The sequence below is a fragment of the Chamaea fasciata genome, unplaced genomic scaffold (assembly GCF_029207755.1).
Source record: "Chamaea fasciata isolate MVZ Bird 193981 ecotype frontalis unplaced genomic scaffold, bChaFas1.0.hap1 SCAF_1, whole genome shotgun sequence".
Classification (NCBI taxonomy): Eukaryota; Metazoa; Chordata; class Aves; order Passeriformes; family Sylviidae; genus Chamaea; species Chamaea fasciata.
In genome coordinates, this window is record NW_027094086.1 from 883,725 (window position 1) to 947,258 (window position 63,534).

The 63,534-nt window shown below is 43.6% G+C and overlaps 2 protein-coding genes across 2 annotated transcripts; both read right to left on the bottom strand.

Annotated features, from left to right (window-relative positions):
* Positions 1-12,326: 12,326 nt before the first annotated feature.
* On the bottom strand, positions 12,327-38,927 carry LOC136299955 (tonsoku-like protein). The gene is made up of 11 exons (XM_066202030.1): positions 38,566-38,927; positions 37,359-37,473; positions 32,916-33,055; positions 28,723-28,875; positions 27,763-27,888; positions 25,620-25,809; positions 21,415-21,479; positions 20,732-20,824; positions 19,264-19,336; positions 17,122-17,285; positions 12,327-13,073 (listed from the first exon to the last, which is right to left on the bottom strand). The coding sequence occupies exons 1-11, from the start codon at positions 38,830-38,832 to the stop codon at positions 12,633-12,635; spliced, it is 1,827 nt and encodes a 608-aa protein (XP_066058127.1). The 5' UTR covers positions 38,833-38,927; the 3' UTR covers positions 12,327-12,632.
* Positions 38,928-53,112: 14,185 nt separating this feature from the next.
* On the bottom strand, positions 53,113-58,872 carry LOC136303491 (tonsoku-like protein). The gene is made up of 3 exons (XM_066207178.1): positions 58,796-58,872; positions 56,666-56,761; positions 53,113-53,579 (listed from the first exon to the last, which is right to left on the bottom strand). Exons 1-3 carry the CDS (start codon positions 58,836-58,838, stop codon positions 53,227-53,229), a joined length of 492 nt encoding a protein of 163 aa, XP_066063275.1. The 5' UTR covers positions 58,839-58,872; the 3' UTR covers positions 53,113-53,226.
* Between the last annotated feature and the right edge of the window lie 4,662 nt (positions 58,873-63,534).

Here is a 63,534-nt window from a genome sequence, read left to right on the forward strand (position 1 = left end):
GGAAATTCGGGAATATTTATGGGAAATTTGGGAATTTTGGGAAAAACTTGGGAATTTGGGGGAAATTTGGTAAATTTTATATGAAATTTGGGGGGTTTGAGGGGAAATTTGGGAATTTTGGAGGAAACTTGGAAATTTTGAGGGGAAATCTGGGTGGACACTTGGGGGAAGTTTGGGAATAAATTTGGGGTTTTGGGGGGTAAATTTGGGAGTTTGGGGATAAAACTGTGAAAAGAAGAAAATGTGGGAGGAATTTGGGGAATTTTGGGGGTTTGGGGAAGAAATTTTGGGGGGTTTTTTGGGAAAAAATTGGGAATTTCGGGATAAACTTTGAATTGGAGGGGTAAGTTTGGGAATTTTGGGACAAATTTGGGGGTTTTTGGTCAAATTTCAGAATTTGGAGAGGAAATTTGAGAATATTCATGTGTTGAAAAATTCCTGAAAATTACCCCAAAATTGCCAAAAATTCCCCTAAGATTCCTCAAAATCCCCAATTTTTTTTCCCAGGGTTCTTCAGGGTGATTCCTGGGATTTTCTTGAGGGTTTTTGGGAATTTTGGGGGGAATTTGGGGGTTTTTGGGGGCTGACCCAGGCCCAGGCTGGAGCAGATCCTCTGATATCGCTCCGGGAGCGGCGGCAAATCCCAACCCTGGATCTCGGCCTCCACCTGGAATAATGGGAAAAAATTCCCAAAAAATCAGCTGAAATATTCCCCAAAAAAATCAGGCAAAAGGCTCCTCCCCCCCCAAAAAATCCACCCAAAATAGTCCCAAAAAATTTAAAATTCCACGCAAATTATTCTCTCCAAAAAATCACCCAAATATTTTCCCAGAATTCCAAAAAAATCCCCCCAAACGCTCAAAAAAATCCCCCCAAATCCCCCGAATCATCCCCAAAAATTCCAAAAGCATCCCCAAAAATCCCTAAAAATTCCAGAAACAATCCATAAAAATCACCCAGAAATTCAAAAAAAAACCCAAAAAAAATCTCCAAAAATTCTTCAAAGTTTCCAAAAAAATCCTCCAAAATCAAAAAAATTCCAAAAATCTCCCAAATCCCCCAAATCCCCCCAAAATTCCCTCAAATCCTCCCAAAAATCCTCCCAGATCTCCCCAAATTCCCCCCCCCAAAAATCCTAAAAATCCCCCCCAAAAATTCCCCAAAATTAAAAAAAAATCCGTAAAAACTCCAAAAAAACCTTCCAAAACTCTCAAAAAATTCCCCCAAAATTCCCCCCAAAAAATCCGTAAAACCTCCAAAAAACCTCCCAAAAATCCCATGAACCCCTGAAAAAAATCACGAGAAATCCCCCAAAATTCCCCCCAAATTGAAAACAAATTCCCCAAATCCCCCAAAATCCCCCCAAAATTCCCCCCAAATTGAAAGCAAATTCCCCAAATCCCCCCAAATCCCCCAAAATTCCCCCCAAATTGAAAACAAATTCCCCAAATCCCTCCAAATCCCCCAAAATTGAAAACAAATTCCCAAAATCCCCCAAAATTCCCCCAAAATTCCCCCCAAATTGAAAACAAATTCCCCAAATCCCCCAAAATCCCCCAAAATTGAAAACAAATTCCCCAAAACCCCCAAAATTCACCCCAAATTGGAAACAAATTCCCCAAATCCCCCAAAATTCCCCCCAAATTGAAAACAAATTCCCCAAATCCCCAAAATCCCCCCAAAATTCCCCCCAAATTGAAAACAAATTCCCCAAATCCCCCAAAATCCCTCTAAATTCCCCCCAAATTGAAAACAAATTCCCCAAATTCCCCAAATTCCTCCAAAATTGAAAACAAATTCCCCAAAATCCCCCAAAATTCCCCCCAAATTGAAAACAAATTCCCCAAAATCACCCCAAATTCACCCCCAAATTGAAAACAAATCCCCCAAATCCCCCAAAACCCCCAAAATTCACCCCCAAATTGAAAACAAATTCCCCAAATCCCCCAAAATCCCCCAAAATTCAAAACAAATTCCCCAAAATCCCCAAAATTCACCCCCAAATTGAAAACAAATTCCCCCAAAATCCCCCAAAATTCCCCCCAAATTGAAAACAAATTCCCCAAAATCCCCAAAATTCCCCCCCAAATTGAAAACAAATTCCCCAAAATCCCCAAAATTCCCCCCAAATTGAAAACAAATTCCCAAAACCCCCAAAATTCCCCCCAAATTGAAAACAAATTCCCTAAATCCCCCAAAATTCACCCCCAAATTGAAAACAAATTCCCCAAAATCCCCCAAAAATTCACCCCCAAATTGAAAACAAATTCCCCAAATCCCCCCAAATTGAAAACAAATCCCCCAAATCCCCCAAAATCCCCCAAAATTCAAAACAAATTCCCCAAATCCCCCAAAATTCCCCCCAAATTGAAAACAAATTCCCCAAATCCCCCAAAATTGAAAACAAATCCCCAAAATTCCCCCCAAATTGAAAACAAATTCCCCAAATCCCCCAAAATCCCCCAAAATTCAAAACAAATTCCCCAAATCCCCCAAAATTCCCCCCAAATTGAAAACAAATTCCCCAAATCCCCCAAAATTCACCCCAAATTGAAAACAAATCCCCCAAATCCCCCAAAACCCCCCAAAATTCCCCCCAAATTGAAAAGAAATTCCCCAAATCCCCCAAAATCCCCCAAAATTCAAAACAAATTCCCCAAAATCCCCAAAATTCACCCCCAAATTGAAAACAAATTCCCTAAATCCCCCAAAATTCCCCCCAAAATTGAAAACAAATTCCCCAAATCCCCCCAAAATTTTCCCCAAATTGGAAACAAATTCCCCAAATCCCCCAAATCCCCCAAAATTCACCCCAAATTGAAAACAAATTCCCCAAATTCCCCAAAATCCCCCAAAATTCACCCCAAATTGAAAACAAATTCCCCAAATCCCCCAAATTTCCCCCCAAATTGAAAACAAATTCCCCAAATCCCCCCAAAATTCACCCCCAAATTGAAAACAAATTCCCCAAAATCCCCAAAATTCCCCCCAAATTGAAAACAAATTCCCCAAAATCCCCCCAAAATTCACCCCCAAATTGAAAACAAATTCCCCAAATTCCCCAAAACCCCCAAAATTCACCCCAAATTGGAAACAAATTCCCAAAACCCCCAAAATCCCCCCCAAATTGAAAACAAATTCCCCAAATCCCCCAAATCCCCCAAAATTCAAAACAAATTCCAAAACCCCCAAAATTCACCCCCAAATTGAAAACAAATTCCCAAATTCCCCAAAATTCCCCAAAATTCCCCCCAAATTGAAAACAAATTCCCCAAATCCTCCAAAATTGAAAACAAATCCCCCAAATCCCCCAAAATCCCCCGCAGTCCCACCTGGTCGTCGTTGCCGAGCACGTGCGCGACGAGGTCGTCGGGGGCCAGCAGAGCCCCGGCCCGGCGCAGCCGCAGCCGCGGGAAGAGCCCCGAGCCGAGCGAGAAGCGCTGGGCCGCCCGCGCGCACAGCGAGCGCACGCTGGCCTCCTGGCTGCCAGGAACACAGGAGACAGTCGGGGAATATTCCGGGATTTGGGGGAATTTTGGGGATTTTTGGGGGATTTTTAAAAGGATTTTTCTGAATTTTTGTGAATTTTTTCTGAATTTTTTGAGAGTTTTTTGAGATTTTTAAAGAATTCTTAGGAGATGTTTTGGTGAATTTTTTTAATTTTTCAAGAATTTTTTTGGACTTTCCAGAGGATTTTTTTGAGATTTTTGGGGGATTTTTTGGGGGAATATTTTTGGAATTTTTAAAGAATTTTTCTGAATTTTTGTGAATTTTTTCTGATTTTTTTTGAGAATTTTTGGGGATTTTTGAAGAATTTTTAGGGGATGTTTTGGCGATTTTATTTAATTTTTCAGGATTTTTTTTGGACTTTCCAGAGGATTTTTTTGAGATTTTTCGGGGAATTTTTAAAGGATTTTTCTGAATTTTTGTGAATTTCTTCTGATTTTTTTGAGAATTTTTCGGGATTTTTTGAGAATTTTTGGGGGATGTTTTGGCGATTCTTTTGAAATTTTTGAGAATTTTTGGGGACTTTCCAGAGGATTTTTTTGAGACTTTTTTGGGAATTTTTTGGGCGTTTTTAGAAGATTCTTTGAGGATCTTTTGAGGATCTGCAGCCGCAGCCGCGGGAAGAGCCCCGAGCCGAGCGAGAAGCGCTGGGCCGCCCGCGCGCACAGCGAGCGCACGCTGGCCTCCTGGCTGCCAGGAACACAGGAGACATTCGGGGGATATTCGGGGATTTTGGGATTTTTTGGGGATTTTTAAAGGATTTTTCTGAATTTTTGTGAATTTTTTTCTGAATTTTTTGAGGATTTTTTTGTGATTTTTTGAGAGTTTTTAGGAGATGTTTTGATGAACTTTTTTAATTTTTCAAGAATTTTTTTGGACTTTCCAGAAGATTTTTTTGAGATTTTTTGGGATTTTTTGGGGAAATTTAAAGGATTTTTCTGAATTTTTGTGAATTTTTTCTGAATTTTTTCATGATTTTTTGAGAATTTTTAGGGGATGTTTGGGTGATTTTTTTGGAATCTTTCAGGAATTTTTAAAGACTTTCTAGAGGATTTTTTGGGATTTTTTGGGATTTTTTAAGGATTTCTGTGAATTTTTTCTGAATTTTAGGACAATTTTTTGGGATTTTTTGGAGAATTTTTAGGGGATGTTTTGGCGATTTTTTTTTAATTTCTCAGGAATTTTTTGGGACTTTCTAGAGGATTTTTTGAGATTTTTCGGGATTTTTTGGGAATTTTAAAAGGATTTTTCTAAATTTTTGTGAATTTTTTCTGAATTTTTTGAGGATTTTTTCATGATTTTTTGAGAATTTTTAGGGGATGTTTGGGTGATTTTATTTGATTTTTTCAGGAATTTTTTGAGACTTTCTAGAGGAATTTTTGGGGATTTTTTTGGGAGTTTTTAAGGATTTTTGTGAATTTTTTATGAATTTTTTGAGGATTTTTTAGTGATTTTTTGAGAATTTTTAGGGGATGTTTGGGTGATTTTATTGGAATTTTTCAGGAATTTTTTGGGACTTTCTAGAGAATTTTTTGGAGATTTTTCGGGATTTTTTGGGGAATTTTTAAAGGATTTTTCTGAATTTTTGTGAATTTTTTTTCTGAATTTTTTAAGAATTTTTCAGGATTTTTTGAGAATTTTTGGGGGATGTTTTGGCGATTCTTTTGAAATTTTTGAGAATTTTTGGGGACTTTCCAGAGGATTTTTTTGAGACTTTTTTGGGAATTTTTTGGGTGTTTTTAGAAGATTCTTAGAGGATCTTTGAGGATCTTTTGAGGATTCGCAGCCGCAGCCGCGGGAAGAGCCCCGAGCCGAGCGAGAAGCGCTGGGCCGCCCGCGCGCACAGCGAGCGCACGCTGGCCTCCTGGCTGCCAGGAACACAGGAGACATTCGGGGGATATTCGGGGATTTTGGGATTTTTGGGGGATTTTTAAGGATTTTTAAAGGATTTTTCTGAATTTTTGTGAATTTTTTTCTGAATTTTTTGAGGATTTTTTTGTGATTTTTTGAGAGTTTTTAGGAGATGTTTTGGTGAACTTTTTTAATTTTTCAAGAATTTTTTTGGACTTTCCAGAAGATTTTTTTGAGATTTTTTGGGGAAATTTAAAGGATTTTTCTGAATTTTTGTGAATTTTTTCTGAATTTTTTGAGGATTTTTTCATGATTTTTTTGAGAATTTTTAGGGGATGTTTGGGTGATTTTTTTGGAATCTTTCAGGAATTTTTTGGACTTTCCAGAGGACTTTTTTGAGATTTTTTTGGGGGATTTTTTGGGGGGAATTTTTAAAGGATTTTTCTGAATTTTTGTGAATTTTTTTCTGAATTTTTTGAGAATTTTTGGGATTTTTTGAGAATTTTTGGGGATGTTTTGGCGATTCTTTTGAAATTTTTGAGAATTTTTGGGGACTTTCCAGAGGATTTTTTTGAGACTTTTTTGGGAATTTTTTGGGCGTTTTTAGAAGATTCTTTGAGGATCTTTTGAGGATCTGCAGCCGCAGCCGCGGGAAGAGCCCCGAGCCGAGCGAGAAGCGCTGGGCCGCCCCGCGCGCACAGCGAGCGCACGCTGGCCTCCTGGCTGCCAGGAACACAGGAGACATTCGGGGGATATTCGGGGATTTGGGGAATTTTGGGAATTTTTTTGGGGATTTTTAAAGGATTTTTCTGAATTTTTGTGAATTTTTTCTGAATTTTTGTGGGTTTTTCTGAATTTTTTGAGGATTTTTTTGTGATTTTTTGAGAATTTTTCGGAGATGTTTTGGTGAATTTTTTTCATTTTTCAAGAATTTTTTTGGACTTTCCAGAGGATTTTTTTGAGATTTTTGGGGGATTTTTTGGGGGAATTTTTTTGGAATTTTTAAAGGATTTTTCTGAATTTTTGTGAATTTCTTCTGATTTTTTTAAAAATTTTTCGGGATTTTTGAAGAATTTTTAGAGAATGTTTTGGCGATTTTTTAAATTTTTCCGGATTTTTTTGGAACTTTCTAGAGGATTTTTTTGAGATTTTTTGGGGGAAATTTTTAAGGATTTTTGTGAATTTTTGTGAATTTTTTCTGATTTTTTTGAGAACTTTTGGGGATTTTTGGAGAATTTTTAGGGGATGTTTTGGTGATTTAATTTTTCAGGATTTTTGGGGGACTTTTTGGGGAATAATTTGGGAATTTTTAAAGGATTTTTCTGAATTTTTGTGAATTTCTTCTGACTTTTTGAGAATTTTTTGGGATTTTTGAAGAATTTTTAGAGGATGTTTTGGCGATTTTTTTAATTTTTCAGGACTTTTTTGGGACTTTCTAGAGGATTTTTTTGAGATTTTTCGGGATTTTTTGGGGAATTTTTAAAGGATTTTTCTGAATTTTTGTGAATTTTTTTCTGAATTTTTTGAGAATTTTTTGGGATTTTTTGAGAATTTTTGGGGGATGTTTTGGCGATTCTTTTGAAATTTTTGAGAATTTTTGGGGACTTTCCAGAGGATATTTTGAGACTTTTTTGGGAATTTTTTGGGCGTTTTTAGAAGATTCTTAGAGGATCTTTTGAGGATCTTTTGAGGATCTGCAGCCGCAGCCGCGGGAAGAGCCCCGAGCCGAGCGAGAAGCGCTGGGCCGCCCGCGCGCACAGCGAGCGCACGCTGGCCTCCTGGCTGCCAGGAACACAGGAGACATTCGGGGGATATTCGGGGATTTGGGGGAATTTTGGGAATTTTTTTGGGGATTTTTAAAGGATTTTTCTGAATTTTTGTGAATTTTTTCTGAATTTTTGTGGGTTTTTTCTGAATTTTTTGAGGATTTTTTCGTGATTTTTTGAGAGTTTTTAGGAGATGTTTCGGTGAATTTTTTAAATTTTTCAAGAATTTTTTTGGACTTTCCAGAAGATTTTCTTGAGATTTTTGGGGGATTTTTTGGGGGAATTTTTAAAGGATTTTTCTGAATTTTTGTGAATTTTTTTCTGAATTTTTTGAGAATTTTTTGGGATTTTTTGAGAATTTTTGGGGATGTTTTGGCGATTCTTTTGAAATTTTTGAGAATTTTTGGGGACTTTCCAGAGGATTTTTTTGAGACTTTTTTGGGAATTTTTTGGGTGTTTTTAGAAGATTCTTAGAGGATCTTTTGAGGATCTTTTGAGGATCTGCAGCCGCAGCCGCGGGAAGAGCCCCGAGCCGAGCGAGAAGCGCTGGGCCGCCCGCGCGCACAGCGAGCGCACGCTGGCCTCCTGGCTGCCAGGAACACAGGAGACAGTCGGGGGATATTCGGGGATTTGGGGGAATTTTGGGAATTTTTGAGAATTTTTAGGGGATTTTTGTGGTTTTTTTCTGAATTTTTGTGGTTTTTTTCTGAATTTTTTGAGGATTTCTTTGTGATTTTTTGAGAACTTTTAGGAGATGTTTTGGTGAACTTTTTTAATTTTTCAAGAATTTTTTTGGACTTTCCAGAAAATTTTTTTGAGATTTTTGGGGGATTTTTTTGGGGAATTTTTTGGGAATTTTTAAAGGATTTTTCTGAATTTTTGTGAAATTCTTCTGATTTTTCTGAAAATTTTTCAGGATTTTTAAAGAATTTTTGGGGGATGTTTTGGCGATTTTTTTAATTTCTCAGGAATTCTTTGGGACTTTCTAGAGAATTTTTTGAGATTTTTTGGGGAATTTTTAAAGGATTTTTGTGAATTTTTTCAGAATTTTAGGAGAATTTTGCGGGATTTTTTGAGAATTTTTAGGGGATGTTTTCACGATTTTTTTTGAAGTTTTTCAGGAATTTTTTGGGACTTCCTAGAGGATTTTTTTGAGATTTTAAAGGATTTTTTTGGGAATTCTTTAAAGGATTTTTCGGAATTTTTCTGAATTTTTTCTGAATTTTTTGAGAATTTTTGGGATTTTTTAGAATTTTTAGGGGATGTTTTGGTGGATTTTTTTAATTTTTCAGGAATTCTTTGGGACTTTCTACAGGATTTTTTTGAGATTTTTGGGGATTTTTTGGGAATTGTTTAAAGGATTTTCTGAATTTTTGTGAATTTTTTCTGAATTTTAGGAGATTTTTCCGTGATTTTTTGAGAATTTTTAGGGGATGTTTGGGTGATTTTTTTGGATTTTTTCAGGAATTTTTTGGGACTTTCTAGAGGATTTTTTGGGAGTTTTTAAGGATTTTTGTGAATTTTTTCTGAATTTTTTGAGAATTTTTCGGGATTATTAGAAAATTTTTAGGGGATGTTTTCACGATTTTTTTGAAATTTTTCAGGAATTTTTTGGGACTTTCTAGAGGAATTTTTGGGGATTTTTTGGGACTATTTAAGGATTTTTGTGATTTTTTTCTGAATTTTTTGAGAATTTTTTGGGATTTTTTGAGAATTTTTAGGGGATGTTTTTGCGATTTTTTTGGAATTTTTCAGGAATTTTTTGGGACTTCCTAGAGGATTTTTTTGGGATTTTTCGGGATTTTTTTGGAATTTTAAAAGGATTTTTCTAAATTTTTGTGAATTTTTTCTGAATTTTTTGAGGATTTTTTCGTGATTTTTTGAGAATTTTTAGGGGATGTTTGGGTGATTTTATTTGATTTTTTCAGGAATTTTTTGAGACTTTCTAGAGGAATTTTTGGGGATTTTTTGGGAGTTTTTAAGGATTTTTGTGAATTTTTTCTGAATTTTTTGAGGATTTTTTTGTGATTTTTTGAGAATTTTTAGGGGATGTTTGGATGATTTTTTTGGAATTTTTCAGGAATTTTTTGGGACTTTCTAGAGGATTTTTTGGAGATTTTGGGGGGAATTTTTAAAGGATTTTTTGTGAATTTTTTTCTGAATTTTTTGAGAATTTGTCGGGATTCTTTGTGAATTTTTAGGGGGTGTTTTGGCGATTTCTTTGGAATTTTTAGGGAGGTTTTTGAGAATTTTGGCGGATTTTTGGGGGGATTTTTTGTGATTTTTTTCTGAATTTTTTAACAATTTTTTGAGCATTTTTTGAGGCTTTTTAGGTTTTTTTTTTCTTTTTTTGGGATTTTTGAGAACTTTTTCACGATTTTTTCAAGGATTTTTTGAGGATTTTTTGTGATTTTTTTTAAACAAGTTTTGGAGAATTTTTTGAGAATTTTTGCGGATTTTTGGGGGATTTTTTGGGAAGTTTTGGAGGATTTGGGGAGATTTTTTGAGAGATTTTTTGCCGATTTTTTTGAGAATTTATTGGTGATTTTTTCTGAGGATTTTTTGAGGATTTTTTTGGGATTTGCAGCCGCAAATGCTCCAGAATTCTTGTGGAAAACTTGGGAATTTTTTTAGGGATTCTTAGAGGATTTTTGGGGATTTTTTTTTTTTTTTTGGTGAATTTTGGGGGATTTTTTTTCAGGGATTTTTGTGAATTTTTTGTGAATTTTTCACAAAATTTTCAGGATTTTTTTTTTGATTTTTTGGTGAATTTTTTACAGGTTTTTCCTGATTTTTTGGGGGAGTTCTTGGAGATTTTTATCCGGAATTTGGTTTGAGAAGTTTTGAGGCAATTTGACGGATTGATCGGAGGATTTTTACTGAATTTTCCAGGATTTTTGGAGGATTTTTATTTGACATTTTTTGAGGGGTTTTTTTTGGAATTTTTTTTTCGGGAGTTTTTGAGGATTTTTAAGGAATTTTTTGTGATTTTTGGAGTCTTTTTTGGGAAATGTTGAAGACTTTAAAAGGGATTTTTAAAGGATTTTTTGAGGATTTTTTGGGTGAATTTTTTAGGGATTTTTTGGAAGATTTTTGTCCGGAATTTTTGGAAGATTTTTGGTTTTGGATTTGTTGACATTTTTTTGTGATTTTTTTTTCTGAATTTCATTTGGAGTGTTTTTTTTTTTTTTTTTTTTTGGATTTTTGGTGAATTCTTTGGTGAATTTTATGGAATTTTGGGAGGATTTTTGGAGAATTTTTTGCATTTTGGGGGGATTTTTTGAGGATTTTTGGGGAGGTTTTTGGGGGATTTGGGGGGATTTTGGGGGGGTTTTTTGAGAATTTTTGTGGGAAATTTTTGGGGCATTTTTTGGGATTTTTGGGAAATTTTTTGAGGATTTTTGGGGCATTTTTGGGGATTTTTGTGGGATTTTATGGGGATGTTTTGGGGGATTTATTAAGACTTTTTTTATTATTTTTTGAGTATTTTTTAAAATTTTATTTGGGGTTTTTTTGCATTTTTTGGAAGATCCTCTGAGAATCTTTCGGGATTCTTTTGTGAACTCTTGAGAATTTTGGGGGGATTTTTTTGGAGAATTTTTTTTTGGTTTTTTGAGGAATTTTTGGGGATTTTTTTGGAGATTTTTGGAGGACTTTTGTGGGATTTGGGGGAATTTTTGGTGGATTTTTTGAGGATTTTTTGAGATTTTTTCCTGAATTTTTAAGAATTTTGAGGGGATTTTTAAAGATTTGGGGGGAATTTTTGGAGAAATTTTTCAAATTTTTTTTCATTTTTGGGGGGATTTTTTAAAGATTTTTTGAAAATTTTTAAATTATTTTAGTTTTGGATTTTTTGAGATTTTTTCTGAATTTTTAAGAATTTTGAGGGGATTTTAAAAAATTTTGGGGGGGAATTTTTGGAGAATTTTCTCAAATTTTTTTGCGTTTTTGGGGGGATTCATTAAAGATTTTTCGAGGATTTTTTAACGATTTTGGTTTTGGAATTTTTGAGATTTTTTTTCTGAATTTTCCAGGATACTTTGGGGATTTTTTTTCTGAATTTTGGGGGATTTTTGCTGAATTTTTTTGAATTTTTGGGGATTTTTCGGGAGTTCTTTGAGGAAGTTTTTGGGGGGTTTTTTAGGAATTCTGTGGGATTATTTGGTGAACCTTTTGGTGAATTTTTTGGCATTTTTGGGGGGATTTTTGGAGGATTTTTTCGCATTTTTGGGGGATTTTTTGAGGCTTTCCTCGGGTTCTTCGAGGGATTTCTTTGGGATTTTTTTCAGGAATTGCGAGGGGGAATTTACGGGATTTTTTTTTTTTTGCAGGGATTTTTTGGGGATTTTTTAACAGGAATTTTGGGATCAAAAAACCGTGGAATTCTCACCTGGGCACCACCGGGATGAGGAAAACGTCGTCCTGGATTCGGATCCGGATCCTCAGGGTGGGAATTGGGGAAGAAATCCCGGAAAATTCCGGATTTTTGGAGGACTTCGGGACATTCCCAGAAAATTCCGGATTTTTTGACGGATCCGAAACGTTCCCAGAAAATTCCGGATTTTTGGAGGAATTTGGGACATTCCCAGAAAATCCGGGAATTTGGGAAGAATTCCCCAAAATTTCCTGTTGCTCTTCGGGTTCGTCCCCAAAATCCCCCAAATTTTGGGATTCTCGAGTTGAAATCCTGGGATTTCCAAAGTTGGGACTTTTGGGAGCTCGAAATTCCCGGAATTCCCGGAAATTCTTCCGAGCTTTTTTTCGGGATGGGCCCAAATCGTCTTCCAGCCAATCCTCCAACTCCAGGAATTCTTCCTCGGGAATTAAGGCGGAAATTTGGGGAATTTTGGGGTTTTCTGAGGGAATTTGGGGGTTTTCTGAGGGAAAACCGGGATTTTCTGAGGGAAATTTGGGGTTTTTTGATGGAAATTTGGGATTTTTTGATGGAAATTTTGGGGTTTTTGATGAAAAATTGGGATTTTCTGATGGAAATTTGGGATTTTCTGAAGGAAAATTCGGATTTTCTGATGGAAATTTGGGGTTTTCCGAGTTGGGTTTTCCTGATTTTCCCAAGTTTTGGTTTTTTTTCCTCATTTTCAGCTTCTGGATTTCGTTGGCGCTTTCCAGGGGCTCCGACCCCAAAATTTGGGATTTGGGAATCGTCAGGAGAGGCTGGAAAAAAGGGGAAAAAAAAAATCTGGGATTAGTCTGGAAAAATTTAAAAAAAAGAGATTTAAAAGGAGAGAAAAGAGAAAAAAAAAATCTGAAAAAAAATCCGAAAAATATTCTACAAAATCTTTTACAAATCCTAAAAAGGAGGAAAAAAATTCAAACCTGTGGAACAAATCCTACGAAAGTGAGAAAAAAAGAGGGAAAAAAGAGGGGAAAAAAGGGAAAAAGAAGAAAAAAAACAAACCCCAAAAAACCCCTGAAAAATAAAATTCTGAAAAAGATTTTAAAAACAAATTCTAAAAAGGAGAGAGAAAAAGAGAAAAACCTGAAAAAAAATCAGAAAAAAAAATTCGGAAAAACGAAAAAAAAATTCAGCAAAAAAATTCCCCAAAAATACCTGAGAAAAACCAGAAAAACATCGGAAAAATATAAAACAAAAATAACGAAATAATCCAAGAAAATTCCAAAAAAGTCCAAAAACGAGCCCCGAAAAAAATCTGAAAAAAATACCGAAAAAAAATCCTCAAAAAATCCCGAAAAACTGCCGGAAATTCCCGGAAATCTGCCGGAAATTCCCGGAAATCTGCCGGAAATCCCCGGAAATCTGCCGGAAATCCCCGGCAATCCGCCGGAAATCCCCGGCAATCCGCCACCTCTCAGTCCCATTTTCTGGCGGAGCAGCGTCCGCGTGTCGGTGACGCTCTGCCAGGTCTCGGCGTCCAGCTCGGCCCCGAAGTTCCCCAACCACTCCTGCAACGTCTCCAGCGGGGTCCGGCCCTGCAAAAACGGGGAGAATTCCCATTTGGGGAAAAAGTCCAGGAATTTGCCGAGAAATTCCGGGAATTTTGGGGGGGTTGGGGGGTGAAATTCCTGGAATTTTGGGGTGAATCGCAGGGATTTGGGGGTTTGGGGGGTGAATTTCCGGGAGTTTTGGGGTGGATTTCAGGGATTTGGGGGTTTGGGGGTGAATTTCTGGGAATTTTACGGATTTTGGGGTGAAATTTGGGAATTTTGGGGATTTTGGGGTGAAATCCTTGGAATTTTGGGGTGGATTTTACGGATTTTGGGGTGAAATCCTTGGAATTTGGGGGTAAATTTCCAGGAATTTTGGGGGGTTTGGGGGTGGAATTCCAGAATTTTGGGGTGAATTCCAGGAATTTGGGGGCAAAACTCTGGGAATTTTAGGGGGTTTGGTGTGGAATTCTGGGAATTGTGGGGTGAATTTTTGTGAATTTTGGGGGTTTTGAGGAGGAATTCTGGGAAATTTGGGGGTTTTGGTGTGGAATTCCAGGAATTCCAGAGTGAATTCTGGGAATTCTGGGAATTTTGTGGTGAATTCCAAGAATTTTGGCAGTTTTGGGGTGAAATTCTTGGAATTTTGGGGTTCTTGCGATGGAATTCTGGGAATTTTAAAGTTATGAGGTTGGAATTCTGGGAATTTTGGGAGTTTGGGGGTGGAATTCCAAGAAGTTTGGGGGTTTTGAGGTGAATTTCAGGGATCTTAGGGGGTTTGGGGTGAAATTTCAGGGAATTTTGGGGTGAATTTCAGGGATTTTGGGGATTTTTTGGGTAAAATTCCCAGAATTTTGAGGTGAATTCTGGGAATTTTTGGGCTTGGGGGAGGAATTCCAGGAATTTTGGGGTGAATTCTGGGAATTTTGGGGGTTTTGGGGAGGAATTCTGGGAATTTTGGGGTGAATTCCAGGACTTTGGGAATTTTTTAGGAGGAATTCCAGGAATTTTGGGGTTTCGGGGAGAAATTCTGGGAATTTTGGGGGTGTATTCCAGGAATTTTGGGGGGTTCGGGGTGGAATTGAGGAGAAAAATCTAAAAAAAAATCCGAAAAAAATCTGGAAATAATCTGAAAAAAATTTTTAATAAATCCGAAAAAAATCCCCAAAAATCTGAAAAAAAATCCCCCAAAAAACTGGGAAAAAAATCCCCCAAAATTCCCATAAATTCCTGGATTTCCCCCTCCCCGCGGCGTTCCTGGCGGGGATGTCGGAATTTGGGTGGGTGATCCCCTCCCAGCCCGGCCCCCAAACACCTCCCGAAATGTCCCCAAAAAACCCTGGGAAAAATCCCAAAAATTCATGAAAAAAAATCCAAAAAAAATAATTTAAAAAAATTTAAAAATCCGAAAAAAATCTGAAGAAAATCGGGAAAAAAATTGGAAAAAAATCGGAAAAAATTTCAAAATTGATCCAAAATACCCTGAAAAAAAATCTGGAAAAGTCCTTTAAAAATACTAAAAAATTCCAAGAAAAATCCTGAAAATAATCGGAAAAAAAAGAGAAAATTTGGGGGGAAAAAATCAAAATCACAAGAAAATCCTAAAAAAATTTTTAAAAAAATCCTAAAAAACAGAAGAAAAATCAAAAAAAAAAAGTCTGAAAAAAATCCTAAAAAATCTGATTAAAAAAAAAAATCTGAAAAGATCTGGGGGGAAAAAAAATCCCCAAAAAATGGAAGAAAAATACGAAAAAAATCGGAAAAAAAATCGGAAAAAAAATCGGAAAAAAATTTCAAAACCAATCCAAAATACACTGAAAAAAAAACCTGAAAAAGTCCTTAAAAAATACTAAAAAATTCAAGAAAAATTCTGAAAAGAATCAGAAAAAAAGAGAAAATTTGGGGGGAAAAAAATCAAAATCACAAAAAAATCCTAAAAAAGTACCAAAAAAAAAATCCGAAAAAATTCCTAAAAAACAGAAGAAAAATCTGAAGAAAAATCTGAAAAAAAATCTGAAAAAAAATTCATAAAAAACCTGATCAAAAAATAAAAGCATCTGAAAAGTTCTGGGGAAAAAAATCCTAAAAAAATGGAAGAAAAATCAAAATAAAAATCGAAAAAATCGGAAGAAAAATCAAAAAAAATCTGATCAAAAAATCTGAAAAAATAAAAAAAAACCCAAAAAACCAAAACAAAACCAACCAAACAAACAAAAAAAAACCTGAAAAAAATTCCGAGAAGACCCAAAAAATCCAGGAAAACAAATCCTAAAACGAATCTCCTTAAAAATTTGGAAGAAAAATCCGGAAAAAAAAAAATCTGAAAAAAAATCTGAAAAAAATTCTTAAAAAACTAAAAAAAAAAACAAAAACAAACAAAAAAAAAACCTGAAAAAAATCCGAGAAGACGCAAAAAATCCAGGAAAACAAATCCTAAAACGAACCCCCTTCAAAATTTGGAAAAAAAAAATCCAGAAAAAAAAAAAATCAGAAAAAAATAAAAAACCCCCAAAAAACCAAAACCAAACCAAACAAACGAAAAAAAAAACCTGAAAAAAAATCCGAGAAGACCCGAAAACTCCAGGAAAACAAATCCTGAAACGAATATCCTTAAAAATTTGGAAGAAAAATCCGGAAAAAAAAAAATCTGAAAAAAAATCTGAAAAAAATGAAGAAAACCCAAAAAACCAAAACAAAATTAAATAAACATTAAAAAAAACCTGAAAAAAAATCCGAGAAGACGCAAAAACTCCAGGACAACAAATCCTAAAACGAACCCCCTTCCAAATTTGGAAGAAAAATCCAGAACAAAAAAAATCTGAAAAAAAATCTGAAAAAAATTCTTAAAAAACTAAAAAAAAAACCAAAAACAAACAAACAAAAAAAAAAACCTGAAAAAAATCCCGAGAAGACGCAAAAAATCCAGGAAAACAAATCTTAAAACGAACCCCCTTCAAAATTTGGAAGAAAAATCCGGAAAAAAAAAATCTGAAAAAAAATCTGAAAAAAATGAAAAAAACCCAAAAAACCAAAACAAAATTAAATAAACATTAAAAAAAACCTGAAAAAAAATCCGAGAAGGCCCGAAAAATCCAGGACAACAAATCCTAAAACGAATCTCCTTAAAAATTTGGAAAAAAAATCCAGAAAAAAAAAATCTGAAAAAAAATCTGAAAGAAATTCTTAAAAAACCAAAAAAAACCAAAACAAAACCAAACAAACAAAAAAAAAACCTGAAAAAAATTCCGAGAAGACCCGAAAAATCCAGGACAACAAATCCTAAAACGAACCGCCTTCAAAATTTGGAAAAAAAAAAATCCAGAAAAAAATAAAAAAAATCAGAAAAAAATAAAAAACCCCCAAAAAACCAAAACCAAACCAAACAAACGAAAAAAAAAAACTGAAAAAAAATCCGAGAAGACCCGAAAAATCCAGGAAAACAAATCCTGAAACGAATCTTTTTAAAAATTTGGAAGAAAAATCCGGAAAAAAAAAAATCTGAAAAAAAATCTGAAAAAAATGAAAAAAACCCAAAAAACCAAAACAAAATTAAATAAACATTAAAAAAAACCTGAAAAAAAATCCGAGAAGACGCAAAAACTCCAGGACAACAAATCCTAAAACGAACCCCCTTCCAAATTTGGAAGAAAAATCCAGAACAAGAAAAATCTGAAAAAAATTCTTAAAAAACCAAAAAAAACCAAAACCAAACCAAACAAACAAAAAAAAAACCTGAAAAAAATTCCGAGAAGACCCGAAAAATCCAGGACAACAAATCCTAAAACGAATCTCCTTAAAAATTTGGAAAAAAAATCCAGAAAAAAAATGAAATCGGAAAAAAATAAAAAACCCCCAAAAAACCAAAACCAAACCAAACAAATGAAAAAAAAAAACCTGAAAAAAAATCCGAGAAGACCCGAAAAATCCAGGAAAACAAATCCTGAAACGAATCTTTTTAAAAATTTGGAAAAAAAATCCAGAAAAAAAATGAAATCGGAAAAAAACCCTGAAAAAACCTCCAAAAAAAAGGAAAAAACCCCCAAAAAAACCCGAAAACAATAAAAATAAATCCCCCTCTCCCCCCCGCGCTGACCTTGGCGTCGGTGGCGGCGAGGCTGGCGCCGCTGCGGATGAGGAAGCGCGCCACGGCCAGGCGGCCCGAGGCCAGGGCGTCGTGCAGCGGCGTGATGCCCTCGCAGCCCGCGCCGCCCGCGTCGTCCAGCGCCGCCCCCCGCGCCACCAGCAGCCGCGCCACCTCTGCCGGGGCACCGGACACGGCAGCTGCCGCCCCGGCCCCGGCCCCGGCCCCGAGCCCCGAGCTCATCCCGGATCCCATTCCCCATCCCGGATCCCATTGCCCGGCCCCGAGCCCATCCCCGAGCCCCGAGCCCATTCCCGATCCCAGATCCCATTCCCCATCCCGGATCCCATTCCCCGGCCCCGAGCCCAGCCCCGAGCCCTGACCCCGTTCTCCATCCCTGACCCCACTCCCAAGCCCTGATCCCATCCCCAATCCCTGATCCCATTCCCATTCCCGATCCCTGATCCCATCCCCAAGCCCTGATCCCATTCCCGATCCCTGATCCCATTCCCCAAGCCCTGATCCCATTCCCGATCCCGGATCCCATTCCCCAAGCCCTGATCCCATTCCCGATCCCTGATCCCATTCCCCAAGCCCTGATCCCATTCCCGATCTCTGACCCCATTCCCGATCCCTGACCCCATTCCCGATCCCTGATCCCATTCCCGATCCCTGATCCCATTCCCCAAGCCCTGATCCCATTCCCGATCTCTGACCCCATTCCCGATCCCTGACCCCATTCCTGATCCCGGATCCCATTCCTATTCCCAATCCCATTCCTGATCCCGTTCCCCATCTCTAATCCCGTTCCCGACCCCAATCCCTGATCCCATTCCTGATCCCGGATCCCATTCCCGATCCCTGACCCCATTCCCGATCCCATCCCCGATCCCTGACCCCATTCCCGATTTTTCCCCCCAATCCCCATCCCCGTCCCATCCCCGCCCCCATTCCCAGTCTCAATTCCCGATCCCGGATCCCATTCCCGATTTTTTCTCCCCCGATCCCATTCCCGATTTTTTCCCCCGATCCCATTCCCAGTCTCAATTCCCGATCCCGGATCCCATTCCCGATTTTTTTCCCCCCGATCCCATTCCCGATTTTTCCCCCCGATCCCATTCCCCGTCTCAATTCCCGATCCCGGATCCCATTCCCGATTTTTCCCCCCGATCCCATTCCCCGTCTCAATTCCCGATCCCGGATCCCATTCCCGATTTTTCCCCCCGATCCCATTCCCCGTCTCAATTCCCGATCCTTCACCTCAATCCTGATTTTTTTCCTCCCCAGAATTTTTTTGGGAATTTTTTCAACCACTTTTTTTGGGGGGGGGGGAATTTTTTTTTGGGATTTCTCCAATTTCTGGGATTTCTCCCGGTTTTTCTGGGATTTTTTTTCCAGGATTTTTTCCCCTCAATTTTTGGGATTTTTTTTTTCCTCCCGATTTTTTCCCGGGATTTTTTCCCGGGATTTTTCAGGATTTGCCCTCAGATTTTTCTCCTTCTCGCCTCAAAACTTTCCAGGATTTTCCCCCCAAATTTCCAGGAATTTTTTCCCCCAATTTTCGGGATTTTTTCCCCTTTTTTCGTGCGGATTCCCCACGGAAATTTCGAGGATTTTCCCCCTCCAAGTTTTTTGGGGATTTCCCCCTCAAATTTCTGGGATTTTTCCTCTTTTTTTCCATTTTTCCTCCAATTTTTTGGGATTTCCTCCAATATTTGGGATTTTCCCTCTCCAATTTTTCAGATTTCTCCCCCAAATTCCTGATTTTTTTTCCCCAATTTCAGGGATTTTTTCCCCCTTTTTTTGGGGAATTTCCACCTAAATTTTTTTGGCATTTCCTCCAATTTTTTCGGGATTTTCTCTCCCTGATTTTTCGACATTCCCACGGAAATTTTTCCCACTCTATTTTTGAGATTCCTCCCCGATTTTATTTTCGCTTTTTTTTTGATTTTTTCCCCCCCAAAATTTTGGATTTTCCCCCAATTTTGGAAGATTTTTTCCCCCCCCGAATTTTGGAATTTTTTCCCCGATTTTTTTTTACTTTTCCTCCCAATTTTTTCCCAATTTTTTCCGGGATTTTTCTGGGGTTTCCCCCCCAAACTTTTTTTTGGGGAATTTTTCCCAAAACCCCCCAAATTCTCCCCAAAACCTCACCCAGATGCCCGTGATTGGCGGCCTCGTGCAGCGGGGTCCAGCCGCAATAATCCCGAGGATTCACGGGGTGGCCCTGAGAAAACGGGATTTTTCCGGGAATTTTGGGAATTTTGGGGATTTTGAAGGAATTTTGGGAATTTCCTTCAGGAATTCTGGGATTTTTTGGGGAATTTCCTTCAGGAATTTGGGGATTTTTAGGGAATTTTGGGAATTTCCTTCAAGAATTTTGGGATTTTTTGGGAATTTTGGGGGAAAAGTGCGGATTTTTAAGGAATTTTGGGAATTTCCTTCAGGAATTTTGAGATTTTTAAGGAATTTTGGGGGAATTTCCTTTGGGAATTTTGGGAATTTTTTTGAGAAATTTTTGAGAATTTCCTTCAGGAATTTGAGGAATTTTTTTGGAATTTCCTTCAGGAATTTGGGGCTTTTTTGGGGATTTTGCAAATTTCCTTCAGGAATTTTGAGATTTTTAAGGAATTTTGGGGGAATTCCCTTCAGGAATTTTGGGATTTTTTTGGGAAATTCTGTCAGGAATTTTGGGAATTTTTTATGAAATTTTGGAAATTTCCTTCAGGAATTCTGGGATTTTTTTTGGAATTTCCTTCAGGAATTTTGGGAAATTTTGAGAATTTCCTTCAGGAATTTGGGGATTTTTCGGGGAATTTCCTTCAGGAATTTGGGGATTTTTTGGGAATTTTGAGAATTTTCTTCAGAAGTTTTGGGATTTTTTTTGAAATTTGGGAATTTTTCTGGGATTTGTTACGAAGTTGTGAGAATTTCCTTTGGGAATTTTGGGATTTTTTTTTGGGAATTTCCTTCAGGAATTTTTTCATTTTTTGGGAATTTCCTTCAGGAATTTGGGGATTTTTTTGGGAATTTCTTCAGGAATTTTTTTTGGAATTTCCTCCAGAAATTTTGGGATTTTTTGGAATTTCCTTCAGGAATTTTTTCATTTTTTGGGAATTTCCTTCAGGAATTCTGGGATTTTTTGGGGAATTTCCTTCAGGAATTTTTTTTTGGAATTTCCTTCAGGAATTTTGGGATTTTTTGGGAATTTCCTTCAGGAATTTTGGGATTTTTTGGGAATTTCCTTCAGGGATTTTGAGATTTTTTATGAAATTTTGACAATTTCCTTCAGGAATTTTGGGAATTTTTTTGGAATTTCCTTCAGGAATTTTGGGATTTCTTGGGAATTTCCTACAGGAATTTTTTCATTTTTTGGGAATTTCCTTCAGGAATTTGGGGATTTTTTTGGGAATTTCCTTCAGGAATTTTGGGATTTTTTGGGGAATTCCTTCAGGAATTTTGGGAAATTTTGAGAATTTCCTTCAGGAATTTGGGGAATTTCTGCGGAATTTCCTTCAGGAACTTTTGGGATTTTTTTGGAAATTTCCTTCGGAATTTCGGGTTTTCTTGGAGAATTCTGGGGAACTGGATGGAATTTTGGGCGCTTTGGGTTTTCTCTCACCTGGTCCAGGTACTGCCGGACCCTTTTGACGTCGCCCTCGATGCAGGCGCGGTGCAGGGGGGTCTCGCCCCGCTCGTTCCGACGGTTCCACTGCTGCAAAAATTGCGGAATTTCCCGGCATTTTTAGGAATTTTGGGGAAATTTTCCGGCTTGGGAGAAGCTCCCAAGGAATTCTTGGGGTTTTGGGGGGTTCTCGATGTATTTTGAGAGGATTTTGGGGCTTTTGAGGGGAAATTCAGAAGTTTTGAGGGGAAATTGGGGAATTTTGAGAAGATTTGGGGGATTTTTGAGGGGAAATTGGGGAATTTTGAGAAGATTTGGGGGATTTTGGGGAGAAACTTGGGAATATTAAGGGGAAATTTGGGAATTTTGAGAGGTTTGGGGAGTTTCGAGGGGATATTTGGGATTCTTGGGAGGATTTGGGGGTTTTGAAGGGAAAATTGGGAACTCTGAGAGGATTTGGGGGGGGCTTGAGGGGAAATTCAGGAATTTTGAGATGAATTTGGGAGCTTTGAGGGGAAATTTGGGAATTTTGAGGGGAAATGTGGGAATTTTGAGGTGATTTGGAGCATTTTGAAGGGAAATATTGGGGGTTTGAGGGGAAATTCGGGAACTTGGGGGATTTGGGAATGATTTTGGGGAGTTTTATGGAATTTGGGGGGAATTTTGGGAGTTTCCCTCACCCTGTTGCTGCGGCGTCTCCCGGGGACACTTTTGGGGTAACCCTCGAGATCCTCGTCCTCTTCCTCTGGAAAAAAACATCCCCAAATCCCTCCAAATTCCTAAAAATTCCCCCCAAAATTCCCCAAATCCCAAAAAAATCCCCCCGAAATTCCCTTTAAACCCCCAAAATCCTCCCAAAATCCCAAAAAAATCCCCCCAAACCCTCTGAAAACCCCTAAAAATTCCCCAAAATCCCCTGAAAATTCCCTTTAAACCCCCCAAAATTCCCTTGAAACCCCAAAAATTCCCTTTAAACCCCCAAATTCCCCCAAATTCCCTTGAAACTCCAAAAATTCCCTCCAAAATTCCCTTTAAATCCCAAAAAAACTCCAGAAACTCCATTTACACCCCAAAAATTCCCTTTAAACCTCCAAAAATCCCAAAAAACCCCTTTAAAAACCCCAAAAATTCCCCTCCAAATCCCCCAAAAATCCCTTTAAAAACCCCAAAAATCCCCCAAAAATTCCTCCAAAAATCCCCCCCAAAATCCCTTTGAACCGTCAAAAATCGCCCCCAAAAACTCCTTTCAAAAACCCCAAAAATCTCCCCAAAGTTCCCTTTAAAAACCCTCCCAAAATTCCCCTTAAACCCCAAAAAATCCCCTGAAAACTCCAAAACCTTCCCAAAATTCCCTTTAAACCCCCCAAGAAAACCCCCAAAATTCCATTTATACCCCAAAAAATCCACCAAAAATTCCCTTTTAACACTACAAATCAAAAAAGCTCCCGTCAAACACCAAAAATCCCCCAAAAATTCCTTTCAACCCCCCAAAAAACCCCGAAAATTCCCTTCATACCCCCAAAATTCCCATTTGAACCCAAAAATCCCCCCAAAATTCCCTTTAAACCCTGAAGATCCCCCCAAAAATCCCCTTAAATCCCCCCAAAAATCCCTTTAAACCCTAAAATTCCCTTTAAAACCTAAAAATCCCTTAAAACCCCAAAAAACCCCCAAAACTTCCCTTTAAACCCCCTAAATCCCCAAAAATTTCTTTTAAACCCCCCAAAAACTCCCCAAATTCCCTTTATACCCCCAAAAACTCCCTTCATACCCCCAAACTTCCCATTTGAACCCAAAAAACTCCAAAAAATTCCACTTAAACCCCCAAAATCCCTTTCAAACACCCAAAAATCCCAAATTATTCCCTTTAAACGCCCAAAATCCTCCAAAATACCCTTTAAACCCCCAAAATCCCCAAAAAATTCCCTTTAAAAACTCAAAAATCCCCCAAAAATTCCATTTAAACCCCCAGAATTCCCTTTAAATCCCCAAAAATCCCTTTTAAACTCCCAAAAATCCCCCAAAATCTCTTTAAAAACCCCAAAAATCTCCAAAAATCCCTTTAAACCCCCCAAATTCCCCCCAAAATTCCCTTTAAACCCCAAAAATCCCCCCCAAAATTCTCTTTTCACACTAAAAATCAAAAAACTCCCTTGAAACCCCAAAAATCCCCAAAAAATTCCCTTTAAACCCCAAAATTCCCATCTGAACCCCAAAAATTCCCCCAAAAAATTCCCTTAAAACCCGTAAAAATCCCCCAAAATCCCTTTAAAAGCCCCAAAAATCCCAAAAAAATCCATTTAAACCCCAAAATTCCCATCTGAACCCCAAAAATCCCCAAAAATCCCTTAAACCCCAAAAATCCCCCAAAATTCCCTTAAAAGCCCCAAAATTCTCTTAAACTCTAAAAATCCCCCAAAAAAATTCCCTTTTCACACTAAAAATCAAAAAAACTCCCTTTAAACCCCAAAAATCCCCAAAAAATTCCCTTAAAAACCCCCAAAATCCCCCAAAATTCCCTTAAAAGCCCCAAAATTTCCCTTAAACCACAAAAATCCCTTAACCCCCCCAAAAATCCCCAAAAATTCCCTTTAAAAACCCCAAAATCCCAAAAAATTCCCTTTAAGAGCCCCAAAATTTCCCTTTAAACCCCAAAATCCCCCAAAAATCCCTTTAAACTCCCAAAAATCCCCCTTTAAAAACCCCAAAAATCCCCCAAAATCCCCTTTAAAAGCCCCAATTCGCTTTAAACCCCCCAAAACCCCCCAAACTTCCTTTTAAATCCCAAAAATCCCTTTAAAAGCCCCAAAAATCCCCCAAAATTCCCTTTAAACCCCTCAAAATCCCCCAAAAGTCCCCTTTAAAAACCCCAAAAATCCCCAAAAATTCCCTTTAAAAGCCCCAAAAATCCTCTTAAACGCCAAAAATCCCTTAAAAACCCCCAAAAAACCCCAAAAATCCCTTTAACCCCCCAAAAATCCCCAAAATTCCCTTTAAAAACCCCAAAATCCCAAAAAATTCCCTTTAAAAACCCCAAAATTTCCCTTAAACCCCAAAATCCCCCCAAAAATCCCTTTAAACTCCCAAAAATCCCCCTTTAAAAACCCCAAAAATCCCCCAAAATCCCCTTTAAAAGCCCCAATTCGCTTTAAACCCCCCAAACCCCCCCAAAATTCCCTTTAAATCCCCAAAAGTCCCCTTTAAAATCCCCAAAAATCCCCCAAAATCCCCTTTAAAAGCCCCAATTCGCTTTAAACCCCCCAAAACCCCCCAAACTTCCTTTTAAATCCCAAAATCCCTTTAAAAACCCCAAAAATCCCCAAAAATTCCCTTTAAAAGCCCCAAAAATCCTCTTAAAACGCCAAAAATCCCTTAAAAACCCCAAAAATCCCTTTAACCCCCCAAAAATCCCCAAAAATTCCCTTAAAAACCCCAAAATCCCAAAAAATTCCCTTTAAAAACCCCAAAATTTCCCTTTAAACCCCAAAATCCCCCAAAAATCCCTTTAAACCCCCCAAAAATCCCCCTTTAAAAACCCCAAAAATCCCCCAAAATCCCCTTTAAAAGCCCCAATTCCCTTTAAACCCCCCAAAACCCCCCAAAATTCCTTTAAATCCCCAAAATCCCTTTAAAAGCCCCAAAAATCCCCCAAAATTCCCTTTAAACCCCTCAAAATCCCCAAAAGTCCCCTTTAAAAACCCCCAAAAATCCCCAAAAATTCCCTTTAAAAGCCCCAAAAATCCTCTTTAAACCCCAAAAATCCCTTTAAAAACCCCAAAAAACCCCAAAAATCCCTTTAACCCCCCAAAAATCCCCAAAAATTCCCTTTAAAAACCCCAAAATCCCAAAAAATTCCCTTTAAAAGCCCCAAAATTTCCCTTTAAACCCCAAAATCCCCCAAAAATCCCTTTAAACCCCCCAAAAATCCCCCTTTAAAAACCCCAAAAATCCCCCAAAATCCCCTTAAAAGCCCCAATTCCCTTTAAACCCCCCAAAACCCCCCCAAAATTCCCTTTAAATCGCCAAAAGTCCCCTTTAAAATCCCCAAAAATCCCCCAAAATCCCCTTTAAAAGCTCCAAAAATCCCCTTTAAACCCCAAAAATCCCTTTAAAAACCCCAAAAATCCCCAAAAATTCCCTTTAAAAACCCCAAAAATCCCCAAAAATCCCCTTTAAAAGCCCCAATTCCCTTTAAACCCCCCAAAACCCCCCAAAATTCCCTTTAAATCCCAAAAATCCCTTTAAAAACCCCCAAAACCCCTAAAAATCCCCTTTAAAAACCCCAAAAACCTTTTAAATTCCCTTTAAAACCCCCAAAAATCCCCTTTAAACGCCAAAAATCCCTTTAAAAACCCCAAAAATCCCTTTAAACCCCCAAAATCCCCAAAAATTCCCTTTAAAAGCCCCAAAATTTCCCTTTAAACCCCAAAAGTCCCTTTAACCCCCCAAAAATCCCCAAAGAATTCCCTTTAAAAACCCCTAAAATCCCAAAAAATCCCCTTCCAAAGCCTCAAAAAATTCCCTTTAAAAACCCCCAAAATCCCCAAAAATCCCCTTTAAAAACCCCAAAAATCCCCCAAAAATTCCCTTTAAAAACCCCAAAATCCCAAAAAATTCCCTTTAAAAGCCCCAAAATATCCCTTTAACCCCCCAAAAATCCCTTTAACCCCCCAAAAATCCCCAAAAAATTCCCTTTAAAAACCCCAAAAATCCCCCAAAATCCCCTTTAAAAACCCCAAAAATCCCTTTAAAAACCCCAAAAACCCCCAAAAATCCCTTTAAACCCCAAAAATCCCTTTAAAAACCCCAAAAATCCCAAAAAATCCCTTTAAAAACCCCAAAAACCCCCCAAATTCGCCCCAAAATCGCCCCGAATTTCCCTCACCGCTCTCCGACAGCTCCGACTCCGACTCCGAATCTTCCTCCTCCTCCTCCTCCTCCTCCTCCTCCTCCTCGTCCTCCTCCTCCTGCAGGTGGTTTTGGGGGTCCCCGCCCAGTTTTTCGAGGGTCTCCTGGGCGCCTTCGGGGTCCCCGGCCCGGAGCTGCTGAGCCCGGAGCCGCCGCAGCACCCGCCGCTGGAAAAAACGGGAATTTCGGGCTGGAAAGGGCCCGAAAATAACCCCCCGAAAAAAATCCTCCCGAAAAAAATCCTCCCCAAAAAAATCCTCCCCAAAAAAATCCTCCCCAAAAAAATCCCAAAATCACCAAAAAAAAACCCCCAAAATATACCCCAAAAAAAAAAAACTCCCAAAAAAAAAAATCCCGGAAACAATCCCAGAAAAATCCCCAAATCGGGAATTTTGGGAGGGAAGGATTCCAAAAAAAAATCCCAAAAATGGCTCCAAAAAAAAAAGCCGCAAAAATATCCCCAAACAATCCCCAAAAGACCAAAAAACAACAACAAAAAAAAACCTCAAAAAATTCCCAAAATCCTGAAAAAAATCCCAAAAGATCGAAAAATTTAAAAAAAGAACAAAACGAAAAAAATCCCAAAATTGTCCTGAAAAAAACTCGGGAATATTCCCAAAAAATAATCCCCCCAAAAAATCCCTAAAAAACCCCAAAACTGCTCCGAAAAGCCCCAGGACCTGGCGCTGGAAAATCAGGAATTTTGGATGGAAAAAAAATTCCCCAAAATAGCCCAAAAATCGCCCAAAACCGGCCCCCGTCAAAAAAACCAAAATTTCCAAAAAATTCCCCCCAAAAATTCCCAAATTTCCCCCCAAATTAAAAAAAAATCCAAAAAAATCCCCTAAAAATCAGGAAAAAATCCCCAAAAATTTGCAAAAAAAAAAATCCCAAATGAATTTCCCAAATTCCCCAAAATTCCACCAAAAAAATCCCAGAAATTTTAAAGAAGATCCCAAAAAAATTTCTCTAAAAACTCCTAAAAAAGAGGAAAAAAACTAAAAATGCCCCAAAAAATCCCCAAAGATGCCTTAAAAATTCCCAAAAAATTCCTGAAAAAATCCCAAGAAATTCCCAAAATTCCCCAATTTTCGCAAAATTCCCAAATTTTTCCAAAAAATTCCCAAAATTCCCAAAAAATCCTCTAAAAACCCCTTCAAAACGCTTAAAAATCAGAAAAAACCCTGAAAAATCCTAAAAAAATCCCAAATTTTCTAAAAATTTTCCCCAAAATTTTCTAAAAAATTCCCAAAATTCCTCCCAAAAAATCCCAGAAAATTCCAAAAAAAATTCTCCAAAAAACCCCCCCAAAAAAAAAAATCCCAAAAGATGCCGCAAAAATTCCCGAAAAATTCCGGAAAAGATCCCAAAAAATTCCCAAATTTCCAAAAAATTCCCAAATTTTTCTAAAAAATTCTAAGAATTCCCCCCAAAAAATTCTCCAAAAACCCCTTAAAAACGCTTAAAAATCAGAAAAAAAACCCAAAAATTCCTAAAAAAATCCCCAAAATTCCCAAAAAAATCCCCAAAATTCCCAAATTTTCTTGAAACTCCCACAATTCCCAAATTTTTTCGAAATTCCCACAATTCCCGAATTTCCGGACCTGGAGCCGCGTGTCGCCGGCGGCCCGGGCACAGCTGAGAACCGCCAGATCCCAAAAAACCCCGAAAAAGCCTAAAAAATTCCAAAAAAATCCAAAATTCCCCAAAAATCCCCAAAAATCCCAAAACGTCCCAAAATTTTCCAAAAATTTCCCGAAATTTCTCCAAAAAATTCCCAAAATTCCTCAAAAAAATTCCCAGCAATTTCCAAAAAAAAAAAAATTCCAAAAAAATTCTCCAAAAATCCCTAAAAATCAGAAAACCCTAAAAATTCCCAAAAAATTCCAGAAAAAAAGTCCCAGAACTCCCAAATTTCCCAAAATTCCCAAATTTTCCCAAAAAATTCTCGCAATTCCCCCCCAAAAATTCTCAAAAAATTCTCCAAAAACCCCTTAAAAGCACTTAAAAATCAGAAAAAAACCCCTAAAAATTCCTAAAAAAAATCCCCAAAATTCCCAAAAAAATCCCCAAAATTCCCAAATTTTCTCGAAATTCCCGCAATTCCCGAATTTCCTGACCTGGAGGCGCGGGTCGCCGGCGGCCCGGGCGCAGGCCAGGGCGTTCCTGAGCGGGGGCAGCAGCCGCGCCGGGGCCGAGCCCGAATCCTCCAGCGCCGCGGCCACGTTCAGCCACGTGCCGCACTCCTGGGGGAGCATTATGGGATGGATCCGGGAATTCGGGATTCGGGATCGGGAATTCGGGATTCGGGAATTTGGGATTTGGGAATTCGGGATTCGGGATCGGGAATTCAGGATTCGGGATCCGGGAATTTGGGATTCGGGATGGGGGAATTGGGGATTTGGGAATTTGGGATTTGGGAATTTGGGATTTGGGAATTTGGGATTCGGGATCGGGAATTTGGGATTTGGGATGGGGAATTCGGGATTTGGGATTTGGGAATTTGGGATTTGGGAATTTGGGATTTGGGATGGGGGAATTTGGGATTTGGGATTTGGGATTTGGGAATTCGGGATTCGGGATGGGGAATTTGGGATTTGGGATGGGGAATTTGGGATCCGGGAATATGGGATTTCTGGGGATTGATGGATGGATTTCTGGGATTTCTGGGATTCACTGATGGGATTTGGGATGGGGAACGGGGTCAGGGTTTGGGATTTGGGATTCTGGGGATTTGGGATTTGAAGATTTCGGATGCGGGGATTTGGGATTTGGGATCAGAGATTTGGGATCCTGGGGATCCGGGATTTCTGGGATTGGAGATCAGGAATGGGATCAGGGATTTTTGGGATTTGGGATTTCTGGGATTTTTGGGATTTGGGGATTTGGGGATTTGGGCTCTGGGATTTGAGTTTGGGGTCAGGGATTGGGAAATTCGGGGATTCGGGAATTTGCCGTCTTGGGATGGGCAATTTGGGAATTGGGGATCAGGAACTGGGGAATTTTGGGATGGGAATTTCGGGAATTTGGCATCAGGAATTGGGGAATTTGGGAATTGAGGACTCCGGGATCCTTCCCACCTCCAGGGGTTCCCCTTTCCTGAGCTCCAGCTCCTTCTGGAAGTGCTGCAGGGCCCGGGAATGTTCTCCCAGATCCCGGAATGTCGTGGCCAGGGAAACGTGGATCACGGCCAGATCCCGGCCCGGGACACCCAGGGACTCGGCCATCGACAGCTGGGGGGAGAAAACGGGGGGGAAATGGGAAATTTGGGAGGGAAAATGGGGAGAAACGGGGAAATTTGGGAAATTTGGGATGAAAAAGGGAAAAAAGGGGGAAAAAGGGGGAAAAAATGGGAAATTTGGGAGGGAAAATGGGGAGAAACGGGGAAATTTGGGAAATTTGGGATGAAAAAGGGAAAAAGGGGGAAAAAAGGGGAAAAATGAGAAATTTGGGAGGGAAAATGGGAAAAAGGGGAAAAAACGGGAGAAAATGGGAAATTTGGGATGAAATGGGGAAAAACAGGGAGAAAATGGGGGGAAATGGGATAAAATGGGAAAAAAAACCATGGAAAAAATGGGAAATTTGGGAGGAAAAATGGGGAGAAACGGGGAAATTTGGGAAATTTAGGAGGAAAAATGGGAAAAAGGGGGAAAAAGGGGAAAAAATGGGAAATTTGGGAGGGAAAATGGGGAAAATGGGGAAAAAATGGGAGAAAATGGGAAATTTGGGATGAAGTGGGGAAAAACAGGGAGAAAATGGGGGGAAATGGGATAAAATGGGAAAAAAAACCATGGAAAAAATGGGAAATTTGGGAGGAAAAATGGGGAGAAACGGGGAAATTTGGGAAATTTAGGAGGAAAAATGGGAAAAAGGGGGAAAAAAGGGGGAAAAAATGGGAAATTTGGGAGGGAAAATGGGGAAATTTGGGAAATTTAGGAGAAAAAAGGGGAAAAAGGGGGAAAAAAGGGGAAAAAATGGGAAATTTGGGAGGGAAAATGGGGAATATGGGGAAAAAAAGGTGAAAAAATGGGAAATTTGGGGAGAAAAATGGGAAAAAGGGGAAAAAATGGGAGAAAATGGGAAATATGGGATGAAGTGGGGAAAAACAGGGAGAAAATGGGGGGAAATGGGATAAAATGGGAAAAAAACCATGGAAAAAATGGGAAATTTGGGAGGAAAAATTGGGAAATAATGGGAAAAGGGAAGAAAAAATGGGGAAAAAACGGGGGAAAAAATGGGAAATTTGGGATGAAATGGGGAAAAAATGGAAAAAGGGAAGAAAAAAGGGGGAAAATGGGAAATTTGGGAAGAAAAACGGGGAGAAACGGGGAAATTTGGGAGGGAAAATGGGAAAAGGGGGAAAAAGGGAAAAAAAGGGGAAAAAAGGGGGGCAAAGGGGAAAAAATGGGGAAAACGTGGGAAAAAGGGAAATCCTCCCCCCAAAAATCCATAAAATCCCCGGAAAAAATCCCCAAAAATTCTCCTCAAAATCCCCCCAAAATCAAAAAAAAATCCCTCCCCAAACAATTCCCACAAAATATAAAAAACCCCAAAACAATCTCCAAAAAATTCCAAAAACATCCCCTCAAAACCAAAAAAAAAACCCCCCCAAAATCCAAAAAATATTCCAAAAAAATCCAAAAAAATGCCAAAAACCCAAAAAAGAAAAAACCAAAATAATCTCGAAAAAATTCCAAAAAATTCCCAAAAAATCCCCCCAAAACCAAAAAAAGGCAACAAAAAATCCCAAAATTCAAAAATCCCCCAAGAAATCCCACCAAACCCAAAAAAAAACCCCCCAAAATCCCCCAAAATTTCCAAAAAATCCCAAGAAAATCCCCCAAAAAAATCTCCAAAAAAACTTCCAAAAATCCACCCAAAAGATCTCCCAAAAAATCCCGAAAAAATCCATAAAATCCCCCAAAAATCCCCAAAAAATTTCCAAAAAATCCCAAAAACATCTCCTGAAAAATACCGAAAAAAACCCATAAAATCCCCCAAAAAATCCCAAAAAATCCTGAAAAACCCATAAAATCCCCCCAAAAAATCCCGAAAAGATCCATAAAATCCCAAAAAAATCCCCAAAAAATCCTGAAAAAATCCATAAAATCTTCCCCCAAAATCCCCTAAAAATCCCAAAAAATTTCCAAAAAAATCCAAAAAAAATCCCCCAAAAAATCCCGACAAAAATCCATAAAATCCCCAAAAAAATCCCCAAAAAATCCCCAAAATCCTCCAAAAATCCTCAAAATCCTCCAAAAATCCACCCAAAAATCCCCCAAAAAATCCCCAAAAACCCATAAAACCCCCAAAAAGTCCCCCAAAAAATCCCGAAAAAATCCATAAAATCCCCCCAAAAAATCCCCCCAAAATCCCGTCCATCCCGTCCATCCCTCCATCCGTCCATCCGTCCATCCCGTCCATCCGTCCATCCCGTCCATCCCGTCCATCCGTCCATCCCGTCCATCCGTCCATCCCGTCCATCCCTCCATCCGTCCATCCCGTCCATCCCGCCCATCCCGTCCATCCGTCCATCCCGTCCATCCCGCCCATCCCGTCCATCCCGCCCATCCCGCCCATCTGTCATCCGTCCATCCCGTCCATCCGTCCATCCCGTCCATCCCGTCCATCCGTCCATCCGTCCATCCGTCCATCCGTCCATCCGTCCATCCGTCCATCCCGTCCATCCCGTCCATCCGTCCATCCCGTCCATCCCGTCCATCCGTCCATCCCGTCCATCCGTCCATCCCGTCCATCCGTCCATCCGTCCATCCCGTCCATCCCGTCCATCCCGTCCATCCGTCCATCCCGTCCATCCCTCCATCCGTCCATCCCGTCCATCCCGTCCATCCCGTCCATCCGTCCATCCCGTCCATCCCGTCCATCCCGTCCATCCGTCCATCCGTCCATCCCGTCCATCCCTCCATCCGTCCATCCGTCCATCCCGTCCATCCGTCCATCCCGTCCATCCGTCCATCCGTCCATCCCGTCCATCCGTCCATCCGTCCATCCCGTCCATCCGTCCATCCGTCCATCCCGTCCATCCGTCCATCCCGTCCATCCGTCCATCCGTCCATCCCGTCCATCCGTCCATCCGTCCATCCCGTCCATCCGTCCATCCCGTCCATCCCGTCCATCCCGTCCATCCGTCCATCCGTCCATCCGTCCATCCCGTCCATCCCGTCCATCCCGTCCATCCCTCCATCCGTCCATCCCGTCCATCCGTCCATCCGTCCATCCCTCCATCCGTCCATCCCGCCCATCCCGTCCATCCGTCCATCCGTCCATCCCGTCCATCCATCCATCCCGTCCATCCCGTCCATCCCGTCCATCCCGTCCATCCCGTCCATCCGTCCATCCCTCCATCCGTCCATCCCGTCCATCCCGTCCATCCGTCCATCCCGTCCATCCGTCCATCCGTCCATCCCGTCCATCCGTCCATCCCGTCCATCCCGTCCATCCCGTCCATCCGTCCATCCGTCCATCCGTCCATCCCTCCATCCCGTCCATCCCGTCCATCCCGTCCATCCCGTCCATCCGTCCATCCCGTCCATCCCGTCCATCCGTCCATCCGTCCATCCGTCCATCCCGTCCATCCGTCCATCCGTCCATCCGTCCATCCCGTCCATCCCGTCCATCCCGTCCATCCCTCCATCCGTCCATCCCGTCCATCCGTCCATCCGTCCATCCCTCCATCCGTCCATCCCGCCCATCCCGTCCATCCGTCCATCCGTCCATCCCGTCCATCCGTCCATCCCGTCCATCCCGTCCATCCGTCCATCCCTCCATCCCGTCCATCCCGTCCATCCCTCCATCCCGTCCATCCGTCCATCCGTCCATCCCGTCCATCCCGTCCATCCGTCCATCCCGTCCATCCCGTCCATCCCGTCCATCCGTCCATCCCGTCCATCCCGTCCATCCGTCCATCCCGCCCATCCCTCCATCCGTCCATCCCGTCCATCCCGTCCATCCGTCCATCCCGTCCATCCCGTCCATCCGTCCATCCCGTCCATCCGGTCCATCCGTCCATCCCGTCCATCCCGTCCATCCCGTCCATCCCGTCCATCCGTCCATCCCGTCCATCCGTCCATCCCGTCCATCCCGTCCATCCCGTCCATCCCGTCCATCCCGTCCATCCGTCCATCCCGCCCATCCCTCCATCCGTCCATCCCGTCCATCCCATCCATCCCGTCCATCCGTCCATCCCGTCCATCCGTCCATCCCGTCCATCCCGTCCATCCCGCCCATCCCGCCCATTCCGGCCGCTCCTCACCTGTTCCTGGTAGTAGCCGGCGGCGCGGCGGAAGTGGCCCAGGCGGGCCAGGCTGTCGCCCAGGCGCTCCAGCAGCGACAGCGCCGCCGGCGACGGCGCGATGCCCGACAGGCGCCGAGCGCTGCGGCACGCCCGCGACGCTGGGGGACAGCGGGGACGTCAGGGGACAGAGGGGACAGCGGGGACACTGGGGACACTGGGGACAGCGGGGACAGAGGGGACAGCGGTGACAGTGGGGACAGCGGGGACACTGGGGACACTGGGGACAGCGGGGACACTGGGGACACTGGGGACAGCGGGGACAGAGAGGACAGCGGTGACAGTGGGGACAGTGGGGACAGCGGGGACACTGGGGACACTGGGGACAGCGGGGACAGCGGGGGGACACTGGGGACACTGGGGACAGTGGGCACAGCGGGGACATGGAGGGGATTGGGGACATTTGGGATGTTTGGGGACATTAGGGACATTAGGGACATTGGGGACATCAGGGACATTGGGGACATCAGTGGGATTGGGGACAATGCGGACACTCAGGGGACAGCAGGGACAGCGGGGGGATTGAGGATACTGGGGACGTTGAGGGGATTGGGGACAATGGGGACACTCGGGGACATGGGGGACATTGAGGATGTTGGGGACATCGGGGACACCCAGGGACATTTCGGCACATTGGGGACATTTGGGGACACTTTGGGGACACTTGGGGCCATTTTGGTGCCACGTGGGGACACTTTGGTGCCACCTGATGCATTCAGGGGGCACTTGGGGACACCCTGGGGACACTCTGGGGACACTTTGGGGACACTTTGGGGACACTCTGGGGACACTTTGGGGACACTTTGGGGACACTCTGGGGACACTCTGGGGACACCCTGGGGACACTTTGGGGACACCCTGGGGACACTCTGGGGACACTCTGGGGACACTTTGGGGACACTTTGGGGACACTGTGGGGACACTCTGGGGACACTTTGGGGACACTTTGGGGACACTCTGGGGACACTCTGGGGACACTTTGGGGACACTTTGGGGACACTCTGGGGACACTCTGGGGACACTTTGGGGACACTCTGGGGACACTCTGGGGACACTCTGGGGACACTCTGGGGACACTGTGGGGACACTTTGGGGACACTCTGGGGACACTCTGGGGACACTTTGGGGACACCTTGGGGACACTCTGGGGACACTTTGGGGACACTCTGGGGACACTCTGGGGACACTTTGGGGACACTCTGGGGACACTTTGGGGACACTGTGGGGACACTTTGGGGACACTTTGGGGACACTTTGGGGACACTCTGGGGACACTCTGGGGACACTCTGGGGACACCTTGGGGACACTCTGGGGACACTTTGGGGACACTCTGGGGACACTCTGGGGACACTTTGGGGACACTTTGGGGACACTCTGGGGACACTTTGGGGACACTGTGGGGACACTCTGGGGACACTCTGGGGACACTTTGGGGACACTCTGGGGACACTTTGGGGACACTGTGGGGACACTCTGGGGACACTTTGGGGACACTCTGGGGACACTCTGGGGACACTGTGGGGACACTCTGGGGACACTCTGGGGACACTCTGGGGACACCTTGGGGACACTCTGGGGACACTTTGGGGACACTCTGGGGACACTTTGGGGACACCCTGGGGACACTCTGGGGACACTGTGGGGACACTCTGGGGACACCCTGGGGACACTCTGGGGACACTTTGGGGACACTTTGGGGACACTGTGGGGACACTCTGGGGACACTCTGGGGACACTCTGGGGACACTCTGGGGACACCCTGGGGACACTCTGGGGACACTCTGGGGACACTCTGGGGACACTTTGGGGACACTTTGGGGACACTCTGGGGACACTTTGGGGACACTGTGGGGACACTCTGGGGACACTCTGGGGACACTTTGGGGACACTCTGGGGACACTCTGGGGACACTCTGGGGACACTCTGGGGACACTTTGGGGACACTTTGGGGACACTTTGGGGACACTCTGGGGACACTCTGGGGACACCTTGGGGACACTCTGGGGACACTCTGGGGACACTCTGGGGACACTCTGGGGACACTGTGGGGACACTTTGGGGACACTTTGGGGACACTGTGGGGACACTCTGGGGACACTTTGGGGACACTGTGGGGACACTTTGGGGACACTCTGGGGACACTCTGGGGACACTTTGGGGACACTTTGGGGACACTTTGGGGACACTTTGGGGACACTCTGGGGACACTCTGGGGACACTCTGGGGACAGTCTGGGGACACTCTGGGGACACTTTGGGGACACTCTGGGGACACTCTGGGGACACTGTGGGGACACTGTGGGGACACTCTGGGGACACTTTGGGGACACTCTGGGGACACTCTGGGGACACCCTGGGGACACTCTGGGGACACTCTGGGGACACTCTGGGGACACTTTGGGGACACTTTGGGGACACTCTGGGGACACTTTGGGGACACTGTGGGGACACTCTGGGGACACTTTGGGGACACTCTGGGGACACTTTGGGGACACTCTGGGGACACTCTGGGGACACTCTGGGGACACTCTGGGGACACTTTGGGGACACTTTGGGGACACTTTGGGGACACTCTGGGGACACTCTGGGGACACCTTGGGGACACTCTGGGGACACTCTGGGGACACTCTGGGGACACTCTGGGGACACTGTGGGGACACTTTGGGGACACTTTGGGGACACTGTGGGGACACTCTGGGGACACTTTGGGGACACTGTGGGGACACTTTGGGGACACTCTGGGGACACTCTGGGGACACTTTGGGGACACTTTGGGGACACTTTGGGGACACTTTGGGGACACTCTGGGGACACTCTGGGGACACTCTGGGGACAGTCTGGGGACACTCTGGGGACACTTTGGGGACACTCTGGGGACACTCTGGGGACACTGTGGGGACACTGTGGGGACACTCTGGGGACACTTTGGGGACACTGGGGACACTCTGGGGACACTCTGGGGACACTCTGGGGACACTTTGGGGACACTCTGGGGACACTTTGGGGACACTGTGGGGACACTCTGGGGACACTGTGGGGGACACTTTGGGGACACTGTGGGGACACTTTGGGGACACTGTGGGGACACTCTGGGGACACTGTGGGGACACTTTGGGGACACTCTGGGGACACTCTGGGGACACTCTGGGGACACTGTGGGGACACTCTGGGGACACTTTGGGGACACTTTGGGGACACTCTGGGGACACTCTGGGGACACTCTGGGGACACTCTGGGGACACTCTGGGGACACTTTGGGGACACTTTGGGGACACTTTGGGGACACTCTGGGGACACCTTGGGGACACTCTGGGGACACTCTGGGGACACTCTGGGGACACTCTGGGGACACTGTGGGGACACTTTGGGGACACTTTGGGGACACTGTGGGGACACTCTGGGGACACTTTGGGGACACTGTGGGGACACTTTGGGGACACTCTGGGGACACTCTGGGGACACTTTGGGGACACTTTGGGGACACTTTGGGGACACTTTGGGGACACTCTGGGGACACTCTGGGGACACTCTGGGGACAGTCTGGGGACACTTTGGGGACACTCTGGGGACACTCTGGGGACACTCTGGGGACACTCTGGGGACACTCTGGGGACACTTTGGGGACACTCTGGGGACACTCTGGGGACACTCTGGGGACACTTTGGGGACACTGTGGGGACACTCTGGGGACACTGTGGGGACACTTTGGGGACACTGTGGGGACACTTTGGGGACACTGTGGGGACACTTTGGGGACACTCTGGGGACACTCTGGGGACACTCTGGGGACACTGTGGGGACACTCTGGGGACACTTTGGGGACACTTTGGGGACACTCTGGGGACACTCTGGGGACACTTTGGGGACACTCTGGGGACACTGTGGGGACACTCTGGGGACACCCTGGGGACACCCTGGGGACACTCTGGGGACACTCTGGGGACACTTTGGGGACACTTTGGGGACACTCTGGGGACACTCTGGGGACACTCTGGGGACACTGTGGGGACACTTTGGGGACACTGTGGGGACACTCTGGGGACACTTTGGGGACACTCTGGGGACACTCTGGGGACACTCTGGGGACACCTTGGGGACACTCTGGGGACACTCTGGGGACACTCTGGGGACACTCTGGGGACACTTTGGGGACACTCTGGGGACACTCTGGGGACACTTTGGGGACACTCTGGGGACACTCTGGGGACACTCTGGGGACACTGTGGGGACACTTTGGGGACACTGTGGGGACACTCTGGGGACACTTTGGGGACACTGTGGGGACACTTTGGGGACACTTTGGGGACACTCTGGGGACACCCTGGGGACACTTTGGGGACACTCTGGGGACACTCTGGGGACACTCTGGGGACACTGTGGGGGACACTCTGGGGGACACTGACCGTGCCGCAGGCTCTGCCGGAGCTGCCGGCTCTGGTCGCTCTCGGGGCTCCCCAGCGCTAGGGCGCGGCGCAGCGCCCGCCTGGCGCCCTCAAAGTCCCCCAGGGACAGCAGCACCTGCAACGGAATTCCCAAAAAAAATCTCCGGCATTCCCAAAAAAATTCCCGGAATTCCCCCCCGGAAAAAAAATCCCCCCCTAAAAAAACCCGTCAAAATTCCGGCGGGAAAAACACAAATTTCGGTGCCACTTGGGATGTTCCGGTGTCTCCAAGGACAGGAGAAGCCGAGGGGATCCCAGAAATTCCTGGGAATTCTGGCAATTCCATGGAATTCCCGAAAAAAATCCCGGAATTCCCAAAAAAAACCCCTCCAAATTGGAGCGAGAATCCCAAAATTCCAGAGTCGGCTCAAAATCACCCAGGGGCAGCAAAACCTGGAAAAGAATTCCCAAAGAAATCCTCAAAATGTTCAATGGAATTCCCAAAATTCCAGAGAATTCCAAAGAAACCCTGGAATTTCCAGGGAAAAATCTTCCCCCGAAAAAGCTCCGAATTGCGGCGAGAATCTCAAGGTTTTGGTGCCAATTTGGATGTCCCGGAGTTCTCCAGGGGACAGGGATCCCGAAAATTCCCGGGAATTCCCAAAATTCCAAGGAAAAATCCCAGAAATTCCATGGAATTCCAAAAAACACCAGGAAAATCCTTAAAAAATCACCGCGAAAATCCCAAAAAACACCAAAAAAAATTCGGAAAAATTCCAAAAAAATCGCCAAAAATTCCCAAAAAATTCCCCAAAAAATCCCCCCAAAATTCCCCAAAAAATCCCAAAAGATTCCCCAAAAAATCCCCCCAAAATTCCCAAAAAGTTCCAAAAAATTCCCAAAAAATTCCTCAAAACCCTGACATAACAAGCAACAGAAGACACCAGCAAAACCCCGAAAAAACGGTAAAAACTAAAAAAAAAAACCCCAAAAAATTCCCAAAAAAATCCCCCCAAAATTCCCAAAAAATCCCCAAAAACTCCCGAAATGACAAAGGACGGAAAACGCCGCCAAAACTCAAAAAAAAAAAACAAAAAAACCCTCAAATAAATTTGCAAAAATTTCCCCCCGTAAAACCCCCAAAAAACCCCCAAAAAACCCCCAAAAATTCCCAAAAATTCCCCCAAAATTCCCGGATTTTTCCCGAAATTCCCAGGAATTTCCTGACCTGGGCCAGGGCGGCCTCGGCCTCCCTCTGGCTCTGCGGCTCCCGGAGGCTCCGGGCGCATTCCCGGGAATTCCGCCCCAAAATCCCCCAGAAAAATCCCCAAAATTCCCAGAAAATCCCCCCAAATTCCCAGAAAATCCGGAAAATTCCCGGAAAATTCCCCAAAACTCCCAGATTTTTCCTGAAATCCCCAGGAATTTCCTGACCTGGGCCAGGGCGGCCTCGGCCTCCCTCTGGCTCTGCGGCTCCCGCAGGCTCCGGGCGCATTCCCGGGAATTCCGCCCCAAAATCCCCCAGAAAAATCCCCAAAATTCCCAGAAAATCCCCCAAAATTCCCGGAAAAATCCGGAAAATTCCCGGAAAATTCCCCCAAACTCCCAGATTTTTCCCGAAATCCCCAGGAATTTCCTGACCTGGGCCAGGGCGGCCTCGGCCTCCCTCTGGCTCTGCGGCTCCCGCAGGCTCCGGGCGCATTCCCGGGCTCGGTTGAGGCTTTTCAGGGATTCGGCGAATTGGGAATTGCGTTGTTGGAGCAGGCCCAGGTTGAAATGGGCCCGAAACTGATCCTCCAGCGCCTGGGATTGCCTGAGAACACGGAAATCCCGAGCCGAAATTCCCAAAGTTCCAAAGGCAAATCCCCAAATTCCCACAGTTCTGAGCCGAAATTCCCAAAGTTCTGAGCCGAAATTCCCAAGTTCCAAAGACAAATCCCAAAATTCCCAAAGTTCTGAGTCAAACTTCCCCAAAATTCCCAAAGTTCTGAGTTGAAATTCCCAAAGCTCCAAAGACAAATCCCAAAATTCCCACAGTTCTGAGCCGAAATTCCCAAAGTTCCCAAAGTCCTGAGCCGAAATTCCCAAGTTCCAAAGACAAATCCCAAAATTGCCAAAGTTCTGAGCTGAAATTCCCAAAATTCCCAAAGTTCTGAGCTGAAATTCCCCAAAATTCCAAAAGTTCTGAGACAAAATTCCCAAAATTCCCGAAGTTCTGAGCCGAAATTCCCAAGTTCCAAAGACAAATCCCAAAATTCCCAAAGTTCTGAGTCAAACTTCCCCAAAATTCCCAGAATTCTGAGCCAAAATTCCCAAAGTTCGGAGCCGAAATTCCTAAAATTCCCAAAGTTCTGAGCTGAAATTCCCAAAGTTCCAAAGGCAAATCCCAAAATTCCCAAAGTTCTGAGTTGAAATTCCCAAAATTCCCAAAGTTCTGAGTTGAAATTCTCAAAGTTCCAAAGACAAATCCCAAAATTCCCAAAGTCCTGAGCTGAAATCCCCAAAATTCCCGAAGTTCTGAGCCGAAATTCCCAAAATTCCCAAAGTTCTGAGACAAAATTCCCAAAATTGCAAAGGCAAATCCCAAAATTCCCAAAGTTCTGAGCTGAAATTCCCAAAAATTCCTGAAATTCTGAGCCAAAATTCCCCAAGTTCTGAGCTGAAATTCCAAAGTTCCAAAGGCAAATCCCAAAATTCCAAAAGTTCTGAGCTGAAATTCCCAAAATTCCCAAAGTTCTGAGCCGAAATTCCCAAAATTCCCGAAGTTCTGAGCTGAAATTCCCAAAATTCCCAAAGGCAAATCCCAAAATTCCAAAGTTCTGAGTTGAAATTCCCAAAATTCCCGAAGTTCTGAGCTGAAATTCCCAAAATTCCCAAAGGCAAATCCCAAAATTCCCAAAGTTCTGAGTTGAAATTCCCAAAATTCCCGAAGTTCTGAGCTGAAATTCTCAAAGTTCCAAAGACAAATCCCAAAATTCCCAAAGTTCAGAGCTGAAATTCCCAAAAGTCCCAAAGTTCTGAGCCGAAATTCCCAAAACTCCAAAGACAAATCCCAAAATTCCCAAAGTTCTGAGCCGAAATTCCCAAAGTTCCCAAAGTTCTGAGCCGAAATTCCCAAAATTCCCACAGGCAAATCCCAAAATTCCCAAAGTTCTGAGCCAAACGTCCCCAAAATTCCCGGAATTCTGAGCCGAAATTCCCAAAGTCCTGAGCTGAAATTCCCAAAATTCCAAAGGCAAATCCCAAAATTCCCAAAGTTCTGAGTCAAACTTCCCCAAAATTCCCAGAATTCTGAGCCAAAATTCCCAAAGTTCTGAGCCGACATTCCCAAAATTCCCAAAGGCAAATCCCCAAATTCCCAAAGTTCTGAGCCGAAATTCCCCAAATTCCCAAAGTTCTGAGTTGAAATTCCCAAAATTCCCAAAGGCAAATCCCAAAATTGCCAGTTCTGAGCCAAACTTCCCCAAAATTCCCAGAATTCTGAGCCGAAATTCCCAAAGTTCTGAGCTGAAATTCCCAAAGTTCCAAAGGCAAATCCCAAAATTCCCAAAGTTCTGAGCTGAAATTCGCAAAATTCCCAAAGTTCTGAGTCAAACTTCCCCAAAATTCCCAGAATTCTGAGCCAAAATTCCCAAAGTTCTGAGCCGAAATTCCCAAAGTTCCAAAGACAAATCCCAAAATTCCCAAAGTTCTGAGCTGAAATTCGCAAAATTCCCGAAATTCTGATGTCAAATTCCCAAATTTCCCAGAATTCTCAGCTAAAATTCCCAAAGTTCTGAGCCAAAACTCCCAAAATTCCCAAAATTCTGATCTCAAATTGCCAAAATTCCTGAAATTCTGCGCTAAAATTCCCTAAAATTCCCAGAATTCTGAGCCAAAATTCCCGAAGTTCTGAGCCGAAATTCCCAAAATTCCCAAAGTTCTGAGACAACAAAATTCCCAAAATTCCAAAGGCAAATCCCAAAATTCCCAAAGTTCTGAGTTGAAATTCCCAAAATTCCCAAAGTTCTGAGTTGAAATTCTCAAAGTTCCAAAGACAAATCCCAAAATTCCCAAGTTCTGAGACAAAATTCCCAAAATTCCACAGTTCTGAGCCGAAATTCCCAAGCTCCAAAGACAAATCCCAAAATTCCCAAAGTTCTGAGCTGAAATTCCAAAATTCCCAAAGGCAAATCCCAAAATTCCCAAAGTTCTGAGCTGAAATTCCCAAAATTCCAAAAGACAAATCCCAAAATTCCCAAAGTTCTGAGTTGAAATTCCCAAAGTTCCCAAAGTTCTGAGCCGAAAATTCCCAAAACTCCAAAGACAAATCCCAAAATTCCCAAAGTTCTGAGCCGAAATTCCCCAAAATTCCCAGAATTCTGAGCCAAAATTCCCAAAGTCATGAGCCGAAATTCCCAAAATTCCCAAAGTTCTGAGCTGAAATTCCCAAAGTTCTGAGCTGAAATTCCCAAAATTCCCAAAGGCAAATCCCAAAATTCCCAAAGTTCGGAGCCGAAATTCCCCAAAATTCCAAAGGCAAATCCCAAAATTCCCAAAGTTCTGAGACAAAATTCCCAAAATTCCAAAGGCAAATCCCAAAATTCCCAAAGTTCTGAGTCAAACTTCCCAAAATTCCCGGAATTCAGAGCCAAAATTCCCAAAGTCCTGAGCTGAAAATCCCAAAGTTCCAAAGACAAATCCCAAAATTCCCAGAATTCTGAGCCAAAATTCCCGAAGTTCTGAGCCGAAATTCCCAAAATTCCCAAAGCTCTGAGCTGGAATTCCCAAAATTCCCAAAGGCAAATCCCCAAATTCCCACAGTTCTGAGCCGAAATTCCCAAAATTCCCGAAGTTCTGAGCTGAAATTCCCGAAGTTCCAAAGGCAAATCCCAAAATTCCCAAAGTTCTGAGCCAAACTTCCCCAAAATTCCCAGAATTCTGAGCCAAAATTCCCGAAGTTCTGAGCCGAAATTCCCAAAATTCCCAAGTTCTGAGCTGAAATTCCCAAAATTCCAAAGGCAAAATCCCAAAATTCCCAAAGTTCTGAGCCAAACTTCCCCAAAATTCCCGAAGTTCTGAGCCGAAATTCCCAAAAATTCCCAAAGTTCTGAGACAAAATTCCCAAAATTCCAAAGGCAAATCCCAAAATCCCCAAAGTTCTGAGCTGAAATTCTCAAAGTTCCAAAGACAAATCCCAAAATTCCCAAAGTTCTGAGCTGAAATTCCCAAATTCCCAAAGACAAATCCCAAAATTCCCACAGTTCTGAGCTGAAATTCCCAAAGCTCCAAAGACAAATCCCAAAATTCCCAAAGTTCTGAGACAAAATTCCCAAAATTCCCAGAATTCTGAGCCAAAATTCCCAAAGTTCGGAGCCGAAATTCCCAAAATTCCCAAAGTCCTGAGACGAAATTCCCAAAGTTCCAAAGGTAAATCCCAAAATTCCCAAAGTTCTGAGCCGAAATTCCCAAAATTCCCAAAGTTCGGAGCCGAAATTCCCCAAAATTCCAAAAGTACTGAGACAAAATTCCCAAAATTCCCAAAGTCCTGAGCTGAAATTCCCAAAATTCCCAAAGTTCTGAGCTGAAATTCCCAAAATTCCAAAGGCAAATCCCAAAATTCCCAAAGTTCTGAGCTGAAATTCCCAAAATTCCCGAAGTTCTGAGCTGAAATTCCCAAAATTCCCAAAATTCTGATCTCAAATTCCCAAATTTCCCAGAATTCTCAGCTAAAATTCCCAAAGTTCTGAGCCAAAACTCCAAAATTCCCAAAATTCTGATCTCAAATTGCCAAAATTCCTGAAATTCTGAGCCAAAATTCCCTAAATTTCCCAGAATTCTGAGCCAAAATTCCCAAAAATCTCTTTCAAAATTCCCAAAATTCTGATCACAAATTCCCAAATTTCCCAGAATTCTCAGCTAAAATTCCCTAAAATTCCCAGAATTCTGAGCCAAAATTCCCAAAGTTGATCCAAAACTCCCAAAATTCCTGAAATTCTGATCTCAAATTCCCAAAATTCCCAAAATTCTGACCCAAAATTCCCAGAATTCTGATCACAAGTTCCCCAAATTCCAATCACAAATCCCCAAATTCCCAGAATTCTGAGCCAAAACTCCCCAAAAACCCTGAAATTCTGACCCCAAATTCCCAGAATTTTGATGACAAATTCCCAAAATTCCCAAAATTCCAAGATTCCCAAAATTCCAATCCCAGCCCCGAAATCCCTTCCCAAACTCCCCAAAATCCTCTCCAAAAACCCCCAAACTTCCCCCAAATCCTCTTGAAAAACCCCAAAAAATCACACAAAAAACCCTCAAAAACTCCCAAAAATCATCTCCAACCTTCCCAAAATTCCCAAGAATTCCCCAAAAATTCCCCAAATTCCCAAATTTCCCAAAATTCCGACCCCAAACTCCTCAAATCCCTTCCCAAACTCCCCAAAATCCTCTCCAAACTCCCCAAAAACTCGCTCCAAATCCCCCAAAAACTCCCAAAAATCATCTCCCAACTTCCCAAAATTCCCAAGAATTCCCCAAAATTCCCCAAATTCCCCAAATTTCCCAACATTCCGATCCCAAACTCCTCCAATTTCTCTCCAAACTCCCCAAAAATCCTCTCCAAACTCCCCAAAAACTCACTCCAAACCCCCCCAAAAACTCCCAAAAACCATCTCCAACCTTCCCAAAATTCCCAAGAATTCCCAAAAATTCCCCAAAATTCCCAGAATTCCAATCCCAGCCCCGAAATTCCATCCCAAACTCCCCAAAAATCCTCTCCAAACTCCCCAAAAACTCGCTCCAAATCCCCCAAAAACTCCCAAAAACCATCTCCAACCTTCCCAAAATTCCCAAGAATTCCCCAAAAATTCCCAAAATTCCCAGAATTCCAATCCCAGCCCCGAAATCCCTTCCCAAACTCCCCAAAATCCTCTCCAAACTCCCCAAGAATTCACTCCAAATCCCCCAAAAACTCCCAAAAATCATCTCCAACCTTCCCAAAATTCCCAAGAATTCCCCAAAGATTCCCCAAATTCCCCAAATTCCCAAATTTCCCAAAATTCCGACCCCAAACTCCTCAAATCCCTTCCCAAACTCCCCAAGAATTCACTCCAAATCCCCCAAAAACTCCCAAAAATCATCTCCAACCTTCCCAAAATTCCCAAGAATTCCCAAAAATTCCCCAAAATTCCCAGAATTCCAATCCCAGCCCCGAAATCCCTTCCCAAACTCCCCAAAAATCCTCTCCAAACTCCCCAAAAATTCACTCCAAATCCCCCAAAAACTCCCAAAAACCATCTCCAACCTTCCCAAAATTCCCAAGAATTCCCCAAAAATTCCCCAAATTCCCAAATTTCCCAGGATTCCGACCCCAAACTCCTCAAATCCCTTCCCAAACTCCCCAAAATCCTCTCCAAACTCCCCAAAAATTCACTCCAAATCCCCCAAAAACTCCCAAAAATCATCTCCGAAATGCCCAAAATTCCCAAGAATTCCAAAAAATTCCCCAAAATTCCCAGAATTCCAATCCCAGCCCCGAAATCCTTCCCAAACTCCCCAAAAATCCTCTCCAAACTCCCCAAAAATTCACTCAAATCCCCCAAACCTCCCCCAATCCTCCCCAAACCTCCCGAACTCCCTCCCGGCATTCCCGAAATTCCAGAATTCCCGGCATTCCTTCCCGGCAGACTCACTCGGCCAGCAGGACGCTGTCGGCGAGCAGCCGGGCGCTGTCGGGGCCGTTCCCCAGCGACTCGTGCACCAGCGCCAGGTTGAGGAAGAGGCGGCTCCGCATCTGCGCCAGCTCCCGCCGCGGCAACCGCCCTGCGGCCAGCGGGCAGGAGTCGGCGGAGGGCCGGGAATTCCGGGACGGCCCCAAAAATTCCACTCGGGAATCGCCGAATTGCCCCGCCCGGATGCCCCGAAATCCCAGGCCCAAAAATTCCCAAGATTCCCCTAAATTCCCATTCCCAAAATTTCCCAAAATTCCCCCAAATTTCCCAAATTCCCCTAAATTCCCAAATTCCCCTAAATTCCCATTCCCAAAATTTCCCAAAATTCCCCCAAATTTCCCAAATTCCCCTAAATTCCCCAAATGTCCCCTAAATTCCCATTCCCAAAATTTCCCAAATTTCCCAAAATTCCCAAACTCCCCAAATCCCCAAAATTCCCCAAAATTCCCAAATTCCCAAAACTCCCCTCAACTCTCATTCCCAAAATTCCCAAATTTCCCAAATTTCCCCTAAATTCCCATTCCCAAAATTCCCATTCCCAAAATTTCCCAAATTTCCCAAATTCCCCAAATTCCCCGAATCTCCAAAATTCCCATTCCCAAAATTCCCCAAAATTCCCAAATTCCCAAAACTCCCCTCAACTCTCATTCCCAAAATTCCTAAAATTCCCAAAATTCCCCTAAATTCCCAAAACTCCCCAAATTCCCAAAATTCCCAAAATTCCCCCAAATTCCCATTCCCAAAATTCCCAAAATTCCCCTAAATTCCACAAAACTCCCCAAAATTCCCCAAATTCCCATTCCCAGAATTCCCCCAAATTCCCATTCCCAAAATTTCCCAAATTTCCCAAATTTCCCAAACTCCCCAAATCCCCAAAATTCCCATTCCCAAAATCCCAAAAATTCCCAAATTCCCAAAATCCCCCTAAATTCCCATTCCCAAAATTCCCAAAATTCCCAAAATTCCCCTAAATTCCCAAAACTCCCCAAATTCCCAAAATTCCCATTCCCAAAATTCCCCCAAATTCCCATTCCCAAAATTCCCAAAATTCCCCAAAATTCCCATTCCAAAAATTCCCAAAATTCCCATTCCAAAAAATCCCACAATTCCCCTAAATTCCCATTCCCAAAATTTTCCAAATTCCCCAAAATTCCCAAATTCCCAAAATTCCCCTAAACTCTCATTCCCGAAATTCCCCAAAATTCCCATTCCCAAAATCCCCAAAAATTCCCAAAATTCCCCTAAACTCCCATTCCCAAAATTCCCAAAAATCCCCAAATTTCCATTCCCCAAATCTTCCAAATCCCCAAAATTCCCATTCCCAAAATTTCTCCAATTACTCAAATTTCCCTAATTCCCAAAATTCCCCCCAAATTCCCCAAAATTCCATTTATTCCCAAAATTCCCTCAAAATGCTCAAAAATTCCGTTCTGGAATTCCCCAAATTCCCAGAGTTCCCAAATTTCCCGATCCAAATCCCCACATTCTGCTCCAAGATTTGGGATTGGGAATTTTGGGATTCGGGGTCGGAATTCCTGGAATTCTCATCGGGAATTTGGGATCGGAATTCCGGGATTTGTGAAGCCTATTCCATTCCCAGTTCCCCAAAATTCCCAAAATTCCCAAACTTCCAAAACAATCCCGTTCCCAAATCTCAGAATTCCCCTTTCCGCACCCTAAATTCCGTGCCCCGAATTCCAAAAAATTTCCTTACAACTGCCAAAAATTCCCAGAATTCCATTCCAAAATTCCCAACATCTCCAAGAATTCCCAAAAATTCCCCAAAATGCCCCAAAATTCCATTCAGAAATCCCCAATTTCCAGTCCCAGATCCCAAAATTTCCATCCCCGCGTCCCGAAAATTCCCAAAAAATTCCGTTCCAAAATCCCCAAATTCCACTCCCACAATTCCCGAAATTTCAAAAAAAATTCCCAAAATCCCCAAATATTCCCAAAATTCCCATTCCCAGATCTCCGAAAGTCCCCAAAATTCCAATCCCCAAGAATCTTGTTCCCAAATTCCCAAAATTCCCAAGAATTCCATTCCCAGATCCCCAAAATTCCGCTCCCAAAGCCCCAAATTCCACGCCCACAATTCCCCAAATTTCCCCAAAAATCCCGAAAATCCCCAAAATTCCCCAAAATTCCCCTCCCAAATCCCAAAATTCCGCTCCCAGATCCCCAAAATTCCCAAAATTCCATTCCCAGATGCCAAAATTCCCGAAATTCCCGAAATTTCCCCACCTTCCAGCTGCGTGTCCACGATGTCCAGGCCGACCCTGAACGCCTCCAGCATCCCAAAAATCCCCAAAATTCCCCTCCCAAATCCCAAAATTCCGCTCCCAAATCCCCAAAAAATCCCCAAAATTCCCCAAATTCCCAAAAATCCCCCAAAATTCCCCAAATTCCCAAACCTTCCAGCTGCGTGTCCACGATGTCCAGGCTGGCCTTGAACGCCTCCAGCGCCCGGCTCAGCGCTGGCGCCGCCCCTTCGGCCCCTCCCGCAATTCCCGAGACAATTCCCGAGTCAATTCCCGAGTCTCCCTGGGAGAACTCCGGGAATTCCGGGGAATTCCGGCAATTCCGGGCATTCCGGGGATTCCGAGGACTCGGCCAGGAGCAGGAAGGTGCGGCCGATGGTGGCCCAGGCTCGCTGCTGCTCCACCGCGTCGCCGAGGGATTGCGCCAAGGACAGGTGCCGGCGCTGGTTGCTGCGGGAAAAAGGCGGGAAAGCTGGGATACATCCCGGGAAAAAGCGGGAAAGGCGGAGAAAATCGGGAAGTTGTGGCCGAATTCGGGGAAAATCCGGCAAAATCCGGGGGAAAATCCAGGGAGTGGTGGGGGGGATGGGGTGGAAAAGGTTGGGAAAGGGGGGGGGATTGGGGAAAACTCCGGGGAAAAATCCAGGGGGGAAAAATGAGGGAATTCGGGGGGGAAAGTTGGGAAAAATGGGGGAAAAGTTGGGAAAAATTGGGGGAAAAGTTGGGGAAAATTGGGAAAAATTGGGGGAAAAGTTGGGGAAATTTCGGGGGAAAAGTTGGGAAAAATGGGGGGAAAAGTTGGGAAAAATTGGGAAAAAGTTGGGAAAAATGGGGGGAAAGTTGGGAAAATTTCGGGGGAGGAAAGTTGGGAAAATTTTGGGGGAAAAGTTGGGGAAAATTGGGGGAAAATTTGGGAAAAATTGGGGGAAAGTTGGGAAAATTTCGGGGGAAAAGTTGGGAAAATTTTGGGGGAAAAGTTGGGGAAAATTGGGGGAAAATTTGGGAAAAATGGGGGAAAAGTTGGGAAAAATTGGGGGAAAGGTTGGGAAAAATTGGGGGAAAAGTTGGGAAAAATTGGGGGAAAAGTTGGGAAAAATTGGGGGGAAAGTTGGGAAAAATTGGGGGGAAAGTTGGGAAAAATTGGGGGAAAAGTTGGGAAAAACTGGGAAAAAGTTGGGAAAAACTGGGGGAAAAGTTGGGAAAAATTGAGGGAAAAGCTGGGAAAGTTCGGGAAAAATTGTGGGAAAAGTTGGGAAAATATGGGAAAAAGTTGGGAAAAATTGGGGGAAAATTGGGGAAAACGGAAGAAAAGTCCTGAGGAAAATGAGAAAAATAAATGGGGCGAAATTGGGGAAAAATTCAGGAAAAACTGGGAAAAAGTGAGGAAAAATTGAGAAAAATTCCGAGAAATTGGGAAAATATTGGGGAAGAGCAGGAAAAATCCAGAAAAAATCCGGGAAAAATACGGGAAAAACCAGGAAGGGTCTGGGTAAAGTTGGGAAAAATACAGGAGAAAAATTGGGGAAAATTGGGAAAAAGATGGGAAAATAATCTGGGAAAAATCAAGGAAAATTTGTGGAAAAACAGGAAAAATCCAGGAAAAACTGGGGAAAAGTTGGGAGAAAAAGGGAAAATTGGGAAAAATCAGGAAAAATTGGGGAAAAAAACAGGAAAAATTGGGTAAAATTGGGAAAAATGGGAAAAATTTTGGGAAAAAAAGGGGAATAATCTGGGGGATAATTGGAGGAAAATTGGTGAAAATAAGGAAAAACCAGGAAAGGTACGGGAAAATCTGGGAAAAATTGCGGAAAATTAGGAAAAGCTGAAGAAAAATCCAGAGGAAATTGAGAAAAAAATGGGGCAAAAGTGGGGAAAATCGAGGAAAAATCGGTGAAAATCCAGGGAAAATTGGGGGGGAAAAGTTGGGAAAAATTAGGGGGAAATTCCAGGAGAAATTGGGAATTTTGGGGAGGAAAGTGGGAGAAAGTTGGGGGAAAATCCCAGAAAAAATTGGGGAGAAATTGGGAAAAATCCAGGAAAAAATCCAGGACAGTTGCGAAAAACTGGGAGGATTTGGGGGAATTATGGGAAAAAAATTGGGAAAAATTTGGGAAAATCAAGAAAAATCGGGAAAAAAATATCTGGGAGAAGTTGCAAAAAAATCGGGAGAAAAACTAAGGAAAAACGGGGGGATAAAAAACAAGAAAAATTGGGGAAAATTGGGGAAAATTGGGAAAAATGCGGGAAAAATGCGGGGAAAAAAAGGGAAAATTGGGAAAAGTTGGGGAACACTGGGAAAATTGGGAACAGTTGAGAGAAATTGGGAAAAATCCAGGAAAATGTTGGGAGAAATTGGGGAAAAAAAAAATCCGGGAAAAGTTGGGGGAAATTCCCAGAATTCCCGTCGTTGCCCATTGGAATTGTGGGAGTTGTAGACCCCGGGCAAGGAGGGGACAGGGAGAGGGGGCGGCGCTGGTGCTGTGGGAAAACAGGGAAAAGTTTGGGAAAAATCGGGAAAGTTGGAGAAAATTGGGAAATTTGGGGAAAATTTGGGGAAAATCCAGCAAAATTTGGGGAAAAACCCAAGGAAATCGGACGGAAAAAGCTGGGAAAAGTTGGGAAAACGGGGAAAATTTTCCGGATTTTTCCCTTCCAAACTCCCAAAAACCTCTCCCGACATCCCCAAACTGGGGGAAACGGGGAAAAATCCAGGAAAAATTTGGGGAAAATCTGGGAAAGTTGGGAAAAGTTGGGAAAAAGATGGGGGAAATGGGAGAAAGCCAGAAAATTTGGGGAAAATTCCAGGAAAATTTGGGAAAAAAAGGGGGAGAGTTGGGGAAAATCAAGAAAAAATTGGGAAAAGATGGGGAAAACTGGGAAAAGTTGGGGAAAAATGGGAAAAAAATTGGAACATTTTAGACAAATCCGGAAAAAATTGGGGAAAATTCGGGAAAAATGGGGAAAAAGTGGGAAATTTGGGGAAAATTTGGGGGAGAAATCCAGGAATAATCGGGTGAAAATTGGGGAAATTTGAGGGGGGGAAAAAAAAGGGGAAAAAACGGGAAAATTTGAGAAAAAACCAGGAGAAATTGAGAGAATTTTGAGGAAAATTGGGGAAAAATCGGGAAAAAATTGGGGAAGATTGGGGGAAAATCAGGAAATAAAGGGAAAACTGGGAAAAATCAGAAAGAAATGGGGAAAAGTGGGAAAAAATGGGGAAAAATGGGGAAAAATGGGGAAAAATACGGGAAAAATACGGGAAAAAATTGGGACAATGTGGGGAAATCAGGGAAAAGTGGGGAAAGGTGGGGAGAGATGGGAAAGAAATGGGAAAAAAATGGGAACAATTTGGGAAAAAATATGGGAAAAAATTGGGAAAAATATGGAAAAAATTGGGAAAAATAAAAAAAATGGGAAAATCAGAAAAAAATTGGGGAAAATTGTGTAAAAATCAGGGAAAAAGGGAAAATTGGGAAAAATCAGGAAAAAATGGGAAAAAACAGGAAAAATTGTGGGAAAATTGGGAAAATCTAGGAAAATTTGGGGAAAATCAGGACGAACTGGGGAAAATCCAGGAAAAAATTGGAAAAAATGGGGAAAAATTGGGAAAAGTTGGGGGAAAATGGGGAGAGACTGGAAAAAAATGGGAAAAGATGAGAAAAAATTGGGAAAAAAATCAGAAAAAACTGTTAAAAACTGGGAAAAATCGGGGGAAAAATTGTGGAAAAATCAGGAAAAAAGGGAAAATTGGGAAAAATCAGGAAAAAAATGGGGAAAATCTGGGAAAAGTAAAAAAAAAATGGGGAAAATGGGGAAAAATTGGGAAAATCTGGGAAAAATTGGGGAAAATCGGGACAAACTGGGGAAAATCCAGGAAAAAATCAGGAAAATATTAGAAAAAATCGGGGAAAATGGGGAAAAATTGGGAAAAGTTGGGGAAAAACGGGAGAGACTGGAAAAAAATTGGAAAAAATGGGAAAAATATGGGAAAATTTTGGGAAAAAAAGGGAAAAAATGGGAAAAATGGGGAAAAAATGGGGAAGATTGGGGGAAAATCAGGAAATAAAGGGAAAATTGGGAAAAATTGGGAAAAAATGGGAAAAAATGGGAAAAAATGGGAAAAAATGGGGGAAATGGGGAAAAAATGGGGAAAAAATTGGGAAAACCTGGAAAAATCAGGGAAAATTGGGGAAATCAGGGAAAAATGGGGAGAGATGGGAAAGAAATGGGAAGAACATGGAAAAAAAATTGGGAAAATCAGAAAAAATGGGAAAAAAATGGGGAAAAATGGGGGAAAATGGGGAAAAATGGGGAAAAGGGGGAAAAAAATTGGGAAAATCCGGAAAAATCAGGGAAAATTGGGGAAATCAGGGAAAATTGGGGAAAGCTGGGGGGAAATGGGGAGAGATGGGAAAGAAATGGGAAGAATATGGAAAAAAAATTGGGAAAAATCGGAAAAAATTGGGAAAAATGGGGAAAAATGGGGAAAAAGGAGAAAAAAATTGGGAAAATCTGGAAAAATCAGGGGAAATTGGGGAAATTAGGGAAAATTGGGGAAAGCTGGGGAAAAATGGGGAGAGATGGGAAAGAAATGGGAAGAATATGGAAAAAAAATTGGGAAAAATCAGAAAAAATGGGAAAAAAAATGGGGAAAATGGGGAAAAATGGGGAAAAATTGGGAAAAATGGGGAAAAATGGGGAAAAATTGGGAAAATTGGGGAAATCAGGGAAAATTGGGGAAAGCTGGGGGAAAATGGGGAGAGATGGAAAAGAAATGGGAAGAATATGGGAAAAAAAATTGGGAAAAATCAGAAAAAATTGGGAAAAATGGGGAAAACTGGGGAAAAATGGGGGAAAAGGGGAAAAAAATTGGGAAAATCTGAAAAAATCAGGGAAAATTGGGGAAATCAGGGAAAATTGGGGAAAGTTGGGGGAAAATGGGGAGAAATGGGAAAGAAATGGGAAGAATATGGGAAAAAAAAATTGGGAAAAATCAGAAAAAATTGGGAAAAATGGGGAAAAATGGGGAAAAAATTGGGAAAATTGGGGAAATCAGGGAAAATTGGGGAAATCAGGGAAAATTGGGGAAAGCTGGGGGAAAATAGGGAGAAATGGGAAAGAAATGGGAAGAATATGGAAAAAAAAGGGAAAAATCAGAAAAAATGGGAAAAAAATGGGGAAAAATGGGGAAAAATGGGGAAAAATGGGGAAAAATGGGGAAAAATGGGGAAAAATGGGGAAAAATGGGGAAAAATGGGGAAAAAATTGGGAAAATTGGGGAAATCAGGGAAAATTGGGGAGAGATGGGGAAAAATGGGGAGAGATGGGAAAGAAATGGGAAGAACATGGAAAAAAAAAGGGAAAAATCGGACAAAAATTGGGAAAAAATTGGGGAAAAACCCGGACAAACTGGGAATATCTGTGAGAAACCCAGGAAAACTTTGGGCAGATTCCAGGAATTCCGTGTTCTCCTCACCTGCAGGGCCTGGGGGAAGCTCCGGAGCTCGGCCAGGCGCTCCCCGATCTTCCTGTGGGGAATTTCTCCAGGGAGAAACTGGGAAAAATCCAGTAAAAATCTGGGAAAATTGGGAAGAGTGGGAAAAATTGGGAATATGGGAAAAAACAGGAAAAAAATGGGAAAATTTGGGGTAAAAATGGGAAAAATTGGGAAAAATGGGGAAAAAAATGGGAAAAAATGGGATAAAAAATAGGAAAAATGGAAAAAATGGGAAAAATGGGAAAAAATGGGAAAAAAATCTGAAAATCTGGAAAAATCAGGGAAAATTGGGGAAAGTTGGGGGAAAATGGGGAGAGCTGGGAAAGAAATGAGAAGAATATGGAAAAAAAAATTGGGAAAAATCGGAAAAAATTGGGAAAAATGGGGAAAAATGGGGAAAAAATTGGGAAAATCTGAAAAAATCAGGGAAAATTGGGGAAATTAGGGAAAAATGGGGAGAGATGGGGAAAAATGGGGAGAGATGGGAAAGAAATGGGAAGAATATGGAAAAAAATTGGGAAAAATCGGACAAAATGGGGAAAAATTGGGGAAAAACCCGGACAAACTGGGAATATCTGTGAGCAACCCAGGAAAACTTTGGGCAGATTGCAGGAATTCCGTGTTCTCCTCACCTGCAGGGCCTGGGGGAAGCTCCGGAGCTCGGCCAGGCGCTCCCCGATCTTCCTGTGGGCCACGGCGCAGCCCAGCGGGTCCTCGGCCGCCTCCAGGAGCCGCAGCTCCGCCCGGTGCTGCTCCAGGGCCTCCCCAAAACGGCCTGAAAACACGGGAAAACGGGAAAAATCAGGGACAAAACGGGAGTAAAGGGGATGGAGGGAAGGTCTTCCCGAGTCTCCCGGAATTTCCCCCAGTTTTTACGGGGTTTTTCCCCAATTTTTCCCTAATTCTTCCCTTTTTTCCCTCATTTTTCCCAAATTTTTTCCCAGCTTTTCCCACAGTTTTCCTGGATTTTTTTCCCCAAGTCTTTCTGAGGTTTTTTTTCCCCATTTGTCCCCAGTTTTTACTGGGTTTTCCCTCATTTTTCCCGGATTTGCCCCAATTTTTACCACATTCTTCTCCATTTTCCCGTATTTTCCCCGACTTCTCCCAAATTTTTCACGGTTTTCCCCAACTTTTTCCCGGTTTTTCTCATTTTTCCCCAGGTTTTGCCAGATTTTTTTCCACATTATTCTCCATTTCCCCCAATTTTCCCCCAATTTTTCTAGATTTTCCTGGATTTTCCCAAACCTTTCCCCCTATTTTTCTGGAATTTTCCCCCCAACTTTTCCCAAAATTTTCCTGATTTTTCTGGGATTTTTTTTTTTTCCCAATTTTTTCCTGATTTTTCCACGATGGGAATGATGGGAAAAGGAGCCGCGGCTCCGCCCGGTGCTGCTCCAGAGCCTCCCCAAAATGGCCTCAAAACACGGGAAAACGGGAAAAATCAGGGAAAAAACGGGAATAAAGGGAAAAAAGAGGGGGAAAGTGGGAAAAATGAGGGGGAAAAAGTGGGAGAAACGGGAAAAATGAGGGGAGAATGGGAAAAATGAAGGAAAAACGGGGGGAAATGGGAAAAAAGTGGGAAAAACGAGGGGGAAACGGGAAAAAACGAGGGGAAAAGAGTGAAAAACGGGGAAAACGAGGGGAATAAATGAGAAAATGAGGGAAAAACGTGGGGAAATGGGAAAAAAAGTGGGAAAAACGACGGGAAAATGGGAAAAACGAGGGAAAAAGTGAAAAACGGGGAAAATGAGGGGAATAAACAAGAAAATGAGGGGGAAAAGTGGAGAAAATGAGGGAAAAAGAGGAAAATCAGGAAAACTGAGGGAAAAAGGGGGAAAAAAGGGGGAAAAAAGGGGAAGAGCGTGGGAAATTCGGGAAAAATGAGGGGGAAAAAAAGCGGGAACGGTGGAAATAACGGGAACGGGAACAACGGGAGTAAGGGGAGAAACGGAAAAGATGAGAATGACAGGAAAAGCGGGAATATGGGAAGGACAGGAACGGCGGGAAGGATGGGAAGGGGCCCGGACACTCCGGAGCTGTGTTCAAATTCCCGTTCCCCGAAGATCCAAAAGCCAGGCCCAACTCTCCCAGTTTCTCCCATTTTTTTCCCATTTTCCCCGTTTTTTTCCCCCATTTCCCTCACCATGTGCAGCCAGAACCTCTTTTCCCATTTTTATTCCCATTTTTATTCCCATTTTTTCTCATTTTTTTCCTCATTTTTTTCCGTTTTTCACCGTTTTGTCTCATTTTTTCCTCATTTTTTTCCCGTTTTTCACCATTTTGTCCCATTTTTTCCCCATTTTTCCCATTTTTCCCCCACCCCGTGCAGCCAGCAGCTCTCCCAGTCCCATTTCCCCCATTTTCCCCCATTTTTTCACAATTTTTTCCCAAATTTTTCCTTTTTTTTTCCTTTTTTTCCCATTTTTCCCATTTTTTTCCACAACTTTCCCATTCTTCCCTCAGTTTTTCCCACTTTCCCCCCATTTTCTCCCATTTTTTCCCATTTCCCCCCATTTTTTTCCCTTATTTCCCCCATTCTTCCCATTTTTTCCCATTCTTTCTCATTTCCCCCATTTCCTCCCATTTTCTCCCATTTTTCCCCTTATTTTTCCCATTTCCCCCAACTTTTTCCCCATTTTCTCATTTTCCCCCATTTTTTTCCGTTTTTTTTTCATTTTCTCCCATTTTCTCCCATTTCCCCCCCATTTTTCCCCATTTCCCCCCATTTTTCCCTGTTTTTTTTCATTTTCCCCATTTTTTCCCCCCATTTTTCCCATTTTCCCCATTTTTATCCCCATTTTCCCCATTTTTATCCCCATTTTCATCCCCATTTTTCCCATTTTCTCCCATTTTTCCCATTTTCTTCCCTTATTTTCCCCATTTCCCCCATTTTTTCCCTGTTTTTTTTCATTTTCCCCCCCATTTTCCCCATTTTCCCGTTTTCTCCCCTGACCATGAGCCGCCAGCAGCTCTCCCAGTCCCATTTTTATTCCCAATTCCCCCATTTTCTCCTTTTCCCCATTTTTCCCCCCATTTTCTCCCATTATTCCCCATTTTCTCCCATTTTCCCCCATTTTCTCCCATTATTCCCCATTTTCTCCCATTTTCCCCCAATTTTTTCCCATTTTCTTCCCTTATTTTCCCCATTTTCCCCATTTTTATCCCCATTTTTCCCATTTTCCAATTTTCCCCCCATTTTTCCCTGTTTTCTTCTCATTTCCCCCCCATTTTCTCCCATTTTCTCCCATTTTCTTCCCTTATTTTCCCCATTTCCCCCCATTTTTCCCTGGTTTTTTTCATTTTCCCCATTTTTCCCCCCATTTTTCCCACTTTCCCCATTTTTATCCCCATTTTCATCCCCATTTTTTCCCTGTTTTTTTTTCATTTTCCCCATTTTCATCCCCATTTTCCCCATTTTTATCCCCATTTTCCCCCCATTTTTCCCCCCATTTTCATCCCCATTTTTTCAGGTTTTTTCCCATTTTCCCCATTTTTCCCCCCATTTCCATCCCCGTTTTTCCCCGTTTCCTCCCCTGACCATGAGCCGCCAGCAGCTCTCCCAGTCCCATTTTTATCCCAATTTTCCCCATTTTTCCCTGTTTTTTCCCCATTTTCCCCATTTTCATCCCTATTTTTTCCGTTTTTTTTTCATTTTCCCCATTTTCATCCCCATTTTCCCCATTTTTTCCCCCATTTTCCCCATTTTTCCCCCCATTTTCCCCCCCATTTTCCCCATTTTTATCCCCATTTTCCCCCCCATTTTTCCCCCCATTTTCATCCCCATTTTTTCAGTTTTTTTTCCCATTTTCCCCATTTTTCCCCCCATTTCCATCCCCGTTTTTCCCCGTTTCCTGCCCTGACCATGAGCCGCCAGCAGCTCCCCGAGGCGGTTGCAGGTCGCCGCCTCCTCGGCCGCGTTCCCGACACGTCGGAATTTCTCCTTGGATTTCTCCAGCTCTGGCATGGAAAAAGAGAGAAAAAAAAATATAAAAATCGGGAATTTGGGGGGTGGTTTTATTCCCAGAGGGGATTCTGGGAAAAGTTCGGGAATTTTCTCAAAAGGATCCAAGGAATTCCCACAAAAACCCACGGAATTCCCGTAAAAATCCAAGGGATTGCCCAAAGGATCCGGGGAATTCCTCCCAAAAATTCAGAGAATTCCCACAAAAATCCAAAGAATTCCCCAAAAAATCTTACAGGTTCCCAGAAAAATCCAGGAATTTCCCAGAAAAATCCGAGAAATTCCCATAAGGAATCGGAGAATTCACACAAACTCCAGAGAATTCCCAAAACCTGCAGGGAATTCCCACAAAAAATCCAACAAAAAATTCCAGGGAATTCCCACAAAAATCCAAAGAATTCCCACAAAAATCCAAAGAATTCCCAGGAAAACCAAGAAATTCCCAAGAAAGTTCAAGAAATCCCCCAAATTCCCAACCTTGGGGGGATTTTTACTGCCCTTGGAAGAAAATTTGGGGGAAATTTGATCTTTTTCTGGGGAGGGAAAAGAATTTTGGGGGAGAAAAAAAATGAGAATTTTAAGGGGGAAAAGAGAATTTTGGGGGAAAAAAGGAGAATTTTTGGAGGAGAAAATGAGAATCTTGGAGGAGGAAAAAAGGAGAATTTTGGGGGGAAAAGGAGAAATTTGGGAGGAAAAAAGAGAATTTTTGGAGGAGAAAAAAATGAGAATTCGGGGGAGGGAAAAAGAAGAAATTTAGGGGGAAAAAAAGGAGAATTTGGGGAGGAAAAAGGAGAATTTTTGGAGAGGAAAATTACAATTTTGGACAAAAAAAAAAAAAGGAGAATTTTTGGGGGAGAAAAATGAGAAATTAGGGAGGAAAAAGGAGAATTTTGGAAGGGGGGAAAAAAGAGAATTTTTGGGAGGAAAAACCGAGAATTTTTGGGGGAAAAAAGGAGAATTTTTGAGCGGAAAAAAAGGAGAATTTTTGGAGACGAAAATTACAATTTTGGACAAGAAAAAAGGGGGAATTCTGGGGGAGAAAAAGGTGAAATTTGGGAAGAAAAAGGAGAATTTTTGGAGGAGACAAAAAAGGAGAATTTTAGGGGGGAAAAAAGGAGAATTTGAGGGCGGGAAGGAGAATTTTGGGGAGAAAAGAAGAATTTTTAGGGAAAAAATATTGATGTTTTCGGGGATGAAAGGAGAAATTTTGAGGGGAGAAAAAGGAGAATTTTGAGGAGAAAAATAACAGAATTTTGGGAGGAAAAAAGGAGAATTTTTCGGGGGGAAAAAGGAGCATTTTGGGGGGGAAAAATTAGAATTTTTGGGGAGGAAAAAGGAGATTTTTGGGAAGAAAAAAATGAGAATTTTTCGGGGAAAAGGAGAATTTGGGAGGGAGAAAAAAAAAAGGAGGATTTTGGGAGGGGCTAAAGAAGAGAACTTCGGGCGGAAAAATTGGAATTTTGGAGGAGGAAAAAAGGAAGATTTTTGGGGAGATTTTGAGCCCCTGGAAATCGCGAGGGGGAATTCGAATCCCTGTGAGGGGGTTTGAGGGTTAAAAACCCCCGAAAATAAGATTTCAACCCCCACGAGGAGACATTGGAACCCCTGTGAGGGATTTGAGGGTTTAAAAGCCCCAAAGTTGAGGTTTTAACTCCCCCTGAGGGGGAATTTGGGTCCCTGCGAGGGGTTCGAAGGTTAAAAACCCGCGGAGCTGAAGCTTCGGACCCTCGGGCGGGGGAATTTAAACCCTGCGAGGGGTTTTAGAGTAAAAAAACGCCCTGAGGAGAAGCTTGAAACCGCCGGGAGGGGGGATTTGAGCCTCTCTGAGGGGTCCGAGGGTGAAAAACCGGCCGAGATGAACATTTCAACCGCGCTGAGGGAAAGCCGAGCCCATGGCGGCTCCAGCGGGGGGAACCTGAGGGGATTCCGCACTCGCGCGGCTCAGGGGACACCCGCGCCGCCCTCCGCGCCCATTGAAGCCGTTTGGAGCCGCTCCACCCGCCATGGGCGCCATGGAAGCCCCGACTCACGGCGGATCTCCCGCGCCGCCTCCGCGCTCAGCTCCGCCGCCATTCCCGCCGCCGGCCCGGACCGCGCCCGCCGCCGCGTCCTCATTGGCTGAGACAGAGGAACTGACCAATCATGACAAGGAAACCCAGAGGGACCAACTACTATTGGTTGGAGAAGGCGAAGCCCCGCCCCCATTGGGGAAGCGGGAAAAGGCGATTCAGAGCGCCCCTCACGGCCGCGGGGAATCATGGGAAGGGATGGGGCCGTCCGCAGACTCCAGTTCACTCCCAGTAACCCCCAGTAACTCCCAGTTCACTCCCAGTAACCCCCAGTAACTCCCAGTAACTCCCAGTTCACTCCCAGTAACTCCCAGTTCACTCCCAGTTCACTCCCAGTAACTCCCAGTTCATTCCCAGCAACACCCAGTTCACTCCCAGTAACTCCCAGTAACTCCCAGTTCACACCCAGCAACTCCCAGTAACTCCCAGTTCACACCCAGCAACTCCCAGTTCAATCCCAGTAACTCCCAGTTCACTACCAGTAATTCCCAGTAACTCTCGGTAAGACCCAGTAACTCCCAGTAACTCCCAGTATCACCCACTTCACACCCAGTGACTCCCAGTTTACTCCCAGCAACTCCCAGTTCACTCCCAGTAACTCCCAGTAACTCCCAGTTCACTCCCAGTTCTCCCCCACTAACTCCCAGTTACCTCCCAGCTGCTCCCAGTTCACTCCCAGTAACTCCCAGTAACTCCCAGTTCACTCCCAGTAACTCCCAGTTCACTCCCAGCAACTCCCAGTAACTCCCAGTTCACTCCCAATAACTCCCAGTTCACTCCCAGTTCTCCCCCAGTAACTCCCAGTAACTCTCAATTCACTCCCAGTAACTCCCAGTTCACTCCCAGCAACTCCCAGTTCACTCCAAGTAATTCCCAGTAACTCCCAGTAAGACCCAGTAACTCCCAGTAACTCCCAGTTCACTCCCAGTAACTCCCTGTAACTCCCAGTTCACTCCCAGTAACTCCCAGTAATGCCCAGTACCTCCCAGTTCACTCCCAGTTCACTCCCAGGAACTCCCAGTTCACTCCCAATAACTCCCAGTTCACTCCCAGTTCATTCCCAGTTCGCTCCCAGTTACTCCCAGTTCACTCCCAGTTCACTCCCAGTTCACTCCCAGCAACTCCCACTAACTCCCACTAACTCCCAGTTAAGTCCCAGTAACTCCCAGTTCACTCCCAGTTCACTCCCAGTAACTCCCAGTTCATTCCCAGTAATTCCCAGTAACTCCCAGTAAGACCCAGTAACTCCCAGTAACACCCAGTTCACTCCCAGTTACTCCCAGATCACTCCCAATTTGCGCCCAGTAACTCCCAGTTCACTCCTAATAGCTCCCAGTTCACTCCCAGTAACTCCCAGTAAGTCTCAGTTCACTCCCAGTTCTCCCCCAGTAAATCCCAGTAACTCCCAGTTCACTCCCAGATCACAACCAGTAACTCCCAGTAACCCCCAGTAACTCCCAGTTCACTCCCAGCAACAACCAGTTCACTCCCAGTAACACCCAGGAACTCCCAGTAACTCCCAGTTCACTCCCAGTTCACTCCCAGTAGCACCCAGGAACTCCCAGTAACTCCCAGTAACTCCCAGTTCACTCCCAGTAACTCCCAGTTCACTCCCAGTAACTCCCAGTTCACTCCCAGTAACTCCCAGTAACTCCCAGTAACTCCCAGTTCTCTCCCAGTAACTCCCAGTAACTCCCAGCTCACTCCCAGCGACTCCCAGTTCACTCCCAGTGACTCCCAGTAACGCGCAGTAACACCCAGATAATCCCAGTTCACTCCCAGTTCACTCCCAGCAACTCCCAGTTAACTCCCAGTTCACTCCCAGTAACTCCCAGTTCACTCCCAGTTCACTCCCAGTAACTCCCAGTTCACTCCCAGCAACAACCAGTTCACTCCCAGTAACACCCAGGAACTCCCAGTAACTCCCAGTTCACTCCCAGTTCACTCCCAGTAGCACCCAGGAACTCCCAGTAACTCCCAGTAACTCCCAGTTCACTCCCAGTAACTCCCAGTTCACTCCCAGTAACACCCAGTTCACTCCCAGTTACTCCAGATCACTCCCAATTCGCGCCCAGTAACTCCCAGTTCACTCCTAATAGCTCCCAGTTCACTCCCAGTAACTCCCAGTAACTCCCAGTTCACTCCCAGTGACTCCCAGTTCACTCCCAGTAACTCTCAGTTCACTCCCAGTTCTCCCCCAGTAAATCCCAGTAACTCCCAGTTCACTCCCACATCACTCCCAGTAACTCCCAGTAACCCCCAGTAACTCCCAGTTCACTCCCAGCAACACCCAGTTCACTCCCAGTTCACTCCCAGCAACTCCCAGTAACTCCCAGTTCACTCCCAGTTCACTCCCAGTAACTCCCAGTTCACTCCCAGTTCACTCCCAGTTCACTCCCAGTTCACTCCCAGTAACTCCCAGTAACTCCCAGTTCACTCCCAGCGACTCCCAGTAACTCCCAGTAACTCCCAGTTCACTCCCAGCAACTCCCAGTTCACTCCCAGTTCTCCCCCACTTACTCCCAGTTCACTCCCAGTTACTCCCAGTATCACCCAGTTCACACCCAGTGACTCCCAGTTTACTCCCAGCAACTCCCAGTTCACTCCCAGTTCACTCCCAGTTCACTCCCAGTTCACTCCCAGCAACTCCCAGATCACTCCCAGTAACTCCCAGTTCACTCCCAGTGACGCCCAGTAACCCCCAGTAACTCCCAGATAATCCCAGTTCACTCCCAGTAACTACCAGTTCACTCCCACTAACTCCCAGTTCACTCCCAGTTCACTCCCAGTAACTCCCAGTAACTCCCAGTTCACTCCCAGTGACTCCCAGTTCACTCCCAGTAACTCTCAGTTCACTCCCAGTTCTCCCCCAGTAAATCCCAGTAACTCCCAGTTCACTCCCAGTGACTCCCAGTAACCCCCAGTAACTCCCAGTTCACTTCCAGTAACTCCCAGTTCACTCCCAGTAACACCCAGGAACTCCCAGTAACTCCCAGTTCACTCCTAGTTCACTCCCAGTTCACTCCCAGTTCACTCCCAGTTCACTCCCAGCAACTCCCAGTAACTCCCAGTAACTCCCAGTTCACTCCCAGTAACTCCCAGTTCACTCCCAGTAACTCCCAGTAACTCCCAGTAACTCCCAGTTCACTCCCAGCGACTCCCAGTTCACTCCCAGCGACTCCCAGTTCACTCCCAGTAACTCCCAGTAACTCCCAGCTCACTCCCAGTAACTCCCAGTTCACTCCCAGTGACTCCCAGTAACCCCCAGTAACTCCCAGATAATCCCAGTTCACTCCCAGTAACTACCAGTTCACTCCCAGTAACTCCCAGTTCACTCCCAGCAACTCCCAGTTCACTCCCAGTTCACTCCCACTAACTCCCAGTTCACTCCCAGTTCACTCCCAGTTCACTCCCAGCAACTCCCAGTTCACTCCCAGTTCTTCCCAGTAACTCCCAGTAACCCCCAATAACACCCAGTTCACTCCCAGTTCACTCCCAGTTTACTCCCAGTAACTCCCAGTAACTCCCAGTAACTCCCAGTTCACTCCCAGTTCACTCCCAGTTCACTACCAGTTCACTCCCAGTAACTCCCTTTTCACTCCCAGCAACTCCTAGTAACTCCCGGTAAGTCCCAGTTACTCCCAGTAAGTCCCAGTAACTCCCAGTTCACTCCCAGTAACTCCCAGTTCACTCCCAGTTGACTCCCAGTTCACTCTCAGTAACTCCCAGTAACTCCCAATTACTCAGAGTTCACTCCCAGTAATTCCCAGTAACTCCCAGTAAGACCCAGTAACTCCCAGTAACTCCCAGTAACTCCCAGTTAACTCCCAGTAACTCCCAGTTCACTCCCAGTTCACTCCCAGCACCTCCCAGTTCACTCCCAGTAACTCCCAGTTCACTCCCAGTTCTCTCACAGTAACTCGCAGTTCACTCCCAGTGACTCCCAGTAACTCCCAGTTCACTCCGAGTAACTCCCATATCACTCCCAGTTCACTCCCAGTTCACTCCCAGTAACTTCCAGTTCACTCCCAGCAACTCCCAGTTCACTCCCAGTAACTCCCAGTTCACTCCCAGTTCACTCCCAGTTTACTCCCAGTTCACTCCCAGTAAGACCCAGTAACTCCCAGTAACTCCCAGTTCACTCCCAGTTACTCCCAGTTCACTCCCAGTTCACTCCCAGCAACTCCCAGATCACTCCCAGTAATTCCCAGTAACTCCCAGTAAGTCCCAATTTACTCCCAGTAACTCCCAGTAACTCCCAGTTCACTCCCAGTAACTCCCAGTTCGCTCCCAGTAACTCCCAGATCACTCCCAGTTCTCCCCCAGTAACTCCCAATAACTCCCAGTTCACTCCCAGTAACTCCCAGTTCACTCCCAGTAACTCCCAGTTCACTCCCAGTTCTCTCCCAGTTCACTCCCAGTAACGCCCAGTAACTCCCAGTTCACTCCCAGTAACTCCCAGTTCACTCCCAGTAACTCCCAGTAACTCCCAGTAACTCCCAGTTCACTCCCAGTAACTCCCAGTTCACTCCCAGTAACTCCCAGTAACCCCCAGTAACTCCCAGTTCACTCCCAGTTCTCGCCCAGTAACTCCCAGTAACTCCTAGTTCACTCCCAGTAACTCCAAGTCCACTCCCAGTTCACTCCCAGTAACTCCCAGTTCACTCCCAGTAACTCCCAGTTCACTCCCAGTGACTCCC

Coding starts and splice junctions, on each gene's coding strand:
- LOC136299955 (XM_066202030.1), bottom strand. CDS start 38,832: ATGCGCCCGGAGCCTGCGGGAGCCGCAGAGCCAGAGGGAGGCCGAGGC. Junction 33,056..37,358: donor CCGGCAGAGCCTGCGGCACG/GTCAGTGTCCCC, acceptor GCTGTCCCCCAG/CGTCGCGGGCGTGCCGCAGC. Junction 13,074..17,121: donor TCGCCGCCACCGACGCCAAG/GTCAGCGCGGGG, acceptor CCGTTTTTGCAG/GGCCGGACCCCGCTGGAGAC.
- LOC136303491 (XM_066207178.1), bottom strand. CDS start 58,838: ATGGCGGCGGAGCTGAGCGCGGAGGCGGCGCGGGAGATCCGCC. Junction 56,762..58,795: donor GGCGGCGCGGGAGATCCGCC/GTGAGTCGGGGC, acceptor TTTCCATGCCAG/AGCTGGAGAAATCCAAGGAG. Junction 53,580..56,665: donor GGAGCTGCTGGCGGCTCATG/GTCAGGGCAGGA, acceptor CCGTGTTTTCAG/GCCGTTTTGGGGAGGCCCTG.